This window comes from Carassius carassius, chromosome 45 (genome assembly GCF_963082965.1).
Source record: "Carassius carassius chromosome 45, fCarCar2.1, whole genome shotgun sequence".
NCBI classification, from domain to species: Eukaryota; Metazoa; Chordata; class Actinopteri; order Cypriniformes; family Cyprinidae; genus Carassius; species Carassius carassius.
The window spans coordinates 19,116,006-19,178,854 of NC_081799.1; the positions used below are offsets into that span (position 1 = coordinate 19,116,006).

A 62,849-nucleotide genomic window follows, 5' to 3' on the forward strand; every position below is an offset into this window, starting at 1 on the left:
TTCACAAATAAATGTACAGAGTTTCACAAAAAAATATAAAACTCACAAATAAATAAAATGAGATTTGCAAATAAAAATATATATATTTACAAATGTGTTTAATGTCACAAACACAACTCTACCTGGTATTTATTTGTGAACCGCTGTCTGTGCATTTGTAAATCACTGCACGCATTTGTGGATCGGTTCCTGTGCATTTGTGGATTTGAAACACTTCTAGCGTCGACGTGCAGATAAATCCACAAATAAGTGGACTCCACCCACCGTTTACTCAAGCCAATCAAATAACGGCCACATTGAGCTGACCAATCGTAGCACGTTATCGCTTCAACCAATCACGTTTTGGCTTAAATCCAGGGGGGGGGGGCGTCTTGCCTGATCGGCCATGTTGTGCGTACTTGTCTGTAACGTTACTTGTGGACTTGTGAAATGTCATCAGTCGCTGCCCAAGTACTGTTTCCCTTTTCAAAGTTCACATCTAGCCAAGTCCAGTTCAAATCCCCGGATGTGTTCTTGCTCCGCTCCTTTTACCGAGGATGCATGGAGAGGTGACTTGTGCGGACTTGATACGGGCCATAACCCAGAATTCAGCTCGAACCAGGTTAGCATCAATGGCGGAGGAGAAAACTCACAACTGTAAGTTATACATTTCGAAATACTATTGTTGTTTTATCACAAAATGTAACGTAGTTCTAAGAGTTTTGATGCCAGAATGTTGTTTAAACTTCAAAGCTACCGTCGAATTTTGAAAATTTGCTCAGACTATTTCGTTACGAGTTGAAAAGTAGCCTAACCCTCGGCAAGTCCTCCTAAAAAGTAGCTAGGCCCTGTAACATTTTGTAAAATATGGGGCTGCCTGTGTTGATTCTGTAGTGGATAAACATTTGATATATTTTGCTTTGGGTATATCTAATGGGCAATTGTTTTGCCTGAGGGAAAAGTTTCCTAACTAACGTTTGCCTAACGATACTTATATCAAATGCAAACCTTATTTTAGAGTGCTCTTGTCATTTTAACCAAATAGTTTGCTTGTCTTTATTTAAATTTTTTTTACAAATTCTTTTATAATTGTATTATTTTTCATCAACTTAAATTAAGCATTATTTTTTATCAAGGGACTGCTGAGGAAACTCGGGCCTTGATAGAGTGGCGGGCGGCCAACGAAAGGCTTTTCACCGGGAGGCGCAATTCCTCCAAAAGTTGATGGGAGTGAGTATTCATTTTGAGTGCTTGTATAATTCCCTGCATGTCTGAAGGTTTGGAGCTAGATTTGGACAGTCTTCATCCATAAAAATGAATACGTTATTGAAGTGGAATCATGTAAATCTTTATGGTTTTGTTTTGCCTATAGGCATTTTGTTCCACTTCTGGTTTGGCCATAACTGCCAAACAGGCAAAGAAAAAATTTAATAACCTAAAAGATAAATACAAGGTAATCTGCCTGTTTCTCTACTTTCTGTTACTGAAAGAGGCTTACCAAGATGTGTGTAAAGACTTTCCGGTCATATTTGAAACCTAACATAGATGCATTGGCCCTTACATTTTATTTTGTAAAATGTAGTTTACTCCGTTTACATTGTTTACTCTGAGACTGTAAAAAGAATAGTTCACCCCAAAATGAACATTCTGCCATTCACCTACAATTTTAAGTTGTTTCACACCTGTATACACTATTTATTTATTCTTTTTTTTTTTTTTTTGCTTTACACAAAGGAAGAATATTTGTAACCTAAGAGTTCTGGGGCACCACTGACATGTGTAATTTTTTGGTGCCTCAAACTGTTAGGTTACAAAAATTCTTAAGAATATCTTCCTCTGTGTAGAGCAAAAATAAAAAATGTCTAAAAGTGTGGAACAACGTGAGGTGAGAACATGACAGCATTTTGCTTTATTTCAGGAGCTTAGGGACCCACCCACAGGAAAAAGGGGTAGAGGCCGGTAGTGTGACTGCTGCAACCTGGCAGTGGTACACTGCAATGGATGCTGCACTCCAGGGGCAGCACTCAGTTACTATGCCCGTAGTTGTTGCATCAAACCCACTGCCACTACAGGTGGCTCAGTCAGCACACCAGGTTCAGCCCCTTCTGTGGAAGCCAGGAGTAGCCAGCAGTCAAGAAAGAGGCGACGGGACAGCCAGGCTCTTCTTTAGTTTCTAAAAGAACAGGCAGAGAGGGAAGAGGAGAGGGAGAGAGAAGCATTGGCGAGAGAAGAGGAGAGAGAGAGGGCAGCAACAGCCAGAGCAGAGACATATGTCTCTTTTTGAAAAACTTAATAAATTCTAAATTAATGTTGTATTTAATGATAAATGATTTTATATAGATTATTTGAATAAAAAAAATAAAAATGAATGTTTCAATTTCAACCCTGGCAAATCATTGTTATAGCAACAGTGTATTCTTTATATTTACAACAAAAACACAAATAATATAAAATAATGTAATATCCAATGTCTATAGTGGTATACAATTATTTACAATCATGCAGTTAAATCTCAAGAAGAACATACCAACATTAAGAAAACGTATAAATGTATCTATACCCATCTACTTGCACATTTATTCATACCTATCTTTCTAATCAATGTCATAGCTATTTCAACTGTTTATGTTGCTCTTTTAATGAACATGACAACATCTGGAAAGGTTTACTGTCTAGATGTAGTACTGTTCAGTTAGACACCCAGGCAGTTCCACGGGAGAAGAAAGCTGAGCAGCCAGACGTCCTCGGAGATGGTTCCCTGATAGGTCCCTCTCACCCACTGCTGCATTCTCACCATCCTCGCGGTCTTCTTGTCCTTGGCTTTCCTCCTCCTCCTCCAAGAGATCACCTCCCATCACACAGATGTTGTGGAGGATACAACAGGCACCAATCACCTTTGGGGCAAACAGTGGCCTGATCTCTAGGGCCCGCAAGAAAATTGCACGCCAGTGAGTTTTTAACATCCCAAAAGTGCGCTCGATGATGTTCCGTGCTTGTGCATAATGCCTGTTGTATCGGGCTTCAACTTGGCCTGTTAATCAAAAATCGTGTAGAAAATGTGTAGTGTATTGCAAATTCATAACAGTAAAAATTTGGTTTATCGTGTGTGTGTGTGTGTCTGTCTGTCTGACATAAAAAAAGTGTTCTTACTTGCGACAGGCTGGCGGTATGGGGTCATGATTGCAATAGGATGCTGCAAGCAAGGGTATCCCCCATCTCCCAAAAGATAGTATCCAGCTGGTGAATACAAAGCCTGCTGGTACATTGGTGATCTGCGCAGCACAAGGGCATCCTGTACAGAGCCTGGATTGCCAATATACACATCTATAAATATGCCTTTAGCATCACAGGTGCCCTGTAGAATGATGGAAGGGAAGATCTTTCTATTTATGTAGCATCTTTTTTGTGGCATTGCAGGAGGAACAATCCTGATGTGGCACCAGCAGCACAGCGGAATGCCTCATGGCCAGCAAGGCCCCCCACCTCATCCATTTCCTCTGCTTTTGGAAAATGAATAATTTTGTGGAGGATGGTCATCATCTCCTCCACAACATTGTGAACAGTCCTACAAACTGTTGAAAGTGGCATGCTGAAGTCATCTGATGTGACCCTGTAGGATGCTCAACAGGCAAGCCAATAAACCGTAACAAGTACTTCAATTTCACGGCTCCATCCATGGGCTTTTTGACGGGGCAGCATCTGTACCAGCATGTTGATGCTGTTCCTGGAGAGCCTGAAAGCTGGCTTTAAATCCTCTCCAGAAAAAAACTTGACCAGGATTGGTACCTGGTCATTGATCTGTGAATACCTGCGAGTGGGACTTTGTTCCTGTTAAAATATATAGATAATATATTAAGAATGTTTTTACTTTTGTTGTATTATGTATTTGTTATATGTATTGCTTTTAAAAAGTTGTTACTATATGTACTGTCGTTGCATTGTATTTATTATATTTTTGGATTTAATATAAGCTATATACTCAGTTGTTTTAAGGATTTTGTCTAAAATTTACTAAAATCTGCCATAATTAAATCTCCCTCTAACATTTGCTCTTTTCGTGAAGTATTTCTTTATACTCTATTTCGGTTTCATTCATTTATTGATAAGCTCTAGCACAACATTCATCCCAGAGTCTAAAAGTTGTAGCCTATATGATTATTATAGATATTAAATTGTCCTGTTTGTGTTAATGCAGTAATATGATGTGCACCTAGCTATATAAAGATGATAAACTATAAACTTATTTGAGCACCACAAAGACAAATAAAAGGTGTGTGAAGTGTAAGCTAGTTAATTTAAATGTTATCAACTGTCAAACCTATTGTACTTGTCAGTTTATTTGGTATACTGAAAAATCTAATGTTGTCTCATTACATCCCTGCAATAGTTTACATAACTTTTTGTGAGATAGTACTTTGTAGTCTGTTGATAGGGTGCCTATATGATACATTATAATAAATTTTTATTATGACTTTTCATTTGGATATACCTAACTAAGTCCACATAAGTATATGGGCAGTTTATGAAGAAAGAATAATTAGAAAAACGTACAATGCTAGAGAGACATGCTAATATGGCACGTCTCTTCGCCATCCTCCGCTGCATCCTGGCTTTTCTTTGAAGGATTCGTCTCCTCCGTTCGGCAGCCTCCTCTTCAGCATCTTGATAAATAGCAATTGCAATGGCAATCCTAAGCTGTTCCATTTTGATTTACACTTATTTACAATTGATTTACACTTTTCAACCGTATTATTTAAATTGTAGCTGAGTGGGTTTATTGCTAGATTGTTCTTAATGAAAAGAGGCAGTTGTTTCCACATATTTTATTTATTTTGAACGACGTAAATATAATCACAGTATTAATGTTACCTGAACCACATATTAATGTTTAATAGTTTTTAAAATAAAAAAGAGACAGTCGTTTAATATTATATTCAATTTCATTATAAATATAAAGTGAAAATAATCAGAGTAGGTAAATATTAGTTTTTTAATACTAATATATTTAATATATTGAAAATAAAAAAGAAGTTAATTCAAGTAAAACATGCATGCTGAGTGAAGCTATCAAGTACGCTGCCGTTCCATTTGTAGAATGACTGGACTCGCGTCCTCCCGTCCTCGAGAGTTCGTTCTTCTGAGTCCAACTTGGCATGTCCAAACTCGGAAGGACGGAAGTCCAGACTCTGCGAACTTGGTATTGAGAAATGCCCTGACTGTCTGTTGTTGGTCTCAAGTTCGGTGTCTATTCCCGCAGTTCCCCTGGCTGTAAGCCAAAACGTGATTGGTTGAAGCGATAACGTGCTACGATTGGTCAGCTCAATGTGGCCGTTATTTGATTGGCTTGAGTAAACGGTGGGTGGAGTCCACTTATTTGTGGATTTATCTGCACGTCGACGCTAGAAGTGTTTCAAATCCACAAATGCACAGGAACCGATCCACAAATGCGTGCAGTGATTTACAAATGCACAGACAGCGGTTCACAAATAAATACCAGGTAGAGTTGTGTTTGTGACATTAAACACATTTGTAAATATATATATTTTTATTTGCAAATCTCATTTTATTTATTTGTGAGTTTTATATTTTTTTGTGAAACTCTGTACATTTATTTGTGAATTTGATATATTTTTGTGAATCTTGTTACATTTATTTGTGGATCATAATCTATTTATTTGGAATAAAGCAACAATTCTCACCCCATATTCCCATTCCCTATTAAGTCCTATTGTACCGAATTTTGGTTGCAGTACAACCAGAGTTCCACTGGGGGCGATCACAATGAGTGCAAAATGAATGGGAGTCTATGGGGCTAGACGGCTAAATTTGTCCCTTTCACCCGATTGCCGTTGAGAAATCTCAGATCTGATTGTAGGTTTTGCAAGTTCAACATGGGTTATAGGTCGAAAGTTGAATGAACGAGTACTTATGTCCTTTCGATTTCTTACAGGTTGAGTTGTTGTTGCCCATAACACGCTAGCATTCTGCTAATGAATGTAAATTTGTATGACGTCATTGACATTTTAAAATACTTTTTAAAGCAAATAAGTGACTCTAAAAATCTAACACCCAGCAATGTGTAATTTCTTTGCATCTCCTTTCGAATACAACATTCAAATTACTAGACAAAAAATTATATCTTCATTCTGCACTCGTCCTGTGAGCGCCCTCATATGGAATCAGAGTGGAACTGCAATCAGTTCAGAAGCCGGAAGTGTAGTGAGAGTGAAACTTCTCGCCATATTAGACATAGATATTAGACATTCTCTGGTAAAACCTAAATTGAAATTAAACCGGAAGTAGTACGTCGAGGGTACGACAGACAGCATGCTCGTGGATATGTCTCCTACCGGCGTGCTGGAATCACCTAATGCGTGTATAATATCCAGCTTGGAATTTCTCCACCTTCGATCCGGTTTCGAGGTATGTTGGTGCAAACGATGTGCACCGTTGGAAATCGGTTGTGAATGCAGTTTTTAAGGTTTTTGGGCGCTTGTCTTCCAGTCCTCTCACTGTTGCCGTGGCTGTTCGCTCCAACAAAGAAATATATAAATATCTAACTGCTTTATGTATTTTATTTTTTACATAACTAGTCACTTTTACCAGTTATTGATAGCGCCTTGTAAATTCAAATTTGAAGCTAACGTTACGTTTGTCCAAAACTCACTTGTCAGTAATAAAACAGTACGTTAGATTAATTGCAGACAAATTAATTTGCATGTCAGTAACGGAATTATTACCGTATTTGCGAAGCAGAACCTATTGGCATTCTTTTAGCATACAGGATCCTTAAGCTATGTTTTATTACTTCTGTTTTAAAGGGTTTAACAGACTCTTTATTTTCCATATAATTTCTAATTTTTGTTTGTATTCAATTTTTTAAGAAACTAGTGAACATGTTTAATATTATCAGAAGTTTACTTAGGTTTATGAGATGTTTAGCATTCAAGACCTAATCGTAAGAGATGATAACATTTGCATACTAAATTGGATTACGTAACGTTATATTTGCCAACCTAAACTAACCAAGCCAAAACTGTTTTCTTACTGACTTCCAAGCACTAGTATGGGAAAGATGTTTGCTTGATGTGTATCCGCCCTGAATGGGTTAGTTGATGTCTCAGGAATGAATTCTTCTCTCTCACAGCAGCGAGTTCAGGCGGTGAGCCGGGTGTCACGGTTATGTCGAGTTTATGGCCACAGGACTCAACAAAGAACGGAAACCTCAGTGGCGTGAGAATGAACGGCGAAGGCACTGGTATAGGGGCTCCGAGCCCAGCGGTGGCGGGGTATTTGGGAAAAGTCAGTTATGCTCAGTTCTCTCCCTCTGTCACTCGTGCAAAGCTACGCTCCAATTTAGTTTGTATCCCCCACCTCAAACGAGAGAAAAAACACGGAAATCTGTGTGTAAAAGGCGAAAGAATAGTCATTAAAAACACTTCAGCTGTGTACCGTACACTAATTGTGTAATGGGTTTTGTATTTTCTGTGCTGAGTAATTGTGATTTCTCATATATTGTTGTTTGATTGTTTACAGTGTGAAGACAGAAATGCCTCACCAGGGAACTGTCCTTGGTGCTTGGCAAAAGGTCAGAAAAATGCCCTCCGCTTTTATGCTGTCAACCTGGAGGAGAGTGTTCTGCTCTGTACAAATCCAGCTGTGAGTAGTCTGTGTTTTCTTTGTTTGTCAGGAAATGCTGACACTTCAAATTAATAGACTTAAGAATCTCACAAACTGTCAATAATATATCTGGGTCACTTTACTCCAAAACAAAAATAATAAACTAGTATTTGTATTGCATGAAGAAAGTATGGCCTAGTTTTGGGCCCATTAATAATTTTTGCATTGTGAAACACACACACACAAAATGCATAAAAAAAGTAAAATTAATTCAATATTATATTATTTTCACAGTAGTGTTTTTGTATTTTTATTTATTTGTACATTGTACATTTTACATTTACATTTATTCATTTAGCTGACGCTTTTATCCAAAGCGACTTACAATTGCTATATATGTCAGAGGTCGCAGGCCTTTGGAGCAACTAGGGGTTAAGTGTCTTGCTCAGGGACACATTGGTATCTCACAGTGGATTCGAACCCGGGTCTCTCACACCAAAGCCATGTGTCTTATCCACTGCGCCAACACCACCCCCATTTATGCTGATATTAGTTCAGAAAGAAAAAAAAAAAGTTGAAGAATTAATATTGGAGGAGATTGTGTGAATTACATGCACACAAATAGGGATTAGGGCCATATTTTGGTTTAAAAAGGTAAATATAAAAAAAGATAAATTATATTAAATTAATAAAAAAATTGTTTTTAATATCTATTTATTAATGCTGATTTTAGTTTAGAAAGAAAAGTTGCAACATGGTAGTGAGTATCTTATAAGAATCACCTTTTGAAAATAATAATGAATGAACAAAGGTAAAACACCTGTGCACGTTCCAGTTAAAATGTCATTTTTACAGACTTTTTTTTGTGAGAAATTTGAGGGCAAATGTGCTTAATTTGTCATGGAAATGATTTGACTATCATATTATTTATCTTTTTAGGAGAAAGTTGCAAAAGTGTTCCATACTAAAATTAGGCTTTATTTTCTTACTGCAAAACATAGTTTGTCCTTTTGATTTGGGGGTGAGGTACAAGCTAAACACGTTTGTGAAATGTTTTGTGAGATCCACACTCTTGTTATTAAGCTATCAATACTGGTAAAACTATATTTGTCATAGTATTAAATGCTTGTGACTCTTTGTAAAGAAGATTGATTGGCCATTGAGATTGTCGTGTGTTTTTCATTTGCTTTGCAGTGCCTTTACCCATTGGTTAGTAGATCTCTGGAAGATGTGCATGCTAGCTTTTCTAAAGATGGATGCAAGAGGAGCATTTCCCTATCTGATGTGGATGAAGCATCCTCCCCTTCAAAGCGATCAAGAGAGGAGAAACTGGGCATGTTGTCTGGTGTACCTGAGCCATGTTGTGCTGATGTCAACGACAGCGCTCTACCAGATGACACTGTCGAAACACAAATGTTTACTGAGGAACAATCAATACTTAGAAAGATTGACTCTATTAATGGCACTGAGGAACAACATCCTGAAGATCTACCTGCTGCTGCCACCCATGAGGATTTAGATTTATGTGACAGGAAGGTTGATTGTGTGTCTAGTACTCAAGATGAGGTCAAGGAGATCGTTGGAATGGATGTAGATGTGGAATCATCAGAGCTGGTTCCTGTGCAACCTTATCTTTTCTGGAAAATTGAGGACAACCTGTGTTGGTTGGATTCGTTGTTGGCGATGCTCGTGAACTGCAGGACCATCAGAGAGACTCCATGTCAGAATGTAAAGCTGATTGACAAGCTGACATCAGTGCCTTCCAGCAGCTCTGCTGTCTGGAACCTTTGCTCCACATATGATAAGACATGCTCCTATCTGAAATCCAAGGAGCAACAGTGTGAAGGTAAGATAAAGCATAAATAAATATATATACATACACACACACACACATACAGGTGTTGGTCATATAATTAAGATATCATCAAAAAGTAGATTTATTTCACTAATTCCATTCAAAAAGTTAAACTTGTATATTATATTCATTCATTACACACAGACTGATATTTCTTTTAATTTTGATGATCATAACTGACATAACTGGGGCTCCTTTTGCCTGAATTACTGCAGCAATGCGGCTTTGCATAGAGTCAATCAGTCTGTGCTCTGCTCAGGTGTTATGAGAGCCCAGGTTGCTCTGATAGTGACCTTCAGCTCTTCTGCATTCTTGGGTCTGGCATATCGCATCTTCCTCTTCACAATACCCCATAGATTTTCTATGGGGTTAAGGTGAGGCGAGTTTGCTGGCCAATTAAGAACAGGGATAACATGGTCCTTAAACCACGTACTGGTAGCTTTGGCACTGTGTGCAGGTGCCAAGTCCTGTTAGAAAATGAAATCTGCATCTCCATAAAGTTGGTCAGCAGCAGAAAGCAAGAAGTGCTCTAAAACTTCCTGGTATACGGCTGCATTGACCTTGGACTTCAGAAAACACAGTGGACCAACACCAGCAGATGACATGGCACAGCAAACCATCACTGACTGTGGAAACTTTACACTGGACCTCAAGCAACGTGGATTGTGTGCCTCTCCTCTCTTCCTCCAGACTCTGGAACCCTGATATCCAAAGAAAATGCAAAATTTACTTTCATCAGAGAACATAACTTTGGACCACTCAGCAGCAGTCCAGTCCTTTTTGTCTTTAGCCCAGGCGAGACGCTTCTGATGCTGTCTGTTGTTCAAGAGTGGCTTGACACAAGGAATGTGACAGCTGAAACCCATGTCTTGCATATGTCTGTGCGTAGTGGTTCTTGAAGCACTGACTCCAGCTGCAGTCCACTCTTTTTGAATCTCCCCCACATTTTTGAATGGGTTTTGTTTCACAATCCTCTCCAGGGTGCAGTTATCCCTATTGCTTGTACACTTTTTTTTCTACCACATCTTTTCCTTCCCTTTGCCTCTCTATTAATGTGCTTGGACACAGAGCTCTGTGAATAGCCAGCCTCTTTTGCAATGACCTTTTGTGTCTTGCCCTCCTTGTGCAAGGTGTCAATGGTCGTCTTTTGGACAACTGTCAAGTCAGCAGTCTTCCCCATTATTGTGTAGCCCACAGAACTAGACTGAGAGATCATTTAAAGGCCTTTGCAGGTGTTGAGTTAATTAGCTGATTAGAGTGTGGCACCAGGTGTCTTCAATATTGAACCTTTTGACAATATTCTAATTTCCTGAGTTACTGAATTTGGGATTTTCCTTAGCTGTCAGTTATAATCATCAAAATTAAAAGAGATAAAAATTATAAATATATCAGTCTGTGTTTAATGAATGAATATAATATACAAGTTTCACTTTTTGAATGGAATTAGTGAAATAAACTTTTTGATGATATTCTAATTATATGACCAGCACCTGTATATATTAACACACTATAAATTGAATTCCATAACATTATAAATTGGTCAAATTAATTTAGCATTTTTTATGCAATAGCATTTAAAGTGGATCAAAAAGTTTAAAGTTGTCCTAAGACAAGAACACATTTTGGTTTTAGGTTCTAGGACAACTTTGATGAAAGGTTTTGATCCACTTCAAATGTTGACTAGTGTAGTATAAAGTTATTTAAAAGGTGTTTAAATTATTCATAATTATGTATACATGTTAAAACTATTTTAAACACAAACTGATGCAGTTGTTTACTATTTTTTATTTTTTTTGTTATAAATTTACTTCATTCCAAAAATACACTTTTGTGAAGAGGTCTTCATTCACATGCTGGAGAGTGAACCTGTTTGTCGTTCTACAGATGAGGTAACCAGAGTCCCCTCCGATGTCCTGTGTGAGGCAGAGCAGCAGCTGTCTGCGCTCCGTCTGTCACTCTTCAAACTCCTTCAGCCTACACTCAAGTGTGAAATTGGTAAAATGGTTCAAGAGCTAATCATAAAACCATTCGATATCAATCTGTTGCTTGTCATTTGTGTTGAGTGATAATCTTGTCTGTCATACAGGCCAGCAGGAAACACCTGTGTTTGCTCTCCCTCTCCTTCTGCGCTCCGACAAGTGGTCTCAAGAGCTTTTCCAGCACACTGTCCGTTGGGAATTTAAGTGCACATCTTGTAGTTATACTCTAAATAACAGGTAAAAGTTTTAGCAATGTCATTTGTATTTGATAATTAAATGAAATACATGGCAAATATGTAGGTAACTCACAACGCTCCTATTGTCTTGCAGTGTTGAGAAGACTCTTACAACATTCACTCAGATTCTGAATGACTGGCACCCACTAAAAGCCATCCACCGCATGCAGTGCAGTAACTGCAACCGTAAAAACCAGAGGAGGAAAATGGTGCTGGAAAAGTAAGCATTGGAATAGCTATACATTTCCACTTTTTCCTTATCACCACCCGGTTTCATCGCAGTTTAACCTGTTGGGTGATTATTGTCTTTGGTAATTTTTTTGCAGGCTGTCCTCTGTGTTTGCACTGCATTTTGTGGAGGGCTTGCCCAGGAAAGACCTCTCTAAATACTCGTTTGAGTTCCAGGGCACACACTACAATGTTAGCACTGTTATCCAGTACAATAAGCATCTAAAACACTTTGCCACTTGGATCCGCCAGAGCAATGGTGAGTCTTTTATTCTGTGAGTTGATTAGCTGATCTATTCACTCTACCATTCGAAAGTTTAGAGTTTTTACACTTCCTTTTATTCAGCAAGGATACATGAAACTGATTGAAAGTGACAGTGAAGACATTTATAATGTTAGAAAAGATTTCTATTTCAATTAGTTGCTGTTCTGTAAAACATTAAGCACAGTTTCCACAAAATTATTATGCAGCAAATCAATAAAAATAATATGTGGAAATGTTTCTTGAGCACCAATTCAGCATATTAAAATGATTTCTGAAGTCATGTGGCACTGAAGACTGGAGTAATGATGCTGAAAATGCAGCTTTGCCATCAAAGGAATAAATAGCATTTTAAAATATATTGATTAAATTGTTAAATGTATTCAACTTATTTTTTTTATTTACATAACTTTATTTAATATTGATTACACTTTATTTTATGGTGTCCTTGTTGTTGTTGCATTGTATTTATACTTTTAAGTATAGTCTTCTTTCAGAAACGTAACATTCTTATTTAACCCAAACTTCTGAATGGTATTGTATGTAGTTGTTCTTCTGAATCTCATTAGCCAATGATTAATTTGAATTTATTTTATTGTTGCTCGACGGATATTATCAGCTGTTATTAAATAACTAGTAAAATTAGCTGCAAATTTATCTCAGATTAGTTGCTCTGTAAAATGTAATGTTAGATATTCAATTTTAAACTTAATAGTGGTTCATTTACTTGTTTTGTGTTCTGTCTTTTAGGGTCGTGGCTGGAACTGGATGATTTGAAATACCCTTACAGCATCATCCACAAGAGGTTCTCATTTCCTGCTAATGAAATTCACATTGTTTTCTGGGAATCAGACTCTGTTAAAGGTGAAGCTTCAGAGGTTTGCTCACCGACAGCTCCCTCGGCGCTTACGAATGTCGATGATAAACACCCGCACGAACTGTCAGACTCTGTGGCCAGTGACACATGTGTCCTCAGCACACTCACTGTGGGAGAATCGACTGCTGCCGGTGCTTTGGATACATCTATAGGCAGCACCACATTACCGGACACCTTTGAGGGTCTGTCACATACAGACATTGTGACCCTCACTCTGGTTGATGTGGACACAGCCACTGAGGCTCTTCAGATTCCCCAGAGCCCAGCCGTCGTGTCATCTGCTCTTCCCACTCTTCCTGTAACATCTAGTTCATCTTGTATCTCTGAGTCTGTTTGTCAACCTTCAAAACCCCAAAGCTCTGGTTTGAAGGAATGCTCTTTGGTTTCTAATCCAGTTGTGGTAAAGCCGTCAGTGGCTACACCAGTACATGCACCTCCACTGCTTGCGTCTTCATTATTTCAACTTCATTCTTCCTTCCAGTCGACACCAATAATACTTCCTCCTCCTGCTCCAAAACCAAAACCCATTCTGAAATGTGACAACGAAGCTGTGCTAGCAAAACCAGCTGACATGTTCGGTGGCTTCTTAGGCAAGAAACTGCCAAATTCAAGCAATGGGAATTCTGCGGTAGCGCCTCAGCACAAACCAGTCACCCTTTCTGGTAGCATATGTGGTGCATCTGTTAAGAAAAGTCCCAGCCTTTCCGCAGACCAGCAGCCTGTTAGCACTACAGAAGCCCTCAGGCTGAAGCTACTGAAAAAACTCAAGGCTAAGAAGAAGAAACTGGCCAAACTAAACCATCTTTTGGGAAGTGCAGGAGAATCTGCACCAAAACCTGACAGCACAGCCCTCTCGTCGCCTTATTCGGTCACCTCGAGTACGTCAGTGTATGACAGCCCGGCGTATGACCAGTTCTTCGCTGAACTTTTGTCTCCTGCGACAACCGTCAGTAACCTCTCACCTGACAGCACGGGGCTCCTTGAGATGCTGAACAATGGCCAGAATGCGGAGACGACACAGAAAACTCCTCCTGTAGCAACTTTGGTTCCAGAAGCACCTTTAACCTACCCTTCTTCTAATAATGACTCCGTATTGAATCTTGACGAATACACACAATCAGGGATGGGCCAGACTACAATTGACAACACTGATTTTAATGGCTTAGATATATTTTTCTGATCAAGAAAAGCTTTTAGATTTTACAAACCATGAGTTTGGTCTGGTGTCAGAACAAGTTGTACTTAAGAACTCCTCTTTGTAGTTTTGTATTGGGAGTGCAAGACTTTTGTTAGGAAAGCATGTGTTGCATCATCAGTTAAATCATATTTTCATATTTTGTCTCATATACTTGAAGAATAAAGAGCATTAAATGGTGCAGAGAACGCAATGTTTGAAGATCAAATTATGCACAATGCATTTGTAAAGGTTTGTACAGTTGTTTAATTTTTTTTTATGATTATCATTATTTAAAGCGGTTCATATTAAATGGTCCCAAAAAATGTATATGTTGTGGTTATTGGCTTTTAATTGTGCATGTGAGTGAAGAGTAAAAGCCTCACATTCACACTGACAGTATATGGGCTTCCTACAGTTTTTCTTGGAACGGGTATTTCTTTCAGTTTCTAACCAAAAAAATATTTGCATGACCTGCATTTAGTGGTTGGATTATGAATTATAGGAGTATTCAAATCTAATGTTTACCATAGGATACATTTATTTCATAAAATGTATATATATTTTTTTTAAAAATCAATAATATTGTGAAATATTACTATTTGAACAGCATTTATTTGTCATAGAAATCTTAAATAGTTAACTGTCACTTTTGATAAATTTAATGCATCCTTTATCCATTTTTTTAATGACCCAAACATTTTAACAGTAGGGTAAATGGAAGAATATATATTTATCAGCAATTACTATTTCCATGATCTGTATATAGTATATTAGGTCTGTATATTGTAAACAACTATGTGCTATCATTTTGCACTTCATTTCATGATCACATAAGTGTTCATATTTTAATATCTCCTCCTTTTGGTGCAGTAGTGCTTTTTGCTTACAGTCGAGCATTTGCTTTAAATTATGATCATAGTACAATATTCAAGTGACCATGTCACAACTAAAGTAAAACCAAAAGATTACATTTTTAATTGGGCATGGAAAATGTGAATGCAAAGAGCTTCACTTTTTTCATTTTTTTGGTCCCCTTAAAAAGTTTGATTATTTTAAAATGTGAAAACAAGCAGTGCCCAAAACAGTTTTTTGACACTCAAGCCTAAAATAAAAATGTATAAATGTATTATCTTTGTAACAAAGTATTAAAACAAATGCAGTTTGTTTTCAAAAAATACTAACATAAGCACACGGTTCAATTATAACACCTTACCAAATTAAATTGATTAGGTATCAAATTAAACATACATTTTTAAAACTAAGACAAATGTCTTGGTTATTTTCTGGTTATCAAACTTTGCTGCAGAAATGTTGCATGTTCATTATTAAGATGAGGGAAAAAATGGTTATTCTGTTGGGACATCTGTGTAAATCTGAGGCAAACTTTCCTCATAGATCCACAAAGATGATGACTTTGAGAGCAGTTGGTTAAAAATAAGTATCTCAAAATTAAGTTATGAATCATAATAAGTTTGCAGATTGTTTGATGTCACATTTTCATATATTACAGTGTTGCTTAAAGTCAACATACTGTCTGCTAATTTATTAAATGTATAATACTGACAGCTGAAATATCAGAGGTGAAGTTCATCTTTTCTGACCAACATTTACATATTTTCAAACCTGAAACAGCACAGCAACAATATATCAACTAAATTACTTTAACAAATTATAGGCTTGGTTAACTACATTAAGTTTACTCTTTATATTTAGTGTTGAAATAAAAAAAGTGACAGTACCATTTGTTGTGTTGGCTGGTTCAGAGCAGATGTAATCAATCCTGGATAACGCAGCCTCCTGAAAATGCAAATTTTTTTTTATGGTTTCCCCAATTTGACAACCATTTCAGCATATTGAGACACTGTTAATGAGCTGTTGAGTTGATTCAGGTGTCATATTAAAGAGACACCCGAAAAATGCAGTGTTTGCTGATGTCCAGAACCAGGATTTAGAGTTGAAGACGAGCTGAAACCAGCTAAGACCTGCAAAACAGTTTCAGCCAACAGCGGGCAGTGTTTAACAGCGAAACAGACCGTCGGCTTCAACGTCAGATTCAGGTGGTTAAACTTATTTTTTTTCCTAAAATATCAACTGTTATGACGAGGTGTGAAACGGAAAAGCGAGAGAGAGAGAGAGCTGCGGACGGGAAATGAAGCTATACCAGGAACAAGTTTTCCCACACTCTGATAATTAGTTTCAAAAAGTTCAAAAGAAAGTGGCCCTCCCATCAGGAAACGCATCAGTTTAGTGGTGATGTTATCTGTGATGCTACAAATGATCAGACAGCAGTCTGAGACAGTCCCGCAGTGCACACTCGAGAACATGTTTGTGGCAGTGATGGAAAACATTTTCTTGCTTGTGCTGGTCACTCTTCTCAGCGTCATTCAGAATGGTATGACATTTCGACTTTATTACTATTATTTTTATTTTGTATAATTAAAAGATGTTCGTGTAGAATTTGTATGCAAATCAACTTTGAACACACTGTGCTGTGTTTATACAACTACCAGGAATTAATACATAATGTAGCCTAAATATACATGCACATGCATTATACTATTATGTCCAATCTTTAATATATTCACTTCTCCTCTAGTGTTCTTCGCCTTGAAGGTTGAGAAAGAGTGCACCGGTCAACATTCTAAAAATTCTGCAGCGTTTGAGCGTTTGTCCTGTGCAAAGTGAGTATTATTGACTCGAGCTTCTCCACTCTAGAATTTGACGGGAAAATGAACTATAATTTTAAGTGCCAAAAGAGCTTTTTATAGAGAGAGGTAAATAATCTGTTTATGAAATAGTGTTGGTGTAGCTTCTTTTGCATAACCGCTCGAAATTTTCCTGTTCTTCTGGAAACTAACTTCCTGCTTTATTTACATAATCTTAATGTTGCAAAAGGGTTGCACTGGTGTTTCTGTTTGTATATTGAAAGCCTATAGCGGTACATTTTTATTTTTTTCACTCATTTAAAGTTTCTCATAAAGTCTAGGCTACATTCATGTAAATGTGTTAATTTTAAGTCAGTTGATGACAATGAATGTGAATATAAAGGGGGAAATTATTCTAACGTTTGAAATGTTTACGTTCAAAAACCTAGCTTGCATCTACCTCTAGTATCCTTATGTAATTCACAATACATTAGCTATATGATTTCCCCAATTCAAAATTAAATCAGGTGGATGAGACTGGTATTTAATTTTTTTAAATATATATATATATATATTGTTTTTCAAATATGTATAATAATCCAAACTGACAGCATTATTATCAGTTGCATATCTAGGCTGTTGGATCCTGGTTTGGTAGTTTATCTCAATTTAGATGCAATCATATCATTAACCACCACCAAAGAGGAAGTAACAGCTCTTTCGCAATATTTCTAAGATAACATGGAAGTACTACAAAGAAGAACTGACAGCACGTCTTCGTTCGGGTCAAATGAAATACCAGAGCTAGTTTCTGAAGCTGGATGAAAAAGTTCTCAGTTAATTAAATTATCTGCTTCATATTACTTTATGTATGCGTTTTCTCAGTCGAAACTGCATGGACACTTACCCAACATTTCTGGCAGTACTGTGGTGCGCTGGTATCTGCCTCAGCCAAGGTACAATGCAATTCATCACATTCATGATAAAAATTGTAAAAGTCAGTTAAGTGATTGAGTTGAATAAGCACATAATCAATATTTTTAGAAGTGAAAGTGCCTTTGCTATTTTCGGTGTTATTTTTAACATTCACTACACTATAGTAATAGGATCAGACCAAAGAAAATACCCCTTTGTAAATGAAGTAGTAGCTAATGGTTTGCATTTTCTGGCTAATAATTACTGTTATGACCCATGTGCAAATATTTGTCTATGGCTACATAATAACTTTGCTCTATTTTTGAATACCACTGAAATAGTAGGCTAATCGAGTTGCTAAGGAACCAACGCATATATATAATGAAAGTCAGCCCTGATAAGTTCTCTGATATCATTTAAATAAAACCGTTTTTGTTACAGCTCCAGCTGCCTTTGCTGGCATCATTTACCTTGTGGTCCGGCAGAAGTACTTTGTTGGCTACTTGGGGCAGACTTGCCAGAGGTAAGATTTTTAAATCCTTAACTATGAACAAATAAGGCCTTTTAAACATCAAAATTTTTCTTGTGCTAAAGCTGCATTAGACTAAATTGAAATGTCTTCTGCGGTTCCTGAAACTACATGAAACACCGACAAATGTGGGTTGTTCTGCATTCCAGCAGCATTAGTTGTTGCCTAACGTTAATCTCAATACAAATAGACTATAAGTCATTAACTGTTGCAAATTTATGATGTGGGCAGAACTTGCGTGATAAGATCTCTTCGAGTTCTCAGCCCTGGACGTTGCTTTATACAGACACATCAACCATGTGTTGTAACCCACCCATATTTTACATACACTAGATTTGATAACAGATATTCTGCTTGTATGCCTGACAGCACTCCTGGCTTCCTGTTCGGGAAACGCATCCTCTTCTTCCTGTCACTCATGTGTGTTGTGGGAATCATAAATCACCTGATGCTCACCTATGGTGGCAGTGACTACAAAGAGTACATCCAGACCATCACCAAAGCAGCGTCAACACTTCTGCTCTTGCCCTGAACTGTGCATGAGAGATTTTTCTGCAGCTGAAATGGTAGCGTTAACAGATCAGTGTAGATAAACTCTTTGGGTTAATGGTTTGTCAGTTAGAGGATGTGGCAAGAACAGTGTGAAGCGTTCACAGTGATGGTCACAAAGGCATTTAATTGCAATATAATATGTACATTTAAAAAAGCTTTACAAAACACTGTTTTTACTGTTACTATCCCAGTATGTGATATTTGAAGAAATGTTTTAAATGGGTCATATCATACTTTAGTTTTTTCATTGAGGTCAACGTGTAAGCTTAGTAAAGATTTGTCAAAAAAAAAAAAGTTTCATTTTCACACCTCTCTAAGCTTTAGATTTAAATAGTCAGTTTTTTGTTACTGTGCCTTTAAAAATGGCAAGTTCTGCTCCTGCACCGGATTGCAGGTTTCCTGTTGTGTGAAATATAGTTCAGCAAAATCCTCAGCCTCTTTGCAAAGGCTGTATTACATGACAGGGTTACAAAATAATTAGTGATGAAATGTCAGAATGAAATTATCAGGGTATAACTGCACATAGGGCTGCTAGGCGATATGGCCAAAAAAATTATCACAATAAAATGTTCAATCGGTTCATAATCATAATTATCTCAATAAATTTCAAAAAGTGATTACCTCATATTTAGATATTGAAAGGTAATTATTCTGACAGTTTTACTTTTATTAAAATTAACCACTGGTCTTCCATAGTAGCATACTATCACCCAGTTAAAACCACACCACCTCCATAATATGGTATATATGTATTTATATAGTTTCTAGTTATTAAAAAAACAGTAGTCACATTTAATATAAATGCACAAATGCTATAGTTTGATCACAAAAATACTGTATATTCCCTTACTCCGTTAATACATTTAATTCATGTCTACATTAATAGTATCATAAAATTTCTTATAATTATTCCACATTCCTGCCACAATACCATGGTGCAGTTAGTGTTACTAGTAATTCCATGGTAAATCATGGTGATTTGTACATTGAAGTCTTCTGAATGTATCGTTGCGCAGTGTTTCTCCTGTTTTTCAACACTGCTTCAGCTGGCTTTAAATTAGTTTAAAATAGAGTCATTTGTGTTCTTTGCTGAATTCAAGCACAATTCATTGTTCCGTTTTTGGTCCATAAACATTATATTGAACATTTAACGAACTCTTATCGTTTCATCAAAGAAAATTACATCATGATAATTATGGCTTTATCGCCCAGCCCTAACTGCTGGTTTCTGTTGATTCTCTGGAAGTATATGCAGAGCTGTAGGTGCTACACACAGCCAGAAACAGCACAAAAAGTGTGTCAATTTAAAGCGTAACGTGATGTTACATAATATAATTATCTAATATATTGGCCTGATTTCAGCAATCCAAAAAGATCATCTTTTGATTCCTTGTGATATGACCCATTTAAAGCAATGAAGGTAACACATTGAGGCACTTTTGCATAGAGTGACCCTTTTAAAGAAGTATTTGAACTATCTTGAGTTTGCCAGTTTACAATGTGAGGATTTATGAAATTGACCTTTCTGCTCCAGCAGATTTATAATTAAGATTATGTTCCAGTGATCTCCATTTCTTTGTGGGGTTTTTTTTGTATGACTGCTGGCATGAGCAAAATAAAGTTCAATTTACAGTAAAACGGTCCTTTAAGGTGCATTAATGGTCTCCTCATCTGTGCAGGGCTTCAATTTCCACAGACCGAAGCCTGTTTTCAGTAGATATTTGCTGTTTCACACAACCTTGTGGGTGTTGATCTCATCTTCCATGGTAAGAGACCTGCAAGATCAGATTTCCAGTCATCATCTCAATACTAGAAATCCTCAGAGAGGTCTGCTTGTTTATTAAAACACACCTTGAACTGTTGTTTGCTGAAACCAAACCAGTAGGGAAAGTCAAAAAGGGCGTCAGAACGGTACTTGATGGTGAAATGTGTGTCTTTCCAGATAGGTTTTACCTTTTCTGCATCAAAAAGGATTTGAAGGCTCTCACCGACCCATCCCTGTAGTGCAGCACTAACATCAACCTTAAAAAAAAAAGTGTGTATACTGTATATATAATAATTTTAATAAATTTTTTACATTGCCAGGAAAAGGACACTCAATTTGTACATCATTAAAAACAAAGTGTCCACTGAACTCACATCAACTGTATAACTTTCTCCAGCAACAGATGAAATAGTCATGTCTAAGCCTCTCTCCATCTCCCATCTGATCATTGGATGACTGCCGTTGATCGCCACCACATAACACCCAACAACTATGAAGTAATGAAAGTACAATCATTAGAAGGGCAAGGAATTTGACTTCACAAATACAGTATACAGTGGTGTCAAAGTTTAATGATACCTTCCCGGTTGATATTGTGACACATATATGATAGCTCCGTTGGATTTTCTGTTTTGATTCATTTTTACAACTGTAGCGCAACTACTTAGTTGTAGACAAGTGTAGTGTAATGATAAATGTAGACAACAGGGTTTACACAGCCATCGTTTGAGAATATTGTATACAAAATGACATGCAAATGTATGTATATACCACACACACACATACACATATATATATATATAATAATTTTTATCAAATTTTTCTTCCTTTGATATAGCAAAAGTGCAAATGAAAGGTGAAAATTTTCATATAAAATATATTCAACATAATCAATGGCACAGTTCAACTGCATGTATCTTTACCTTTTCCCTAGGCTTAATTTACCCCTCACTAGGGACAAGTTGAGCCAAGAGACCACTTCTTTTTTTTCTTTTCGGGAAGCCATATTTTGAAAGTGATTGATTTTAGATCCAAAGTGATTATTCCTAAAGATGCACTATATCCTGATATTCCTGTACATATTTAAGTTGGACCCATGTGCTCACTTTACACACGCAGTAAGTAAAAACTGCCTCAACTCACCCCATTCTCCTCTCTCTCTCTGTGTGTGTGTGTGTGTGTGTGTGTGTATGTGTATGTGTATATGTTGTATATAGATTTCAAGAAAGATAAATTTTTCAGAATAGCATAGTTAAAAGCTGATTTTGTCATTTTAATTTTTGTTTATCAATACATTTTAATATATAATTTTATGTATGTATACCAGAGGTGGGTAGAACGCCTTACACAATAATGAGTTGCAGTAATCTAATTACTTTTTCTGATAACACACTAATGTAACATTCAATTTTGAATTTGTGTAATCTGATTACAGTTAATCAAGTCAATAATTATGCATACACATCTACCCTACACTCAGCAAGCAATGCTGTATATAAAACACTTTATAGGCACATTTAAAGATAATTTTTTTCATTGTTAGGCAGGTTTATATTAAGAATGTTAAGTTTTAGAAATAGATTAAATATTTAAGTCAAGTTGCAGTTTTCATCCCTTTGTAATATTTTTCAGTCAATATTAAATTACTTGAAAGAACTAAAATTTTCACCTTGTAGTGTATTTATTTTTTAGGTCTGATATGTTTTCAAAGTAACTGAAAAGTAAAGTAATTAGTTACATTTAAGTAATATAATCAAATTACAATTTTCAATTAGTAATCAGTTATTTGTAATCAATTACTTGTTTTGAGTAACTTACCCAACAATGATGTAACTGTTATACACACAACACACCAGTCTCTGTTTGTACGTAAACACATAAATTTACAGAAGCAGGTCAAAGACTTTCACTTTGTGAACAATTAATCATTTTTTAAATGTCCTACCTGGAACATCTCTCTTTCTCTTTTCTTCGACCTTTGTTTTGGTGCATGCAGACACCAAGATGTATATTGTTTTGGACGTTAGCTGTCGTCTCAAATCTGTGTACTCCCTCAAAGTACGTACTATGACTTTCCTGAAATGGCCAAGAAGAAGAGTTACCAAAGGACGCTATATCTAAACCTGCTTATTGTCATATGACGTTATTTAAATCCATTTACCTTCCCGGGGAATTAAAGAAAATCACTTTCCCCTTGCTAGACTGGATCTCATCGATGAACACGCAGCTGTTCTCCTGAGCCCATTTCACGACTCTGCAGCCCGCGCGACTCTCGACACTGAATCCAGCAGGAGGGCTGTTCACAAACGACTCCAGCTCGATAGCGTCCATAACAAAGCCAGAATCCCCCTTTTCCCGCATGTTCTTTCTCTTGTAACTTCTCGAGGACAAATCCCAGAATTAGTCCAGCGCGTGAGTCGCCCTTCGCTTTTGTTTGGTGGGCGTGGAGCTGCTTTGTGAATCTGTGCATCACAGTCAACTGAGTCATAAACTGTAGTCCAGTAGTGATGGGATTTATGGCTCTTTGAGGGGATCCGGATCTTCGCGATCCGTTCCTTTCAAAGAGCCGTTCAAAAGAACGGCTCTTTTGGCTCTTTTTAAATATTTAGTCAGTTTTAAGAAGCCAGCTTGGGGGCATCTCAGTTTATCCTGGAAATAATCACTGGGAGGAATGATGAGGTGAGATTTGTAGTCAAATAATTAAAACTCAGATATCACACACCAATATCTGAGTTTGAATTATTCTGAAATATTGATTATTACCTCATTTGTCATGTGTGGACTATATTCCATAGGGTTGCACAAATCCCTCTGCTTAGACAGTGACATCACTATTTTGGATTTACCTTTAGTACAAAGTGTGTGTGTGTGTGTGTGTGTGTGTGTGTGTGTGTGTGTGTGTGTGTGTGTGTGTGTGTAAAGCTACGTTGACTTATGTTATTCATACAATACCTACTCACAAATAAACATCAAAAACAAAGCCAGCTGCAATGAATTTCTGTGCAAAACAGCTTTTACTACAAACACTTTCACACAAGAACATTGTTATCACACAAGAACATTTTGATAGAAAACTAAAAATATTTAAAGTAGATAAAATTCTAATAAATAAAATGGAAATGTCTACATACTACTGTAAACTTTGCAAATAGGACATCAGCCCCTTCAAGTCAATGAACAATAACAAAGTGGGCTGCAATGAATGTCTGTGACAGCTGACAATGACAGAGGCACGCAGGGTTTTTTTTCCACTGGAGTCCTACTCACGTGAAGGATGCGTGCACAACTAATAACTAATATCATCACGCTATAAAGGGTTTGCCTGCGCTGGGTGCGCCCCTCCCCCATAACTGTTCTGTCTCGCGAGGGCTCATTTGTGTGCATCTGTGTGAAACACGCATAGGAAAAAAGAACGACAGAAAGAACGGCTCCCCTCCAGCCGCGACTCGGCTCCCATCGTTCATGTTTATGAGCCGTTCAAAAGAATCGGTTCGTTCGCGAACGTCACAACTCTATAGTCCAGTTCGGTGAGCGTGATTTCACCAAGTACAACATGTTATACGTTCTTCTACACTCTTCATAATAAGCTATCATTTACCATTGATATTAGGAATAAATTATGGGTAGGGTTAGGTTTAGGGGTAGGGATAGGGCTAAATCTATATTTTTGGACAATAATGTTGATCCAGGAACATGTCTTGGCTAAATCACGGCGACCAGTACAGTACAGAAAGGAGTTCATATTGACGGGAAGTTTGAGTTTTATCACCTGTTTTACTGTTTTAGCGGGGTTAAGTGACCCAGGCGTCCTCATTTTAAGCAGGCAGACAAAGTGTTTTACAACATGATAAATGGAGTGAATTATTTCCTATTAATCACATTAAAAGTAGGTCATTTAAGCTCCAGTAGTGAAGTAGCCTTTCCCTGAGGGAACTGTTACTGCAATAATTTTCAGTCGCTACTGTGTCGGAAAAAAAACGTAAACTATTCCTAGATTGATTGCAGACTACGATCTACTGATGATTTTAGAGAGGTTTGGGTGATTTTTAGGCTAGAATAGATTACCTTGTTTGGTAAAGCTGTGACAAGCTTCAACAAATTCGTTTTCAGTCAACTTGTATATAAACCTTTAAAGAAGAATTTTGCTAGTAGTTTAATTTTTTTTAATTAATCGTAATATCAGTTTTAACTTTAGACATAAAATTCCCATATTAGTTTCCACTTACTTAGACAAGGATGGTAGCTGGTTCCAAATCTAAAACTGGTTTAAGTGATTGAACAGACTACAAGAGTGAAAGCAGTGATTGGCCATGCTGTTTGTGACCTGGTTAACCACAACCACAACTGACTGACCTCATTTTAGACTGAGCTATGACTTAGAATTTCCAATGTTTTTTATTTTTAATGTGACTTTATCCTGGTTTTAACGAAATATTCCAGATGGCCAGATCAAGAAATCTAAACCAAATGGTTAATACATTTTAACCTACCCCTACCCTAAACATTTGAACTACCTTAGTAGTTTCACTCATAAAATTAGATCTACAGCCGACACAACACTTTCAAAATGGTGCATGAACGTGAACATCAAAAATCAAAGTCAAATGCAAACCAGACAAGTAACAAACAGAAGTAAAAAATTTATTGCAGTATTTGTTCCTCCACACATGCTGGGGGTCCCTCGTCCCGCTGTGGGGTGTAGAGACCCAAACCCTGACCCAATACATCAAAATCTACATTTACAAAAAAAACCTCCCTTCCATGTAGGCGACAGATACTGCATGCTCTGCTTTCAACTGAATAAATTATGTCCAGGAGACTCCATTTTACAGCACAAAAGAAGTAGAACATAAAGCAGAGGAGATGTTTAAAAGTTTATTTCCCTGGAAACTGAGCTAAGCTAAAGAAATCCATCCGGTGCTAGGTTAAACTCCAAGGTCACTTTATTAAGAACATCAACAGACTAATTTCCAACATTCACTTTAGGTTTATTTCTTTAAACAGATTTTTTTTTTTCATCAGAGATATAAACATTTTTTGTTTCTGTTTTGTGTTAAACTATGATACAGTGGAGGGGGGAAAAATTCAAACAACCAAGTTGCTGCACAACAGCGAAGGAGCTCTGTTTCTTTCTTTTCCGTTTAACTTAAAAGATGTACAGGAAACACATCTACACTTTTAAAATCGTCGTTCTTTAATTCGACCAGTTCCTGCCTTGGATCTTAAAACCTGTGAGTCTGTAGTACTCATTTCTCTCCGACTTAAGTTTACAAAACGTTAAATCCTGATGAAGTTTGGCTGCTGAGAGTCTGTTGGGTGTAACAGTTCCAGAGTTAATATAGATTTAATTAGCTGGAAGTTCCTTCCTTGGCTGCGTACAGTGAACGTAAAGTCTGCACTACTTTGTTGGACAGTTTGTGTGCGCTTGTCAAGGCAATTTTCTTGTAAATAATGTCAGACTCCTTTATAGTGTCCACCCAAGGCACCAGTTTACGTCCGTCGCGTTTCTTGGCCTCCGCCCAGGTGCCCGAGTACGAGCCGGCCATCCAGCGAATGCTGTAGCCTGTGCTTGTCTTCTGAATAACGCGCGCTATCTGCGGCCGGTCCTTGTACTTGGGGCAGCAGATAGCGATGACGTCCATGGCTTCTACCGTTTCGTTCATGTGACCTGATGCCTCTGCGGAATCTCCACCTTTTCTGGATTTCCGTGACGACTAGAAGGGAACAAAAACATGGCGTTTTAAAATGTCAGTAACGTTAGACATTAAGAGTCAAATTTTCAAAAAGCTGAATCGACTTTCTTACCCCAGGAGCCTTTTCTTCCACATCACTGTCGTCGTCGTATGAGTCAGCAGCATTATTCTTGGGGCTGGAGCCTCCTAGTAGAGCAGTGATGGCTTTATTTCTGGCTTGGAGACTGGCTGAAGCATCCCCTTCCTCATCTTCCTCATCTGGGTCCAAGTGCTCCATCAGTACCTTAAACTGTGGAATAAAACATTTAGAGATCGTCAGTTTAAAGAGGGTCAATAATGTTTTTTTTTTTCTTCCATATATTAAATAGTCTTCAATTTGTATTTTAGTATTATTTATATAATACTATATTAATATGTTGAACTATCTTTTATTTTTTATATAGCCAGCTTTCATTTTAAATAGAAAAAAATAAGCACAATTCTTCCAACCTCTCTCTCTCTCTCTCTCTCTCTCTATATATATATATATATAAAAAAGGATTTCTTTCACAAATTTATGTTATTCAGGCTGTATTTCAGTTAATGGAAATTACTTCAATATGCTGTCTTCAATTTTCATTTTTTACTGTTATAAAGCATATAAAAACACAATTTATATTTTCATATTATGCACATATTAAATTATTATCACTCTTCTTTGTCTTTTAATTAAAAAACATTAATGATTATTAATACTTAAAATGGGATGATATTAATTGTAATTAATTATTAAAGAAATAGCATGCCCTGATTATTTGCCTGGAGAAAAAAACCCAACAAAACTTAAAAAAATAAAAATAAATAAATTATAGCTTTAAGCAATTTCCAAGTTATTTTACAGCAGCAGTTGATAAAAAGACTGAAGAAAAAAAAAAAAAAAAAAAAAAAAAAAAATTATATATATATATAAAAATACAATAAAAAAACTATATATATATATATATATATATAGTTTTTTTATTGTATTTTTTTATATATATATATATATATATATATATATATATATATATATATATGTATACACACAAATAAATATTATGAATCAAAACAAATAAAAAAGAAGATCAGAATGTTTACATCTAAATACTGTCTGACGACTCTCCTCTTGACATCATAAGTGAGATCTGCATTGGACATGTTGTTCGTCAGGTAGTCCAGTGTCTGCCGTGGGTTAAAATGCACATTGGCCTTCCTGTTTACAGCCTTATCATAAACCTTTGCAGATTCCGTAGGCGAGTACTTCTGAATTTTACTGCAGGAAGAGACAAAGGGGTATTTGTTAAGGAGGCAGTGACCATTAACACATTACATCGGTAATGCGTTTGGACCAGTGGGTACAGCTCACCTGTCAGAGAAGCCGTAGAGGTTCTTAAGGTGCTGCTTAAGCATCAGGAGCAGCAAGATGCCCTGAGAGGCATTGGCAAAATCCAATAAGGGTTCGGGGTTGTCAGGTAACCGCAGCATGACCTTGTCTACGTCCTCCAAGTCGAGGTCTGAATCTGAGTCAGAGTTCACTGGAGCGGATCGTCTGGGTTTCTTGGGCCGATGGATGACATCATCGCTGCTATCACTATCACTGCTGCTCTCATCCTCGTCCTCTGAGCCATATTTTTTCCCTCTTTTTTTCTTCTTTTCTCGTGGTCTAGGCTCTTTTAGCAGAGACTGTAATATAAGACAAGATTGTTAGAAAACTCAATGTCAGCTCTCAAAAAAAAAAGCAAAAAAAAAAAAGCAACACACCTCTTTGAAAGACTGCAGCAGGTTGCTGCCTGACACTGATAGTGTAATGTCTACATGGTGCATGATGAACATAGGCTCTTCCTGACTCTGATATGGGAAGCAGGCAAGATTGTCTGCAACATACAGCAGCATGTTCACGTCTGACTTCTGTATGGGAAGAAAACAAAACGGCATATTACAAGAAACAAAGGCCACTGACAAAATGCTGACAGATATAGAAAAAGAATAAACAATAATAATAATAATCAACAGAGTGACATATAATGCAAAACATTAAAAACACTGACCGTGCTGTCATCAAACAGGTTGAGCAGTGAGATGAGGAAAGCCCTGCGGTGTTGTCTGTTTCCGCGCACCATGGTGTAGAGGTGAGAGCAAAGAGCAGCGCTCGTCTCATCCTGTCGGAAACCCCTGATTACTATGTCCTTTGAATCCACGATGGCTTGCTGCACCTGATAGGACATCTTCATCCCTGCCACAGCCTTCATCTGTTTGGATGGCATATGTGGACATGGTTATTTTAGTATAACTGACATATTATAGTTTTTATAGTATATATATATATATATATATATATATATATATATATATATATATATATATATACATATACATACACACACACACATACATATGTACATTAGTTAATTAAAGCTTATTACTCTGATGTGTGGTTTTAGATTTATATGTGTATACACACACACACACACATGCATTTATTTATATATCTATATATTAGGCCAGTCAGTCGGCAAAATGTGTCTACATAGTTTTTATTAATTTTACTTCGGTTTAAGTTTTAGTTATTTTAGTATGTCATGTTAACAAATGAAAATTATGCTTTGGCAACTAGCTGAAATAAAATATATATTTTTTTTAGAATCAGTAGTTAATTTTAACACTTGTTAGCAACAGCTGTAAGAATTTTTCATTTCTAATTGTTCATTTGTTTTTAAATTAGTTAACTTTTATTTCAGGTAACTTTTTTTTATGGTTTTAGCCTAATGCACCTAACATTTCTTGCATCATCATACATGACAGACGCATGTTAGTAATCTACTTACGTGAATGAATCCTGTGTATTTCTTATCGATCTCCACCAGCTGTTGATCAGCTTTATTCCTCATATTGGGTTCAGAGTCAGTTCCCATTGCGATAAGATACGGAACGCACTGATGGAAGAGAAAAGCAGCCAGTTAAACTAAAGGCTCTTTCAGACCGGCTTTAGGAGAGTTTATGCACTGGATCTTTACCTGTACAGGATGAATGAGGCCCTGGCTGAGCGTCAGAGTAATTACACTGAGGGCAAAGTGCCTAACACTGGATTGCGTGTGGAAAAAGCTCTCCAGCACCTGCTTGAGGTAGAGCTGCATGATAGAACTGCTCATGCCAGATGAGATGTCACCCATCTCCTTCAGGTCCTCCTGCTTAGACATCTTCTTCCCTAAAAAAAGACCAAAGACAAAGAATGAGAATAAAAACAGCTGACCGGCAAGCTACTTACCAAGTGACAGATGCATTGAACACAGACAAGAACATCCTTTATAAATGACACTCACACTCCCTGTCGGCTTCCTGCATGCGCGAGTCTTCCTCCTGCAGATATGTCTGCAGGTTCTTTAGCACCTGGATCTTCAGATTCAATGACGTTTTCCTGTCAGCCAGGAGGCAGTTGTAGAGGTTTTTCACATCTGAAGCAAACATTAGCCCTGGGTGCTGGATGAACAGGAAGCCTGGAGAACCAAGAGATCATGGTTTTGTGAAAAGGTGAAAACAAGAAACGTAGTGATTATGGAATGGAGCAAATATTTACCTAGACCAATGATGGCCTTGGTCTGCACCTCCTCATCCTCATTTTTAGTGAAACACAGCAGCAGCTCCAGCACTTTGTCCTTTATGACCACCTGAAAGAGAAGACGACCATTAGCCAGACAGGAAAACCTCATAATTTACATTATAGGGCCATGAAGACATTTTCATATTGTGACATTATGCTTAAATGACATTTCATGTCAATTAAGCACATTGTCCTCAAAATTCTCATTCTCATAATGTTTCAGTGTTTCATTTTAAAAATTATTCTCATTACTGTTGATTCTAATTAGATTCTAATTGCTGTAGAACAATTTTTATTAGATTTTAAAATGATTTAAATCAAAATGATAAGCAGCAATAATGTTTTGTAATGTAAATGTTTAATCAGCTTTTTCATATTAACAGCAACAAGTTAATTAATATAATATTTATAAATGAAATGGTTAAATGATTTGAATGAATACATTTGACTACTCAGTCCAACTGATCTATTAAAAATAGATGTCTATTTTTTATGCATAAAATATTTCTTGTCATATACAATTAATAATACACATATATATATATATATATATATATATATATATATATATATATATATATATATATATATATATATATATATACATACACACACATACATATATATATATATATATATATATATTTATATTATATATATGCACACACACACACATTATAATAATGTAAGTATAATTATAATATATATTTCAATTAATACAATAAGTGAACAAAATGTATTAATTTTAATTGTGGGAATTTATAAAACGTGTTCTTTAATATATATATATATATATATATATATATATATATATATATATATATATATATATATATATGAATGTGACTAGTCTATGCTGTACTTAAAACTTGTCTATGTTTATTAATGCATACAAATTTTTCCTTGGATTTAAGACTTTTAAAATCAGGAGATCATCAGGATCTCACCTTATTACTGCCTTTGAACTCCTCTAGGTCAAAGTCGAAGTGTCGGCACAGTGCACCCACAGTGAAGAGTGAACGCAGCAGAGCGGGTTTATTAGAGACCAGTACAGTGCTGTTGGGGTCTTCCTGATGCTGCACCTTCAGCTTGTTTAGTGCTCCTTCACATGAAAGAAGAAGAATTTCAGACTGATTAACACTCTCAGGATCATAGAAGAGCAAAAGACTCCTGACGGACATTGAGATTTACTCACCATAGTATCGGTTGAAACAAGACCACACAAACTTGTAGTTATGGGTGACCTTATTGACAACCGCACCAAGACAACTCACGCAGTGCTGCACAACCTGCAGGAAACAAGGCAGATGGCACCATGAAGCTGTTGACACACAAACCGCTGGACACCATAGCCGCTGATACTCGCTCTCCAACTGACCGTCATGCCGTATTTGATGATGAGTTTCATCAGGTCTTCTTCGATGGTGGTGAGGAAGTTTTCACTCGGATGGTCCATCAAAGGAACAACGAGCTCCAGGATTTTAGCCACATTACAGATCACCATAAAATCACTCTGAGTCTGTAGGGACATAATGAGCACAAGAAGCACCTTCACCCTCTGGCCTCTAGATAGCAGCATAACACCATTTATTGCAATACATTCCCATACCACATACTCACATTACACTTTGTGGTCAGGTACGGCTGCATAGTCATGGCATGTTTCACCATCAGCTGGGGTCGGATCTTGCTAAACAGGTACAACGTGGTAATACATGCCACTAGGCGACTGGATGTCAACCCTTTATTCTCACATTCTGCAAAACAAAAAAATAACTTGCCAAAAGTTCAATTAAGGTAAATCCTTTGGTTCATAATTCAATACACTTCATACCAGCGAGAGACTCCTCGTATTTCAGAATATGATCCACGAGACTGTCCACCAGCTGAGCACAAGCCTTCCTGGCCGGTTTGTACGAGGCATCCTCTTCTGACTTTAGCAGCTGTGACGAGACAGATTCTGTTAATTTTTGTTTTGTTTTTACCTGAAAAAGATCATTTATTCCAGTTCACACTTCCTCTGGGGCTAATGCCATGTTCAGTTCAACCCAGAAAGTCAGAATTTACAACTTCCTACTTTGGTAAAGAGCAACAGAATGGATCTGAATGAGTATTTTGCTCTTCTATCACCCCTTTTGGGTTTCACGTACAACCTTTCAAGGAACTATCCCAGATCTAAATGCACTACTAAGCATTGGAAAGGCAAATCCAAATCGTCCTTGAACTATAGATGGGCAACTTACATTCTGAAGGAGCTGTTCAAACCAGTCGTAACCGGAATCCCTGCATGCAGAGACCTGAGAGACAATGATTCACGTCAGAGGGGCATAATGTGACCTTAAACGTGTATTAAAGTACATGTCCTGAGGGTCAGATTTTTGCCCACTCTGCAGATCCTTACCACGTCTGTGATGTTGAGTATCTTGCGAGTCATGGCGTCTTTATCGTGATTAGGTGTTGGAGTGAACCAGAGCTTCTGAAATGTCTCATTTACCAATTTCTGAATAAGAAATAGAAAAAATAAACTAGTTATAACAACAACACAATAAAAAAAAAGTTGTCCCCTAAATAATATATATATTTTTTTATTTGACAACTAGTTTATAGAGTAAATCAACTTAAACACTTTTTTGCATTGTATTAAGTAATTTCCAAAGAAAACGCATGTACAAAACCAATCATGTACATCAATGTGAAGTACACGGATTACAGATCTGAAAAGATCCTTTTAAGATCTAACCTTGATGCCTTCTTCGTCATTGACCCTCCTGATCATCTTTACACACATCTCTGTGATCTTGTTGAAGGTGGGCTGCTCCAGACAGATGTCCCGCAGGATTTTAATAACTCTCTTCCTCACACTGATGCCAGTGTCCTGCAGAAAACATTTGCCAGCTCAAATCAGCATACATGATGCATTCAAAGCAAACAGTTTCCACTGCTAGCTGGAAATAAAAGCATGCGTTAAATTTACAATAAATGCTACAACCGTAAAGATGGCCAATTATTATCACTACATAAACCAAAATGGAGTGATCAACTTAAAGCAGAGAGGTCTTGTATCAAACTGAAGTGGCGTATTTCATGGGTTTTAACATTTACCATTTAATGGGTGGACATGAAATATTGATTTGAATATGGTTGTTCTTAAAAAGAGGAGAAACACAAAACACTTGGAAATGAGTTTTTAAGATTTATGGCATGTTGTAACAATAGTTTTTCTTTTATTGTAAAATTAATCTTGGTGATTATTAAAACATTTTTGCTATATAAAAGCTAACTGCTACTAAGAAGACTTCAAACAAGCTATCAAGAAAATCTGGTACGGACAAGGGACAAATCAATTAATCAATATATCTAGAATACAGACAAATATATATAGAAAGAAAAGCACAAACCAGGATGCGCTCGATCAGCATGTCATAATACTGTTCAGTTAGCTGTGGTCGACTCAGTACGAAGCGGCCCAGCAGCTCTACCGCAGCTTCTCTCACGCTGGTGGAATTGTCCATCAGTCGGCCATGAACTCCCCGCTGCATGTCCGACTAAACCAGAAAAGGCAAATGAGAATTCAAAATATGCAAATGAGGACATTAAAAAGCTGAGGTTTTTTGGGAACTGCTCTCACCCGTGCCAGAATGCTCGGATCCACTGCAACCACTTCAGAAAGACATTTCATCGCTTTAGTTCTCACCGCGATGGCACTTTCACCGAGGACTCTCAAAATCTACAGATACAAATGGGGAGATGTAATACTGATATGCAAATACAAAGAAATATCCTGAGAGATGAAATGACCTCTAACCTGTGTGAGATAAATGTCAAAGCTCTGTGCAAACGGCCTCATGGAGGCCAGATATCGCACAATAAGACACGAGTCCTCATAGTCGACAGTATCCGAGTTTACCCTGTGAGAAAACATATAGCAGATCTCAAAACGTTTCTAGGCATATAGCACTTTTTTTTTGGGTGAACTATCCCTTTAATAAAGTTACAAATTTGTGCTGTTTGTACCTCAGTGAGCTGAATTTCGATGCCGAGGTCTTGATAACAGACCGGAGGAACTTCTTGCGTGCTTCGGCTTTCTGCAAGATCTCACTAGTGGTCTCGACGTCCCTTGCATGGTGCGTCCCATCGGACGAGTCGTCGTCCCTCTGACTCTGTGATTTCATGGCTTTCTCTGTCTCAGTGCTGGAGTCCCTGAACCACTGCGCGATGTAGAACTTCCGCGCAAACTTTTGGAAATGAAGACATCAGAACAACATTAAAACCTCCTAAAAGATTCTTGGGGCTTTTTTTCTTGTTACAATAATATGCCTGAATTTTCTCACCAATAGTGACGGGTCAGTCTCTACATTCTCATCCAGGTAACCCAGGAGAGCCTTCTGCAGCTGCTGAATCTCATCGCCACCTGGGCTCTGTAAAACACAAACTAGCATGACTTTCTTTCAGGCCATGAGGGATTCATACATGTGGTGGGGCGGACTCTGCTGTTTACCTCTCCCAGGATGCGGTTGATTGAACGCTGGTCCATTGTGCTGGTGACAGCATCTTTGCGAAGACGCGCAGCCACTGTGCCCAGATAATCCAAAGAGGCCACTCTCAAAGCCATCTCTGTCTGCTTATTACTGAATTGATGAACCTACCACGAGAAACCAGAGCATTGTGTGAGTTTCCAATAATGTAACGGTGCACATTCTACCAATGAAATATCAATCTGAAACTCACCAGCAGCCTTCCCAGAAGGCTCAGCAGCAGCTCTGCAGCCGGCCAATCAGGTTTATTTACTGTGGACAGTAGATCCTTAACAAAGTTCTCAAACAGTGGCCTGTAGTCATCCTCGCCTTGCTTACTACCACACCTGAAATTGAGACAAAAATGTAATAAACATAACATAGCAATTTCATTTCTAAGAATTACAAGATTTTTCTTGAAAGAGAAATTAATTGTAGCAGATATCTAGATGCATATATACAGATCATCTGCTGCTCAACCCTTCGCAGTAATATTATTCAGTATTGTCCCTGTCAAACAAATGCTCCTCCCGCAGAATGATTTACAAGTAAATTAAATAAATAAATTCAAACATTTAGAGACATAGTACAAATAATAGATAACCTAAGTAAGACTAAAACAATAATTTAGAGATGGCATGTTTAAGCCCATTTGAGAAGCATCAGATGAGAGTAAAACAGGTATTTCCTGAGACAGTGTACATGCTTAGCTTAAATACAGTATGTAGAAAAAAGACATGCATTACTGATCCCAGAAGGACATCAAATATAAATGACTTCAAAGCTCATTTTTCCCCAATTTAAATGGGTTTGAAATGTGTGGGTTGGAATGATGTCAGGGGCTTTTCTTACTTTTTGAGGAAAACGGAGAGGAAGTTTTGTGCTGTCCTCATTGCAGTCTCATACGAGTTTGTGATTAATACATCCTTATCAACCTGCAAAAAATTTAATTACTTTATAAAATAAGCCTAAAAAAAACAATCAAACGTTCTTGGAAAGCACTTTAAGGAAGAGACTTGCAATCACATATCGTTAGCTCATAACTCTTACCTTTCTGTCATTATCATCATCAGAGTCCTTATCAGAAGGTAGATGGACCACACACTGAATGAGCTGCAGAACCAGCGCCGTCACCATCTGAATGTACATGGGCTCCCCATCCACATCACTGCTGTTCAGTCTGCACACAGATTATAGTCAACACACATTGTGCCCTTAACAGCTGGTAGACCAGACTGCAGCATTTACCGGAAATTTCTCAAGTTTCTCTTGCTGGTTGGCAGTCTGGCAAGGGAGGTGAAGATCTCCTCCAGGATCAGCTGCCTGTGCTTCTCGTATCTAGAAAACACCTGGAAATTGCATAACACATCAATGTTAGATGCAGTTAGCACAGTAAAGCATAGCATAAATAAAGCTGAACTGCAAAGATACTTACAGCCGTCACTAGTTTAATGACACAAAGCTGCAGCTCACTCACATTCTCAACAAAGAACGGAGTGATACCTAGAGACGAGATCTGTAGCGAGAGAGAGAGATACACAAGTGCAGATTTATTTATTTTGCCAATGGAAATAAAACATGAAATGAAAACCGACTACATTTACATTCTAAATTCAAGTTTCCAGTTTTATTCTGCTTGATTTATTGGTGCACAAAATGTGTCTTCATATTATTTTGCAAAAATGAAATCACTTGCTCCACCTGTAAAACCACTTTTCTTTTCATAACGGCGAGGGCTGACTGCAGCAAAGAACAAGAGAATTTTATTGAGATGCAGCAGTAGCAGCCAGGTGTCAGACTCTCACCTGAAGGATGGTCGTGTCAGTCAACAGCTGAATCTCCAAGAGTTCAGATAGGTTACTTATAATGTCACAAACTTTGTTGTATAGCATGACAGTAACTCTCTGCTTGTGCGTTGAGCACTTTGCTCGCTTGGCTTTTGAGCTTAGTGTTCCACCTGAAACAGAGCAAGAACAGAAATCATTTGGACAATTGTCGTGATACAACAATAATAATAATGTTCCTATTATTAAATGTGTATATTATTAAAATGACAAAAATCTAATGAAAGATATATGACTAGAAGTAATGCTATTGTACTGTAAAATAAGCAAGTATTTATTAATAATTATTTTCTGAAAAAATAATTTTATAAGACAACATTAAAATTGAAATACATGTATTCTAAATGTATTTGAAAACACAGCATTCAAGCATACCAGTTTAGTGTACTAAAAGTACAATTGCATGGTATTTTTATTAATTACATAAATATGCAAATGTATTTGTAGTATACCGAGCATTTTAGTATATTTATTTTTCAAATTCATAATAAAGTTTCAATCCAGAATGTAAGCAATATGATAACTTCACAGTCACTCTGAGTATATTTTATAATAAGGGACCAATGAGATCTGATGGTCGGGATAAAAATATAAAGCAAGCAACAGACAACTTGTCATATAACACTTTGTTGCCCTACCTGGTAAGGATAAAAACTCAAGTTAGCATGGAAGGGAAAGGATCTTATAGGTTAGGACACTGTTTTAATTGTCCAAAACTGACCGCCATGAGGGTCCACCCTGTAGACGGGGTCATACTGTGGGTACAGTGTGTTCTGTAGATGAAACTTGGTGTACTGCACGACCCTCTCGATAACATCCTCAATGTAAACGGCCTTCCGCATTCGTGCTGAGGTCATGATGTGAAGAGCCGTCAGACAAGCATCAGCAGATTTGGTGACACGTTCCATGATGAGGTCACGCCACAAACGCTCCTCATCGTCCCTGTCGTTGGCCTGAAATCACAAGGACAAGTAACCTGTCAGTGAGAGTCAACGGCAGAGCCATTCTGCCAATAGAAACTACAATGATTCTTACATGATTCATGAGGGTGGAGAGCTTTGCACCATCCTGGATATTTTTTTCCAAAATACTCTGGACCTTCACCATCTTATCCGATGGAATCTGAGGATAAAAGGAGTTAGCATTAAAAGATCAGGTGTTGATGTGTCCTGTCTCTTGAGCCTGGTCTCAATCTCTCCTGTTGACAGAGGTGTACCCACCTTATGCATGATGCCCATAGCCTTTATTTTGGCTGATTCACTGCTCAACTCCGACAGCTGGTGTTTTCCGAGGAGCAGCTCCTGAGGAATCTCGTCATCATCTGCATTCATTAAATCAATTACTGTCAAACTTGCAGAAGTATTTCAATACAGCAGGATCTGAAATAATTTGAACATGTCAAATGTGATAATCTCTGCACACTTGCGCATTTACCTAACAATGTCAAGTCCACGTCTTCAAGGTTTTCAAGAATGTTGTCAACACTGGTGGAAAATCTCTTGAACGTGGAGGAGTCCATCAATTCTGTGGAGCACAAGTTGGATTACTTAAGATCCCAGCATTTCTGAGTGCTCAACGCTGATTACAGACTGAAAACATACCATCTTCAGTCAGTTTGGGCTCGTAGGCTTTCCTCTTTTTCTGCTTTTCCTTCTTCAACTTTCTGGCGACTATTGTTGAAGGATGTCAAAGGTCACGATTATTCGATTTCCACACTTCAAACCATTTGAGCAACAATACAGCTGATAATGTGTATAACTGGTCACTTACGATCACTCAGGCTGGGAGGGGGTGAATCTTCATCGGAGTCCACAGGACTACAATCTTTGTATCGACTGCCTGAACTTCTCTGATGATCTCCAGAACCCCTCCGGTCCTTTTCTTCATATTCCCATGTTTTATCTTTGCCCTTTTTCGAACGCTTTGAGGGCACTAAAAGCCAGGAAGATTAACAATTTTAAAGGAAAAGCAACTTAAATCTATGTCAACTCCAAGTAATTAAGCAGAGGAGATGTGAAAATGAAAAGCCTGTCATTAATTACTCACCTCATGTCATTCCAAACCTTTAAGATCTTCATTCATCTTCGGAACATAAATTAAGATATTTCTGATGGATTCCATAGACAGCAAGGATCCTAACACAATCAAGGCTCAGAAATGTAGCAAGGACATTGTTAAAATAATACAAGATATCAGTGGTTCAACCGTTATTTTACGAAGTTATGCAAATACATTTTGTGCACAAATAAAACAAAAATAACTTTATTCAACAATTTGTCTCCGCCTCGTCACCCTATAGCGACATTTTGGAGACTATCACATGCATAAACAATGTGCAACATATGTGCATGGATACATTGTTTACGTTCAGATCAAAGCTCAAACAATGTATCCACGTTGCATATGTTGTTTATGTATGCCAATTGTTGAATAAAGTCATTATTTTTGTACTCCTATTCTCGTAGTTTATGAATTACGGTTGAACCACTGATGTCACGTGGATTATTTTAACAATGTCCCTGCTACATTTCTAAACCTTGATCTTGTTAGGATTCTTGCTGTCTATGGGAAGGTCAGAGAGCTCTCGGAATCATTCAAAATTATCTTAATTTGTGTTCCGAAGATGAACAAAGTCTTACGGCTTTGGAACGATATGAGTAATTAATGACGAGAATTTTCATTTTTGGGTGAACTATCCCTTTAAAGCCAATAGAAATAGGAAGGCTAAAAGTGAACCACAATACGGTTTGCAGTTAATGTGACTGCAAAATAGATGTGAACTAACTGCATTCTGTGGGAATAGTTTGCTAACAGTTTATAAGTAACACCAACTAAACCAAAGCATTGATTTCCATTTAATTTTTTTTTAAATGAGATTATAGTAAAAACCTGATTCGGATCAAGCAGGCACATCAAGTGTGAAAACAACATTAGATTCAGTAAATTTACTTACGTTCTACAGAGCTACTGTCATCATCTGAACTGACTTCAGCATACTTGGGCTTCTCATTTGTGGAGCTGCGTCTGCGTTTATTCATTTTCACCCTCTCACACAGTGGCATACGGGAATCCATCTCTGCCAGCACATGATGAGGAAGTTCCATTAACACTAAATCCTTGAAGCCCCTCTACAGAGAGGGCTACTCAAAATCTTCAAATGTATATTCAGACAGTCTGCCAAATCTGTGTACAATGAACTAAAAAAAAAAAAAAAAACTCACTGGTCATGAAAACAGGGGACTTACCTCCAAATTTTCCATAAGATGACCTGCTCTTGCTTGACTTGCTGCGCGAATTACTGATCAACTTCTGGACCTCATCAATGGAAAGTTTCTTCAGAACAACAACAGGTTTGGCGCCCTTATTAAGGTCCTCCACCAGGTCCAGTTTTTCTAATTTCACAAGTGGCTCGGAAAACAGCTCTCGTCGCATTTCCTGTATCACATTACCATCTTTGTCCCGTTTCAACTTGGGAATGACAAAGTTTTTTAATGCACTTGATTTGCCCCCCAGTAGGTAGTTGGGAAATTCTGCTGTTTTACTGTCCGAGGACGGAGGCTTGTGTCCATCGAGTCGGTTCTTATCTCCACTCCGTTTCTCGTCTTTGCTGTTGGGAGTTTTGTGGACTGACCGTTCAGGTTTTGTTCGGGATTCTGCTCCACTACGAGGTTCCTGCTTTACCCGTGGACTGACAGGACGGGAGCGCTGCTCAGGAGACCGCTTGTCCCACACCTCTGTTGTTTCTGTGTGCCGTTTCTTTTCTTGGTCTCGATCCTTGTCCCGATCTTTGTCCCGGACCCTCTCACGTTCCTTGTCCTGATCTTTTTCTCGTTCCTTGTCCCTATCTTTTACCCGCTCCTTGTTTCGATCTTTCTCCCGCTCCTTGTCCCGATCCTTTACCCGCTCCTTGTCCCGATTTTTAACACGCTCCTTGTCTCGGTTTTTCTCCCGCTCTTTGTCCCGATCTTTTTCTCGCACCTTGTCCCTATCTTTCTCCCGCAGCTTGTCCCGATCTTTCTCTCGCAGCTTGTCCCGGTCTTTCTCCTGCTCCTTGTCCCGTACTTTGTCTCGATCTTTCTCCTGCTCCTTGTCCCGCACTTTGTCTCGATCTTTCTCTCGCTCTTTGTCTCGGTTTTCCCCTTCCTTTTCCCATTCTTGGTCCCGATCTATGTCCCTGTTGTGCTCTACCCGACTGGACTTAGATGTGTCTGGTCGTCGGACTTTAGAGCCTTCATTTTCCCGAACTTTTTGCCTCTCCTCTTTGCTCTCGCGAGTCGACTCTGACTGTCCTTCCTGTTTTCTGGGAGTTTCATGACCTTTTCCCTCAGTCCTCACTTTGTCAGGTTTACCGTCATGTCTGTGCTTGGAGGGATCAGATTTCTTTTCCGAACTGACTTTGTTGGAGATCTCTCGGCGGTTCTCGTGCTTGTGTTTGGGAGTTTCTGGTCGTCCATCGGAAGCAGTTTTCTGTGGCGTAGTTTCCACCCGTTGCTTGATGACTTCTGGACGACCATCTAGAGTCCTCTGTGTCTCTCCATCTGTCTTTGATTTGAGCCGCAAGACCCCGGTGGAATCAGAACCATCTTCTGGCGAGCGTTGGGCCTCTGTTGCAGGGACGGGACAGGAGTCCACTGGGCCTTCCACCCTGCCTGCCTGCTGCAGGTCTATACTGACCATCAAGGCTGGCCGACTGGCTCCATTACTAGCTGCACAAGCCTCTTGAGGTACCAGTTTGTTCCCAGCATTGCATCCGCCACCCATGGCAGGTGTTCCAGATGCGCCCACGGTGCCCGCAGCTCCTGGTTCCTGAGGGTATGAATCCTGCTTTCTCTTCTTCAGAGGTTTATCTGCGGAGTAAGGAACATATAGGTAAGAAGCAGTATTCAACACATTTACATTTTCATCTACAAATAAGTGGAGTATGCAGTTGCTTGAATGTACTGAGTGGGTGCCAGAACATTGCTAACAGTTATAGTTAGCATGTAACACCTTCACAAGCACCAGTAATAAAAGCGGTCATTTAGATTAAGCATTTAGATAATCGATTAAAAGCATGCATGTCAAGTGACAACTAGAAAATAGACACAACCTTTATCTTGAACTTCCTTAGAGCAGCGTTCTCGTTCTATAGCGGATTCCCTCTCAATCCTTTCGATCTCAGCAAGAGCATCCATCTCTGCCTCGTCATAGGGGGTCCCACTAACTACCCCAGGTTGCTTGGCTGCAAGTGCCCCAGTGTTCTGTAGTACAGGGACTTGGTGGTAGGCCGACTGTTCACCCGAAAGACATTGTCCTGCAGAGAGCCGTTCCTGGGGGTTACGGTGGTATGGTAATCTATTGCACGATAGTTCATTCTCAGCATCTGAGCCATGCTCTACTGCCGACAATGGCTCAGCTGACTGCTCAATCTCAGAAGACTTCACTCGAGACAACTTTATTGTTAGCTTTGTGGAGTCTTTAGTGGGTGAGCTGACAATGTCGTACATGGCACCTTTACCCCCCTCATCTTTCATTAACTTTTTCTGCTTCTTTTTCCGTTCGGGAGAGTCCAACAGGAGGTCAGGAGCAGCATCTCTTGGGGAGGAGTAGGGTGGAGGAGACTGAAGAATCAAGGGCGGCCGAGATCCAACTGAAATGTAACCAACATAAAATAGAAAAATCATACTTCTGTGTAAATCAGCAATATAGCAACAGAATTAACCAGTTTGTCAGAGTTTGGTTGGTTTAACTCATAATTGCATAATTGCACATCCACGTTACCCTCCAAGTCTGACATTATGAGTGCAAATACTTCATAAGATGCCAAAAGTAAACAACATCTCCATACAGAAATAACAGTTAACCAGATAGTGATTAATCTTTCATGAATTCATCTTTCGTGAAATCTATTCTCAAATGAAAATAGTAGATGGTTGGACCCGGAAACAGTACTTCTTAGATCACATCTTAACAATAGGATAGCATTAGTTTCTCATAGCGGCTTGTCTCTGAATATATTTCCTTGGGAGAACAACAAGTAAACAATACAATACATACTACACGTACACGCATATGTGTAAAGGGTGTATGCTGAAAGTCACAATAAGAAATTAAACCGTGAATATGGCATTATCTCAAACTTACAGTACACAACTGCCAGAAGTAAAGACTGTGGTACTTACACTGAAGCCGCAAACTAAGCTGAAGTACAATTAAAAAAAAAAAAAACAGTGAACCAGTGGTGTAGATACAAAAATTGAGATTCAATCTACCTTTTGGAGTTCCTTCACTTCCAGCAGGGGAGCAGACGGAGCGTACAGGAAAAGAGGCGTTTCTCATAGCGGGGTCACTCTCCTGTAAAAACACAGACAACATATGTTGAAAATGTGCTGTTAATACAGATCGAGGCCCAATCGAATAAAACCTTGGATCTGGAGGTAGAAATATATGTAGGTTTAAAAAAAAAAAACATTTGTTGGCAAGCACTCACATCATTTCCAAGTCTCTGGACAATGCTGATGTACTCATCGTTGGAGCAATTCCTCGCATTATGGTTGGAGTTACCCGACACTTGACAGGAGACCTTGTTGTCATGGATGTTCCTCATGCCAACAGGAACTATCGGACTAGATACGGATACTGCAACACACACACAAAAAAACAAGTTATTCAATGCCTTATTTTTACTTTGAATAATCAGCAATCATTTTTCACAATAAGAACAAGAATATGTGTTAAAAAATTAAATATACATTTCAGTTTTTGATTTTAACAGCAAGGAATGGTTTTCAGTCATATGATTCAGCAAGGGACATGGATAAAAGAAGATTCACTAAGAACCAACCTTATTAAAACCACTTTTCCTTGAGCCTTGAGGTGTTTTAAGACTACAGATCCTAAAAAACGGTGACAATCCTCTTGAGGTTCTCTTCAGAGAGGAGAGCAGGGACTCACCTTGCTGGATCTGTTGGTGCTGAGGGTAGCTGTACTGCATGTAGCTTGCGGGGCTCTGTGGTGCATACGGGCTGGGCACTGGGCTGTTCTGCTGGGGCATGTACCTGGTACCAGAGCCCGCCTGAGGTTGAACATATCGGCTGTTAAGTAAGAGCAGAACTGGTCAGTATACAGACTGGAAATGGAACCAGATTTTTCAGCATATTTTAATTACTTTAATCACATTATATCCCGTTCAAAAGGTATGCTGTTTGCCACTTACCTATCTAACCCAAATAAAAAGTAAACTGGAACAGTACCTGGGAGGGCTCGGAGTTATAGTGGTTTGCTGGTAGTTTGACGCCGGACTTCCATGCATCGAATTCTGAGGCATCTTGTACGGTGATATCATTGGCTGTTGCATTAAACCTTCAAACCAAAAAATAAAGAGTGTCAACAAATTATGATTTAAAATGTTGACTGTGTGGCGAATGACATGGCAAATCAAGGCTCATATTTGCCATACTGTCTGACTAGAACTCCAATTAAATTGATTAGGTTTAACTCAGTTAGCAATAAAATAATGTTGTGCAATTTGTGACCCAAATGTAAAACATTTAAATTCAAATTTAACACTTACAATATTTGCAAATATACACCACTGTTCAAAAGTTCATGGTCCGCAATTTTTTTTTATTAATTAGTTCATTAAATGTTTTTTTTTCCAGCAAGGATGCATTAAATTGATAAAAACTGACAGTGACTTAAAAAACTGACAAAGACTTAAAAATTTATATTTCAATTAAACCAAATTCAATTAAATATTATTTCATAATATAATTTTTCTTACTATATGTTTGAGCATAAGAGACTTTATTCAGGAAAAAAAACAATTCTTGCTGATCCCAAACTTTTGAACAGTAGTGCAAGCCCAGAGTCAAAATGTAAAAAGATTACATTATGGAAGTTTCAAAGGGATTTGGATTTCATACATCACACATTACCACTAATTAACACTAGCTACAGTCTGGAAGCTACAAAAAAATGGAATTTCTAATTCAGGGAGCTTAAACAGAGATCACAGAATAAAAGCATGCCCAGACTAAACAGCTTTATTTCTGCAGTTTCTCCTTACCGCCCTGAACCCCGTATCGGGTGGGCGTACTTTTCTCCCTGAAGACATTGGGGTTCCTGGACAGCACCGTCTGTAGCAGTAGAGGCACATCTCCTTCCGGGTCATCACTGCCCATGTTGTCCTTCAGCTCTCTGCATGTAAACCCACAAAGACTGAATAAAACGCACAGATATTTTACATATGTAAAATAACCACATTTGTTGAGGATGCACTGAAGGAAGGAGGCTGAGGTGAGATACCCACATGTGCTCGGTGGACACCTGGTTGAGGCTGTGAGCCAGCTGGGACACAAGAGCGTCATCCCGCCGGGACAGCAGACAGCTGACCTCCTCAGCGATCCTCCCATTATATAGCAGGCTTTTAGTGGTGGTGGCAGGTAAAGGGGAAGGGAGAGGCAGTTGATTTAACACTGAGAAATAAACACACACAAAAAATGAGTAATCACAAGAGGAGGCATGAAATATTTCACTCATTTCTTCGGGACATCCCGTTTCGATCCAGTCACAAAGAAAATTATTGCCTGTACAAAACAAGTCCAAGTCCTATCGATTTAAAAGGTATGAACAAACATCTAATCAGCATCTTCGATAGCCAATCAAAAGACGGAATTCATCAGTATATATCATCTGGATGAATATTTACACCGATTTTGATGGTACACCAATTAATTTTAACACCCAAAGAGAAATCAATAGTACTTTTAATAAATGTGTTTATCTGTGTATGACAAAAAGACACTTTATCATGCATTAGGGTGTTCTCCCTCTTATGGTGGCCACTATGTTAAAGTCAAATGATAAGCTGAAGATTACTCTTGATGGTACTCCTATTATCTGATAATGACAATTTTTGTATTATTTACTTTATATTCCTAAATGTGTTTAAGAGAAACAGTGTGTATAAATAATTTGTTAAGGGAGGTTTGTTATACTTACGGTCAGTGAGGCTTGCGATCCCAGCGAGAGTGGTGATAGGAACATGAGGCATATCCCCATTCATGCTGAAGAAGGGCAGGGAGCTCGCGTGGATGCACAGGTCGCTCAGTGTCGCTGCTCACTGATCCACCTTTACATCTTTCGCTGCAAGAGGAAGACAAGGACATGATGACATCATCATCATCATCATCATCATTCAGTATTATGAGAAGTTTCTTTTCTGACATTTGGAAACAATAGCACCTTATTGCACTTAAAATACTTTTAGGAATATAAGTGCTATGTTGCTAGGAAACCAGAGAACAGTGCAAATCAAGTTATTACAGTTCTGATGACACTAGTTTTTATTTACTTCATCCTGTCACTTTAGTTTAATATTTCATAAAGAGGTTTGTATTGTGTTTCAAGCTTTTTTTCTTTTTTTTTGTATACTACCATAAAAAAAAAATCCTATATACTTTTATTCAACAAGAATGCATTTATTTAATCAAAAGTGGCAATCTTACAAAAGATTTATATTTTAAATGCTGTCTTTCTATTCATCAAAGAATCCTGAAAAAGGGTTTCCATAAAAATACTAAGCAATACAGACATTGATCATGTGACACTGAAGCCTGGAGTAATGATGCTGAAAATTCAGTTTTGCCATCCAAATAATTAATTATTAAGTTTTAAAATATATTAATATATAAAAGTAATTTTAAACATTACTGTTTGTACTGTATTACTGACCAAATATATGCAGCCTTTGTGCATATAAGCTTTTAAAACATTTAAGAAAAATCTTACCAACCCTAGACTTTAGGTCTAACTAGTTTTGCCTCCATAACAGAAATGATAACTTTGCAAACATCAGGTTTTCCTCATAGCATTACCACTAGATTCAAAATAACCCAGTGTTTTATTAAACATGACACTGATTGCTAGCACTGACATCTGGAAATCTGGAATGTAAAACATAAAAACACCCCCAAAAATTGTGCCATATTCATAAAAACCAAAACCTTAATTTTAAACTTACCATATGCATTATGCACAGAACAAAAGAGGCACCAAGCAAAGGCCAAAACTACACGCGCATCTGCTCATCAAATGGGCTTTATTTTGTAGTTGCCCCTCCCCCCATGCGTCTAAAACTGCCTGCACTCCTCTAGGAGGGCTTCCCATCAGGCAGTGGGACAGGCTGCAGGAGACACGGTCCTGTTGAAACAGGAGGATCTTCCCCAGACGGTTGCAACAAATTTAGGAAAACCAAGAGTTTGGCTTCAGCTGCTCAAGAGCCAATCATTTCCTCTAGCAAACCAGTCTCAGTGAGATTCCAACATCAGTTCCAAAACATAAAAGACGAGCAGCTGCCTGTGGATGCCCCGCATTTTACTGCTACAAGAACAACTGGAAGCATTGGAATGGAGGAAACATTCAGAAAATACAACTAAAAACAAAACATTACATGAGATGAATTGCATTTTCTTTTTATGATAATGGCCTATGTAAACAAGAACAGAAATTGACCAATATTATAATTGTTTTTTGTTGTTGTTTTTAAAAACCACTACTGATTGTTTTTTAAATTATTTAAAAAAATAAAAATAAAATTGAGGGCTTTTTTATTATTATTAATATTACTATTATTAATTTAAACAATGTTTTAGACATACACATTGCAATGCAAACATTTTATTATTATTATTATTAACAAAATAATGATTATTACAATTAACAATATTAATATTAATTGAATTCTCAATTAATATCATTTAATAATAAACTAATTTTCATATTATGTACATTAAATTTATTATTAATAGTAATAATAGTATTACGCAATTGTAATCATTTTTATTTTTGATATTATTATTATTATGCACAAAAAAAATGAATGAATATTGTTATTTACATTTAGAGATTATTTGGAGAATACACACTGCTAGTGAACTTTCTGAATGAACCTTTACCATTCAAGAACTTCAAGTACAATTGTATATAAACAGTAAGACTAAGAATTTGCAGAATAATCCACTAATTCTACAAGTGGTTCTAGCAGGCGGTAAACGCTAATTGATGGACACAATTACATAATATTCAGGCCATAATTACACAACAACAAATAAAAAAGGACTATACATTGTGCAACACAAATATAGATGTGCAGTGGTAGACAGAGCTTTCACATACACACAGTTTTTGGACTACACATATAAACCAGTATAGCTCAAACTTGATTGATACTCCCAACCAAACAGATCCTGACCAGTTCTCGCTCTCTCTATTTCCCTATCTAGTTTGGGTGACTCACCAGGAAAAGTGCTAATGTGAATACAGCTACTTATTATTACACAAACATTTATCCAAGTAAAAATGAAAAACAACAGGAACAAATGTACAGCAAAAGCATCAAATTATGTTGAACTGGCAAGTCATTTAAAGTTCATCTTAAGACAAGCTTCATCATGTCTGTTAATTTATTAAAGGTAAATAAATATAGGTCTCCTGTATGAAATCTCACTCCCAGATTACAGCCACAGCTCAATGTTTCTGCAGCACCAGCTGCTCCAATAAAACACCACAGCAATTTAAACCAACAAATCTGACCAGTCTGGTCATAAACGCGAGCGGGTTCAACTGTAATCCCTTCTCAGAATCTACTGTTATGAAGACAGAATATTGTCAACGAACACAGGACTTTAAATTTACTTTTGTTTTTTGTTCTGTGCACGTTTTGGATATCAACTGCTAAAGCTAACTGAATCCTAACAGCATTTCATTTTTCAATCAATCATTCATTCATTCAATCTTAGCAGCCATAAGGACGCTTTCAAACTCAAATTGCATTTTTTTAAACCAATAAAGCCTCAAAATTTGGTTTTAAAATATAAAAAAATAAAAGATTTTCTATAACGATAACTATTTAGATATGAGTTATTGAAAGTTTTTGTTTTATAAAAGACTGATCATTGTATTCTGTTCTTTAGAAACACATATGAGCATTATACATGTTTACAATATTTGTGTGTATTACTAATCTGACTATAACTTCACTCATTTGATATATGCTTTAAACAGTAAACAAGCATACCGTATATACTTATTTCATATTCACATTAGAAAATGAAAATTATACTGAACTGCAGGTAAAACCCTTATGCATAATAGTTATGAATTTTTGGATGCCAGGATTGTTCAATACAAGAGTAGAGTGTATTGTTTGCTTTTTATTTTGACAGATTCCCAAAGGTTTGCTATAATTAGATATTGTGGATCTCATTAATAAAACTATTCTGATGTCTAATAAATTCAGCTTTAAGAAGGGAGTATTGTTTATTCTGATGAATAGTTCATCGGGTTTATTATTTAATCTAGATGGTTATGATATTGTTTACTGAGCAAAATGCTAAATAAGAGGAGAGTTTTGGTTTATTCTCACAAAAGGCTAATAAGAACTGCTTAAAATGACTATTGTTTATACTCTGATGGCTATTAAGTTTTGTTCGAACATGAGAGTATTGTTCATTATGATTTATAGTTCATATGGATTGTTCTGATATGATTTTGTGTACTCTGACAGATGCTGGAAACGGTTTTACTCTAAAAGCAAAGCATTGTTTACTCTGATGGAAGGTGAATGAGGTTTACTCTGAGAGGACAGTATTGTTTACTCTGGTCTGCGGATCTGCAGGCCTGTATTAGTCTTATCTCCAGGCTTCAGATTAGCTGCACACCTGCATCTCCAGATGAACCCCCTGGACCGGCTGAGTCCGTTTAAACGGCCCTTTTTTGGCCTTAGTTCGCGAACCATTCGAACCGCGGACTCGCCTGCGGGCCCGCACCGAGCTAACGCGAATGCTAACGCGGAGCGACGGCTGCACAACAGCGATAACCTTTTTGAAAGTCCGAAGCAGTCCCACCCCGAGAACGGGCTACTGTGCTTCCCCGCTCGCAACCAGCGAAACGGCCCGTCGCATTTACCTGAGGCTCTGTTGTTGAAAGGTGAAGGTGGAGGTGGAGGGTTCGGGCTCGCTGTGTCCCTCTCACAACAATAATCCGGGTTCCACCGCTTCCTCTCACTGCGAACATGAAGACGGACTGGAGGCGGTCATTCCTCTCGTAGGCGCCCGCGGAAGCTCGCACTTTACTCCGAACTATGGCTGAAAAAGATTCGGTGCTGAGAGGCTCCTGGGCGCTCATAAAAGAATCCACACAGACTCCCTCTCTCTCTCGCAGAACAAAATGCCGACCGGAAGCACTGCTGCAGGAATGACTCCCTCCATCGGCGCCGAACCAACCAGCAGCGACCCGCTGACTTCCGCTGCCTGCTCTCCTCCCCTTCCCTCCTTCTTCCATCCACCGCTTCCCGTCCTCTCCTCGATCATCATCCACTCTGTTTCCTTCTCCCTCCTCTCTTCTTTTCTCCTCATTCACGCTTTTGCTTTCTAGTAATCATTAAATGTGTATAAATAAAGTGGAGGCTTATTAGGAAAATACACTTTTTTAATTTGAGGCAAGACGCTACAGCAAAACCATTGTTTTTGAACGCAGTCAGTCAGTGATTTTGCGATGTTTTGCTTAAGACACATAAAAGTGTTTAATTTATTAAATTAGATTTGTTTGCGTCTGTAGATTTCGATTACAATACAATAAAGGACGTTCTCTCATTTCTTTCATGTAATGAGCCAGACATCACTTCAGTAGCATTTATATACAGAAGTTTTTTAACATATACATTTGTTCATATATCCTTCTCCTGATTTATATAAACATTTTTTTAAGGAACCTGGGTTTGAGTACATTTCAGACTTTTGTTCAGGAAACATGCAAATTAGTGCTTTTTAATTAGATAATGCATAATTTGCATATTTAAACATAACAGGATACTTTAAATGCACATATCAATTAAAAAATTAATAAAAAAATAACCATAAAATAAGAATTTTCTATTATTTTTTAATAATAATAATAATATTAACGTAGATTATACACGAATATTTGACAATTATATTGTACCAATGTGTTTTTGTTCACGTACGCCAGCTCAACTGCGCCCTCTCACGGTACTACACTAGAAATGTCCGTGATGTTAATAAATATGTTATGCCAGTAAATATGACTTCTGTAATCTCGGTAAGGGCACATACTTTAACTCGTAATTATTAAACATTTGAACCTGGAAAAACGATGCATTTCACTGAACACCTGCTGACTTTTTGTGACAACATACCCCAGCGTCAAGACATATTGTAATACTGAATGGGACAAATTGTCAAAATGGAACATGCAACTAAATAACATCTACATGCTTTGTGGCACAATTAAACATTACAACTTTTATTGAACAGCAAAACTGTAAAAAGGTCATGCACAAAAATTGAAAAGCCATTGGCCAACAATTAGGATAAACTTATGCATTTATACTGGAATTTCAATCTTGAGGACAGAATCTTCAAAATATTCTAATATAGGAGGGTTTTTAAATAGATACAGAAAACAAACATTTGTGTAACTGGACATTTAACTCAAAAATGTGCATTAACTTTGTTTGAATGTAGCGCTTTTGTTTGTCTGAAGAAAACCATTAACCACTAGATGGAAGCATAAGTCCATTTAGAACGATCCACTAAGTAAGTTTTTATTTATTTATTTATTATGGTGTGGAGTATAAGTTTGTCTTGGTCTTTTTCATTAATATATTTATTATATCCCTCTTTATATTTATTAGGCTAATTCTCCAATCTCATAGCAGAGTTTGTTGAAAACTACTCATCAATCATCAGAAAAAGAAACATTTTCACGCAATGCATCGCCACTCTCCATTTTATTCAAAACTATATTTAACACACAACATCCGTATGCTCTTTATTCTATAGTTCTAATCACCCATTTTGCTTTTTATGGACTTGACAGGAAATATACAGCAACATGAAAAAGGCAAACAAATATAAGATCACAGTTTCCAGCGGAGTAGGCTACATGTGAGTCCAACCTGTGTCTATACCACATTTTCAAAAGATTTACAGTTTTCAGAATAATTCAGATCTGTATGTCATTGCAACCGTGGGACTGTAAACATTAAGTCCATTTTCCTACAATTAATGATCAGTAGCAGCTGCATATTATTTCTATTTATCGTTAATGTTAGCAAATGGCAATACAAGGGTCAGTGGATGAACTATAGCAAAATAAAAAAAAATCTCATAAATGCATAAAAGTATGTGTGTGTTAGGATTAGTTGTGTGGAGCTGCTGAGAAAACACAAATATCTGCTGTAATAGCTGCTGAAATACTGAGTCTTCTCATACATAAAGATGTGTAAATCAGCTTTCAAAGTTAAACATTTTCTCTTGATATTTACAGTTTGACATAGGCTATCTTATAAAAGTATTTAATCCTGGAATCCTGCCATCATACTCGTTCATTAAACAAAGTGTAATGAACTTCTGTCTGTTCATCAGATGAATAATTTACTGACATTCATTTCTGCTTAAAATCAGTTCAGTCATGACTCATGACCCTGCTCATTCTTAACACTCTTACGGTTTAAATCTTGCTGCTTGTATTATAGCGCATGTAACAAACGCTTGTCACCAACATACCAATGCCCTCCACATAGATTCACATTTCAGCTAATTATTAAAATAATGAAAAATAAAAACAATTTTGTCAAGGTAAAACTCTCCTGTCAAATCAATGTAATAATCGGTATGACCTGGAGACACGAGACAAAAGCACAAAAACAAAATTACAGTAAAAGGTCAAAAGAAGTTTGAAAATGAAATATTCAAAATCAAAAGTAAATATACATATACAATGCCCCTTAAAATATTTAGACACTTAATCAACACTTCAAAAACATATTAATTTTATTGCATACTGTAAAGAGCTAAATATCAAACCAAGCAACAACTTATAGCTTTTCTCAAAACTGATCTCACTTTTTTAGTCATTTTTGTGAATGCATGAAGTTAAGTGTAGTTCATATCCATAATTATGAATATTATTCCAAGTTTGACAACCAGAAAGTGTCCAAATGCTTAAATACCATACTTATACTATATTTCCTTGAAATAAATGCCATTTAATTTGATATTTTCTCATTAAAAGCAATGAAATTCCTATATTTTTAAGTGTATCTTAAGTGTTAATATATTTTTAGGGCCACTGTACATATACAAACACACAACAAATCCTTGGTTGGGGGTTGATTATGCATTCTCTACATCTTGGTCTCGCTGTCTTGCAGTTTCTCGTTCTCATATTCGTTCTCCTGACGGATCACCTGATAAGGTTTCTTCACTTCATTCTCCTCCAGGACTGAGCTCCCCAACTCCACATCGCAGTTCTGAAGCTCATCTTTGGACAGGAACTCTATGATTCCAGCTCCTATAGAGTCTCCCAGGACGTTGGTTGTTGTGCGGAGTCGATCACTGTAAGTGCAAAGGAAAAGTGAATAAAAGAGGAAATGAAGAACCTATTTATTGAGACTGTAAATATCAGCGATACTTGTTTAGTTGTAAAAAAGTTTCCTACTTTCATCTCAGTGTTCATCCTAGTTTAAAAAGAGACTCTTTTAGCTGTGTAACTTATCTGGAATGATTAATTTGACTAGCCTAATTACGTTTCTATGTTAAAACCAACTGAATTGCATGAAATTCACAGGGGAAAAAAATGGAGCAAGTCGCATGGGAACAGATAAAAAAAAGTGTGTCACCTGGGTTGATAATGGAAAAAGAAATGAGTCCCAGGAAAGATAAAGTGCCAAACACAGTCACTTTTCATTCTTGTTTTGCCTTATTTTGCAACATGCCATTGCAATGTGCCATTGTTTCCTTTTAAACCAAATCAAATTAAGATTCTAAAAAGGGTCACTCACAGGAACCAATCAACTGCAATGATGAGGGAGATGTCATCGGTCGGGAGTCCGACGGAGGTCAGCACAATAACCATGGTGACCAGACCAGCCTGAGGGATGCCGGCCGCCCCGATGCTTGCAGCAGTCGCTGTGATGCTGTATTATTAAAGACAATATTAGTCACGCTCAAAAACTTCATTCCGTTTTCTTAACAAATTACTTAAAATAACCCACCTAATGGTTATGATCTGCCCAAAGTTCATTTCCATGTTGTTAACCTGCGCGATAAAGATGGCTGCCAGGGCTTCATACAGCGCTGTTCCATCCATGTTGATCGTGGCTCCAACAGGCAGCACGAATCGAGTCACGCGTTTATCGACTTTGTTATTCTCCTCTAGGCATTTGAAGGTAACTGGAAGAGTGGCTGAGCTGGGAGATTTAAACAAAATATATGAAAAAGTCAAATGAGAGTAAAATATTCCTGATTTTGAGAGCTTGACATCGTCGGATTTACCTGGAAGAGGTACCAAGAGCTGTGATGAGGGCCTGCAGCAAACCCGTGATGAAGACGAAGGGGTTCTTCCGCGTGATGACGAAGAACAAAGTCGGCAGAACGATCATGCCGTGTATCATGAGGCCGATTATCACCGTAACCGTATACATGCCGAGCTGACCACCCATTTGAGTGATGTCATCCATCTCCACGATTTTACCAGCAATCAGAAAGAGGATACCAATAGGTGCATACCTGGGAATAGGGTATGGTGTTTAAAGATACATTCACATTCATTCAAGTTTGTTATTTCTGTTTTATTTTGAACCACGGAAGCAGCACTTGTTAATAAGGTTTCCCGAAACGTCAATGAGTTACACATGCGATGAAAAAGGGGTCATGAAAAAGGGTCACACAAAATGAGAGCACAGGGCACATTTCTGTCCAGACAAACGGGAACTTCATCTATTTTTATAGTAAGGTGAAATTATTTTTGTAAGTTACTTACATGACAAGCAACCAAAATGTAGTTATTCTTCTGGAGGGGGATTTTTGTTATTTCAAAACAAAGCAAGTCATCCTCATGAATGAAATTCCAATAAATAAAAACCAATAAATTCGAGGAAAAAAAAAAAAATATTCATTATGGTTTTGAAATGATAATGGTTCATATTTACATACTATCATTCAAAAGTTTAAGGTCTGTAAGATTTTATTATGTTTTTGAAAGAAAAACTGACCAAGGTTTAATTTATCTGATAAAAATACAGTAAAAACAGTAATATCGTGGAATAATGTTAAAATTTAAAAACAACCTTTTTCCATTTGATTATATGTTGAAATGTAAATTATTCCTATGATGGTAAAGCTGAATTTTCAGCATTATTACTCCAGTTTACAGTGACACATGTCCCTTAAGAAATCATTATAATATGTGACTCTGGATCACAAAACCAGTCATAAGGGTCAATTTTATTTATTTCTGAATAAATAAGCTTTCCATAGGTGTATGGACAATATTTGGCTGAGATACAACTATTTGAAAACCTGGAATCTGAGGGTGCAAGAGTGCAAGAGTTAATTACCTTTAAAGTTGTTCAAATGAAGTACTTTGCAATGCATATTTCTAATCAAAAATTAAGTTTTGATATATTTACAGTAGGAAATGTACAAAATATCTTTATGGAACATGATCTTAACTTAATATCCCAATTATTTTTGGCATAAGAGAAAAATTGATAATTTTGACCCATACTGTATTGTGTATTGTTGGCTATTGCTACAAATATACCCCATGACTGGTTTCGTGGTCCAGGGTCACATGTGCTGATCTTATTATTATCAATGTTGAAAACAGTTGTTCTGCTTAATATGTTTGAGGAAATCATGACACATTTCAGGAAAATATTTTCAATATTGGTTAACAGCAGAATTAAAAGCTAAATCGATTTAGGAAACACTTGATCAAATGTTACATTCATTCTTGAAGTTTATTGTAAACTCATGTTTAAAAATAAGGAACGGATATTGGAAAACCCGCTTTAGGCTACATCAACACAGTTTTTAATGTAGTTGACTTTTTCAACACTGTTTGTGTGTCAGGAATCACTCACCACATAATAATAGCAACAAGTCGCATGATGGCCTCGTTGAGGGAGTTGAAGAAGTCTCTGAGAGCCTGTCCCTGTTCCTTCATATTCCCAATGATCAAGCCGAAGAACATTGAAAACACCACCAGCCCGAGGGCATTGACCCCGCTGGTGGTGCCCGAGAGAGGGATCACCTCCTCTTGGGCAATCTCCTGGGTAGCGTTAGTTAGGTTGAATATCGAATCATTTATGATCTTCACGTAAATGACCCTCTTGCCATATTGGGTCTTAAACTACAGGAGAAGAAGAGAAGAAGAGTTTTTTTTTCGGATGTAGGGATTTGGATTGCTAGAAAGGTTCTACAGAAAGACTCTTTTCGATATTTGTGAGACACGTTTTTTTTTTTTTTGATCTGGTTGACTACAGGGTGTCCCTGCGGAGTGTGTCCGGACAGACTGTGAGCCACTGCCAGGCTCTTCAGTGTCATTATATTTCCATTTCTGTGCCTTTATATCCGACTGTGGCACCATTACAGCTCTGCCAAAACTCTCAGTCGGTCCAAACACAGCTGTGGATCGAACTCAAGCCAGACTCTCAAAATGCTAAGTGGAAAATATCTATTATTTACATGCTAAGTTAACTGGCTTGGGCCAGCAGGAGGAGAAATGAAACGTTGTCAAGACTTGTGAGCGATATTGGTATAATCATAAATTCAAGGCCTCCCAGAAAAACATTTTGGATCCAAGAGTGATCAATTTTAAGCTTTTGTCCTTTGAGATGTTATCAAATCTAATGATAAATTGACTTCCTGCTGAACAGAAAAACATATTAGAACTTCATAACACTCAAAATATTATATATCTATACCATATATATCTATATATTATATATCTATGACCAATTATTGTACACCATGCACATAGATTCTATTCTCTGAGAGTCTTTATACAACATTTTAATTTTTTTTTTTTTTTTTTTTTTGCAATAAATAATTGGTAATTATGACTGAATGACTCTGAATAACCCAATACAACTTTTTTAACTTCTGTTATGGTGCCCCTCACATTTTTGTAAATGTTTACCCTTAGAAAAATGCTAAATGTAATTCACATCTTTCACATTCACACAATTTTTTGTGGCAATTTAGAGTTACATGAAAATAATACAATATATACATTATTTTATATATAATTGATTAAATGTGTATTTTTTTCTTTTTGAGATATTTTTATTTTATTGTATTTTTTCCTGTTTAGTTTTTTGCGAAGAAACAACATTGTGTTACAGTGAAATAACTTTTTGAATACATTTTTAGTATTAAATTAAATCAAATTTGTATTTTAGTAATGAAGATTTTAGCCAAAAAAAAAATTTTTTTTCCTTTTTTTACCATTGCTTTTTAATAATGTGTGCAACAGAAGGAGATAGTATTTAATAAATCTTTATGATTATCTAAAATGGTATTTTAAAAAAACACACAATTTTGAATAATAGGATCATGTGAAAAATATTCTCACCTGTTGAGTGCAGGCCTGAACCAGATTGGGAGGAAACATGTTTCTGCAAAAGAGTGTATATAATGAATAAAGTCACTGGTTCATATCAGTATTTTGGAGAAACCGATGGACTAAACCTGTCCATTACCTGATGAGGTCAAGAAAGGCATCGGCTGGGCTGACCTGCTGGATCTTCTGCTGTTTAGCGAATTCATCCTTTGAGCCTTTGCCCGGGTGGATAATCAGAACCATAATGATGCCGATGAACACTGCGATGAAAGTGGTGGTCATATAGTATATGACTGCACGCATGCCCATCTTTCCAGAGGCCCGTCTGTCCAATGCTGCCATGCCTAGACCGAAAGAATTAGAATTTAGTATTTTGTTTCTATGAGAATACCATGGGGCTGTGTTTCCCAAAAGCATTGTAAGCCTAAGTTGATCACAGCTCCATGTACTTTAGCTTACAATGCTTTTGGGAAATGCAGCCCAGGTCTTGTACTTAGATTTAAATCCAAAAATCTCACCAGAAGTTGTACAGACATGAAGATATGTGGTGGTTGTGAAAGACAAAAGATTCATGACTTAATCTTCACTTAGCTGAAAAGTACTATATCGCTTGACTTTAAAAGTGTCTTAGGATTAATTGCAATCATTGTAGAAGTCAATGGAGCAAAAAGACTTGACTTGCCAAAACAAATTAAGGTTTGAATTTTGAACAAGTCAGAGGCCTTTCTGCAGCCTTGATCCCCAGAGCAGAAAGAGAAAGCAGCTATTGTTTGGTCCTCTCGTCCTCCTGGGGGCCCAAACTTCAGCATCTTTTAAAGTTCAGCCTCTCACTTGACAATTTACTGTTCATCCTCCATCTCTCTCGACCACACTCTCTCACTCTCTTGATCTGCATTCGTTCATCTCTCTCACTCTCAGACAGGCCTGGGAAATTCCTCCACCTTTCCGTGTTTCAGCGGTCATGCCACCCTCTCTATGTCTCCACAGCAACAGCAAACAGTCTCCCAATGCACTTGTACCAAACTAAAGAAATGACTCATGTTTTGCAGTAACAAAGAAGTGAATAAACAAGACAGCCCCCTCTCACACCCAAGTGTGCCACAATTACAGAATAAAATGTCCAAATAATAAGAACAAAAATAATAATAATTATTATTTTATTATTTATTTTTTTTACTTTTAATAGAAGCATAAAGAGGTCACTGTCTACAAACCAGAAAATTGTGCCCAGTGTAATGCTATGAGATCTGAACAAAAAACAAACAAAAAAACAAGGTGACGTCATTGCTGTTCAGTCAGCTCCATGTTAAGTCTTTCTGTGTCACTAATTGTCTGAGACCTATACATTGACTTTATGCATTGAATTCGGAGGCATTTTAATTCTTGAGTTACTTTGTGTTGGCATTAATTGGCCACTAATTTCCTTCCTCTTTATGCTTCTTTTCATCCCTTTCTCTTTCACAGAATTATTTTAAAAGTCAAGCCACTCCCTCTATTTCAAATTCACGTCATTCTCACGTTCTCATTCTTTTAATGACTTGGTTTTATTATGTCCTCACATCACTATTTGCCTTTTCATTATAAGCAGGTATGTCAGTTAAATTCTCAGGGCCTGGGACAACATTTTTATAGATGGATCCCATTAGCCCAGACTCAATGAGCAGCTAGACTATTGAGGATTTCGTTGGACTCTCTTAATCATATAGCCTGGGACAATGCCCCAGTTGCTCCACCCATTTTTCTTCTATACTTTCCATAAAGAGTTAAAATTTTCAGTTATGACTTAAGTTCTCTGTTATTGCTGTAGATTGTTGTAACATATTTGATTTAAAATCTACAGTCAGACTGTTGCATGACACATTTTTTTAATCAAAACAATAAAGTATCATACCTGTAATCAAACTTGAGATTAGAAGGGGAAGCACTAGCATCTGCAGCATACGCATCAACAGCTCGCCAGGAAAGGAGAAATACTTCACTTCTCTGTATGACATTTTATATGACCGCAAAGCAAAACCCAGCATGATACCTGAAAAAATTTAATAAAAGCATTTCAAAAATCAAAAATACATTTAAAGGCATCCATTGTCAAAAGGATTTTTGGTTTAACAGCAAACTAGTGGTAGGTTGTTAGGTTGTACAGTAGATTTGTGTCCTTGACCAAGACCCTAACTTCAGGTTAGATGACTTCTTTAGATGGTTAGAGCAAACTTTCATACTTGAAAACTTCCTGAACGAAAATAATTTCACTAAACCAGGTACACTGACCAAAGACCACAGCTCCAATGGTTAAGAGCACAAAAGCATTTCTTCTCAGAAAGGTCTTCACATCATCTTTAGTGATGTCCTCCACTTTCTTCTTCGCCTTTAGGGAATGCAGGTGAATTCCCTCTCGGATCTGCTGCACGCGATTGCGCGACCGCGGCTTCTCCCCAGTGCTTTTGGTCATGCTGGTGGTGTCACTCAACACACTCTGTTCAAAGTAGCTTGCCTGAACCGGTGACCCAAAAGAAACCTCACAAGAAGAAGAAAAAATGAGACAAACTCTATCAAGCACACCCACTGATCTAAATCCCAAATCCTTGATTTAAAATGGGAAAGACAGCAAAAAATAATGGAAAACCAAAATGCAACCTAAAAAATGTGCAGTAGGGGAATTCATTGGAAATAACTTAATTTATATGCACAAATAATTATATGCCTATTTTAAAATATATGATAAATGCAAGGACATTCCATGTAAATGGCAGCTTTTTTACTGAATTAAAACTATATATATATATTTATAATTTAAACTATGTAACATGCAATTAAATTTCAGAATCTTTTTTAAATTAATATTTGAAATGATAAAATAAATGCATGATTTTTATTACTAAAAACTAAAAATAAATTCACACACGTTTTAAATATATATATTCTATGCAATTATATTATGCAAATGAAAGCTTTTTTATTATTATATATTGCATTTTATAGGCAATTAAATTTCATGTAAATTTAAGTTTTTTTTACTTTACAAATGAAAAATGAATTCATAAGACCTACAGTTATTTGATCTTGTAGCTTGTAGCTGAGGTTCATCAATTTAGTGTGAACCACATAAAATATGTGTATTTAAATTCTACAGAATGCAAATACTGTCATTTATAATTAAATCGGATTTCCAGGTTAATGGTGCTCAGAAAAAAAATGCTCCATAGCTATAAGTAGCTGAGAGAAGAAGAGCTGCTTACCTGCTTCCAGTGAGCTCTTGTGCTGAGTGATGCCCTGAGTGATCAGAGTTAGAAAGTTTATGCTGGGAATTTAATAACCTTCCACCAGTAAGAAGCTCCTGATGCTCAAGATCTCAGAAGGGGAGGAGCTTGCGAACTCCAAATAGGAGATGCTCAAGACACTTCAAAGGGGGGCCCAGTGGTGGTACAGTACATGAATGATGGAATGGCAGAAGGGTTCATGCTTGATTCTCACATTAAAATAAATGAAACTGTTAGAATATACCAATTTGAAAACCCCATGACCCCAGTCATGTCTCTGTGACATCCAATGCTAAGCATTCAGAACTCACATCGTGTTTGACATTTAATCCTGAGAGACGGTTTCAGGGGTTGAGAATAAACTCGTTCTGTGATTTGGGGGGCGAGGAATAACGCTCTCGGCTGTTTTTTTTCTATTCAGATGACACTCGTGATGGGACTTCCTGTGGGGTGAGAGTTCTTTCACACACTCACCTCTCCCACAGGTCGCACAAAAAGACCTTCCCTCATTCACTAGTGTGTGAACCGTTCACATCCCCGGAGGTGACGTCACTGCTGTGTCATTTACATTTGGAGTGATTTAAACCAATTAAAGGTTTCATTCATCTCGTGCACATCAGGTGAAAAATATTTTGGACATATTTGATTCTATTGGACTGCACAGGGCAGCAAATATAAATGAAATAAAATCTAACATTTTAAACCCAATTGCTTAAAATAATTTATTTTATTTTATTGGACAAATAATAGGGTGACCAATAGCCTAAAATATTTTGGACACGTTTTTCAAAAACATTTTTAATTTTAATTTAATTTTATATAAAAGTAAGATTTTTCAATATTTTTGAAAGAAGTCTGTTAAGCTGAGGCTGCATTTATTTAATCAAAAATACAGTAAAAACAGTAATACTGTTAAATATAATCACATTTTAAAATAACTGTTGTCTAATTTAAATACTCCTGTGATGCAAAGATGAATTTTCAGCATAATTATTCCAGTCTTTAGAGTCACATTGTTCTTCAGAAATCATTCTAATATGCTGATTTGGTGGTGCTTAATAATCATATTTTTATTATTATTGCTGGTTAAAACAGTTGTGCTGCTTCATATTTTTGTGGATTTAAAAAAATAATAATTTATTTGAAACGTATATATTTTGTAACATTGCAAATGTTGAATTCATTGAATTGCATCTCTGATGAACCAAAGCATTAATTTCTATATTAAAGAAATCTTTTTGAATGGTAGTGTAGTTGTTTTCGCCGCGTTTGCGATAATGTGTCTTAGAGCTGGTCTGGAATGTTGAATTGACCAATCAGCATCAAGGCCTGAAACTATCCATTTGATGGTGTCATTTTTATTTGATTGCTCATTGACCCAGAAGCATATTAAGGTTTTACATGTATCTCCAGTCCTGAGTTCATGTGAATGAGGTTATGATGTAGGCCTAGGTCTCTGTCCTTTCTCAGAATAAGTTGGTCCTCTTCACTGGGCTCTTGGAATGTCTCTGCTTTTATCCAGTCTCTGTGAGAGTAATCATAAACAGTGCTCGCCTTGAATGTGTAATTCGGACCAAACACTTCCAGACCAGTAACCACCCTCTTCCCCATCACCCACCCGTTCCCTCTCTCTTCCCGGCAGACAAAAGAGATGAAGCACAAAAGACGCTTTCAGCCTTTCTGCTTACAGTTTCGAGGGAGAGAATGTGAAGACTGGTAGATTTGGGGAAGCAGGGCAGTTGGGTGAGTGCACTGGTTTCCCAGAACTTGTTGAGTCTGAGAGTTTTGATGGAGTAGAATAGAGCCACAGCACCTGAAGGTATCGCTTTTCCAGTCCATATGAAACAGCTGAACTCACTCAAAGCATCTGATATCACTTGTTTCAGGCATATTTTCTCTTGACTCTCACCCATAAACTTTAAAGAGCCAGTTTTAAACTATAAAGGGCATCTTTTATTTCTAAAGTATTGTTATAAATATATTTAAAGAAGATTTTATGAATAAATACCTGTAAAAAATCTATTGCAAAATCTATTCTCTTTTCTTGCATATGATACCTTATTCTCTTGACAAACTAGATTACCTAAATATTACTATTACTATTAATATTACTATTATTAATATTACATATTTTATTTTAATTTAACTACAAATGCAATTTATTTATTTGGTTGTTTATTTATTGGAGATCCTGCATCTCTGCACTTTGCTCCAAAATGAATTTATTAATTACTATTTTGTATAATTAATAAAAAATAAATTACATTTTATTTAAATAAATACAAATATTTTATTTCATAAATGTTATTTAAATTAATTAATTAATTTTTATATTTATTTATATTTGCCTTTAATACATATCAATGCAAATATTATATTTTGGAAATGTTATTTTAATTTATTTTATTAAATAAATCAATTCTCTGAGTCTCTACAATTTGTTCTAAAAATCATCAAATGTTAAATTAAACAAAATACAATTTTCAGGATCTACTCTAACCCCAAATCTTGGTATTGCTGGTAAGCTACAAGAAATGATTGTAGAAACTGTTGATATACAGTAAGAATACAAAGCTAGTTTGTGGTTATATTCATCTGAAAGTCTATGGTAGATATGTGAGACCTACTAGGGTCTTTAATCAGAAGACAAAAACATCTCAGTTTGTTCTCCATTCAGTCACATTACTGTCTAGGAGAAAGAAAAAAAATCTATGTTTTCTTTTTAAATGTATTTTGAAACCATTTTATTCACAATTAGACAAAAAAAGTGGGCTATAATCTATCGCTGACATAAAATAAAAGTGCCAGGATGACAGAAGGAAGGGTTTTCCAGCGTCTCTGTGAGCTGAGGGGCTTTAGAGACCCACTGTGATGAGCAAACTCAGTGTGTCTGC

At 37.1% G+C, this 62,849-nt stretch overlaps 5 protein-coding genes across 11 annotated transcripts; 2 read left to right on the top strand and 3 right to left on the bottom strand.

The window, feature by feature from the left end:
* The first annotated feature begins 6,264 nt into the window (after positions 1 to 6,264).
* LOC132127797 (SUMO-specific isopeptidase USPL1-like) lies at positions 6,265 to 14,538 on the top strand. Of its 5 annotated transcripts, none has more exons than XM_059539915.1 (9): positions 6,269 to 6,402; positions 7,127 to 7,295; positions 7,527 to 7,638; positions 8,794 to 9,445; positions 11,339 to 11,449; positions 11,541 to 11,670; positions 11,764 to 11,889; positions 11,996 to 12,156; positions 12,910 to 14,538. In XM_059539915.1, exons 2-9 carry the CDS (start codon positions 7,162 to 7,164, stop codon positions 14,214 to 14,216), a joined length of 2,733 nt encoding a protein of 910 aa, XP_059395898.1. In that variant the 5' UTR covers positions 6,269 to 6,402; positions 7,127 to 7,161; the 3' UTR covers positions 14,217 to 14,538. The 5 variants fall into 5 exon arrangements, with proteins under 5 accessions (XP_059395901.1, XP_059395898.1, XP_059395899.1 ...); XM_059539916.1 differs by having other exon boundaries at positions 6,271 to 6,402; positions 7,130 to 7,295; XM_059539914.1 differs by having other exon boundaries at positions 6,284 to 6,801; positions 6,864 to 7,295.
* Positions 14,539 to 16,443: 1,905 nt separating this feature from the next.
* LOC132127115 (arachidonate 5-lipoxygenase-activating protein-like) lies at positions 16,444 to 19,021 on the top strand. The gene is made up of 5 exons (XM_059538753.1): positions 16,444 to 16,605; positions 16,810 to 16,894; positions 17,744 to 17,814; positions 18,215 to 18,296; positions 18,672 to 19,021. Exons 1-5 carry the CDS (start codon positions 16,467 to 16,469, stop codon positions 18,832 to 18,834), a joined length of 540 nt encoding a protein of 179 aa, XP_059394736.1. The 5' UTR covers positions 16,444 to 16,466; the 3' UTR covers positions 18,835 to 19,021.
* A 1,160-nt stretch (positions 19,022 to 20,181) lies between these two features.
* Positions 20,182 to 24,467, bottom strand: LOC132127610 (mesenteric estrogen-dependent adipogenesis protein-like). Of its 2 annotated transcripts, XM_059539550.1 has the most exons (6): positions 24,389 to 24,467; positions 22,781 to 23,081; positions 22,565 to 22,695; positions 20,994 to 21,109; positions 20,706 to 20,876; positions 20,182 to 20,629 (listed from the first exon to the last, which is right to left on the bottom strand). In XM_059539550.1, the coding sequence occupies exons 2-6, from the start codon at positions 22,978 to 22,980 to the stop codon at positions 20,609 to 20,611; spliced, it is 639 nt and encodes a 212-aa protein (XP_059395533.1). In that variant the 5' UTR covers positions 22,981 to 23,081; positions 24,389 to 24,467; the 3' UTR covers positions 20,182 to 20,608. The 2 variants fall into 2 exon arrangements, with proteins under 2 accessions (XP_059395533.1, XP_059395532.1); XM_059539549.1 differs by lacking the exon at positions 24,389 to 24,467 and having other exon boundaries at positions 22,781 to 23,103.
* A 772-nt stretch (positions 24,468 to 25,239) lies between these two features.
* Positions 25,240 to 49,602, bottom strand: LOC132127044 (nipped-B-like protein B). 2 transcript variants are annotated; one of them, XM_059538659.1, is made up of 47 exons: positions 49,235 to 49,602; positions 45,269 to 45,412; positions 44,577 to 44,742; positions 44,364 to 44,464; positions 43,519 to 43,627; positions 43,220 to 43,359; positions 42,756 to 42,904; positions 42,538 to 42,619; positions 41,376 to 41,915; positions 39,532 to 41,133; positions 39,240 to 39,362; positions 38,057 to 38,218; positions 37,888 to 37,956; positions 37,721 to 37,810; positions 37,507 to 37,607; positions 37,322 to 37,408; positions 37,008 to 37,239; positions 36,248 to 36,399; positions 35,878 to 35,958; positions 35,691 to 35,791; positions 35,493 to 35,622; positions 35,295 to 35,377; positions 34,657 to 34,789; positions 34,427 to 34,570; positions 34,260 to 34,346; positions 33,943 to 34,163; positions 33,734 to 33,836; positions 33,557 to 33,655; positions 33,327 to 33,473; positions 32,669 to 32,803; positions 32,330 to 32,428; positions 32,172 to 32,225; positions 31,763 to 31,871; positions 31,549 to 31,685; positions 31,307 to 31,447; positions 31,124 to 31,217; positions 30,876 to 31,030; positions 29,905 to 29,995; positions 29,651 to 29,824; positions 29,345 to 29,535; positions 29,156 to 29,263; positions 28,379 to 28,579; positions 28,092 to 28,238; positions 27,697 to 28,013; positions 27,429 to 27,603; positions 26,425 to 26,601; positions 25,240 to 26,333 (listed from the first exon to the last, which is right to left on the bottom strand). In XM_059538659.1, exons 2-47 carry the CDS (start codon positions 45,330 to 45,332, stop codon positions 25,968 to 25,970), a joined length of 8,169 nt encoding a protein of 2,722 aa, XP_059394642.1. In that variant the 5' UTR covers positions 45,333 to 45,412; positions 49,235 to 49,602; the 3' UTR covers positions 25,240 to 25,967. The 2 variants fall into 2 exon arrangements, with proteins under 2 accessions (XP_059394642.1, XP_059394641.1); XM_059538658.1 differs by having other exon boundaries at positions 44,334 to 44,464.
* A 2,104-nt stretch (positions 49,603 to 51,706) lies between these two features.
* Positions 51,707 to 60,248, bottom strand: LOC132127045 (excitatory amino acid transporter 1-like). Its single transcript, XM_059538660.1, has 10 exons — positions 59,935 to 60,248; positions 58,967 to 59,213; positions 58,590 to 58,727; positions 56,838 to 57,042; positions 56,711 to 56,753; positions 55,218 to 55,486; positions 53,626 to 53,859; positions 53,346 to 53,540; positions 53,133 to 53,267; positions 51,707 to 52,686 (listed from the first exon to the last, which is right to left on the bottom strand). Exons 2-10 carry the CDS (start codon positions 59,145 to 59,147, stop codon positions 52,476 to 52,478), a joined length of 1,611 nt encoding a protein of 536 aa, XP_059394643.1. The 5' UTR covers positions 59,148 to 59,213; positions 59,935 to 60,248; the 3' UTR covers positions 51,707 to 52,475.
* Between the last annotated feature and the right edge of the window lie 2,601 nt (positions 60,249 to 62,849).

Coding starts and splice junctions, on each gene's coding strand:
- LOC132127797 (XM_059539915.1), top strand. CDS start 7,162: ATGTCGAGTTTATGGCCACAGGACTCAACAAAGAACGGAAACCTCAGT. Junction 7,639..8,793: donor TGCTCTGTACAAATCCAGCT/GTGAGTAGTCTG, acceptor TTTGCTTTGCAG/TGCCTTTACCCATTGGTTAG. Junction 9,446..11,338: donor CAAGGAGCAACAGTGTGAAG/GTAAGATAAAGC, acceptor GTCGTTCTACAG/ATGAGGTAACCAGAGTCCCC.
- LOC132127115 (XM_059538753.1), top strand. CDS start 16,467: ATGTTATCTGTGATGCTACAAATGATCAGACAGCAGTCTGAGACAGTC. Junction 16,895..17,743: donor GAGCGTTTGTCCTGTGCAAA/GTGAGTATTATT, acceptor GCGTTTTCTCAG/TCGAAACTGCATGGACACTT. Junction 17,815..18,214: donor TGGTATCTGCCTCAGCCAAG/GTACAATGCAAT, acceptor TTTTTGTTACAG/CTCCAGCTGCCTTTGCTGGC.
- LOC132127610 (XM_059539550.1), bottom strand. CDS start 22,980: ATGCGGGAAAAGGGGGATTCTGGCTTTGTTATGGACGCTATCGAGCTG. Junction 21,110..22,564: donor GAGAAAGAGAGATGTTCCAG/GTAGGACATTTA, acceptor ATTACTTCATAG/TTGTTGGGTGTTATGTGGTG. Junction 20,630..20,705: donor TCAGCAAACAACAGTTCAAG/GTGTGTTTTAAT, acceptor CTGATCTTGCAG/GTCTCTTACCATGGAAGATG.
- LOC132127044 (XM_059538658.1), bottom strand. CDS start 45,332: ATGAATGGGGATATGCCTCATGTTCCTATCACCACTCTCGCTGGGATC. Junction 43,628..44,333: donor CCGATACGGGGTTCAGGGCG/GTAAGGAGAAAC, acceptor TTTGGTTTGAAG/GTTTAATGCAACAGCCAATG. Junction 37,811..37,887: donor GCCCAAACTGACTGAAGATG/GTATGTTTTCAG, acceptor TGTGCTCCACAG/AATTGATGGACTCCTCCACG.
- LOC132127045 (XM_059538660.1), bottom strand. CDS start 59,147: ATGACCAAAAGCACTGGGGAGAAGCCGCGGTCGCGCAATCGCGTGCAG. Junction 57,043..58,589: donor AATCTCAAGTTTGATTACAG/GTATGATACTTT, acceptor CTTTCGGTCTAG/GCATGGCAGCATTGGACAGA. Junction 53,860..55,217: donor CTTGTTGCTATTATTATGTG/GTGAGTGATTCC, acceptor CCCTATTCCCAG/GTATGCACCTATTGGTATCC.